General features: G+C 44.5%; 4 protein-coding genes and 2 long non-coding RNA genes across 13 annotated transcripts; 3 read left to right on the top strand and 3 right to left on the bottom strand.

Moving 5' to 3' along the window:
- The first annotated feature begins 1,355 nt into the window (after window positions 1–1,355).
- On the top strand, window positions 1,356–3,337 carry LOC115541099 (serum amyloid P-component). 2 transcript variants are annotated; one of them, XM_030352874.1, is made up of 5 exons: window positions 1,356–1,456; window positions 1,828–1,882; window positions 2,142–2,244; window positions 2,561–2,855; window positions 2,980–3,337. In XM_030352874.1, the coding sequence occupies exons 2-5, from the start codon at window positions 1,828–1,830 to the stop codon at window positions 3,247–3,249; spliced, it is 723 nt and encodes a 240-aa protein (XP_030208734.1). In that variant the 5' UTR covers window positions 1,356–1,456; the 3' UTR covers window positions 3,250–3,337. The 2 variants fall into 2 exon arrangements, with proteins under 2 accessions (XP_030208734.1, XP_030208735.1); XM_030352875.1 differs by lacking the exons at window positions 1,356–1,456; window positions 1,828–1,882 and adding an exon at window positions 1,903–2,029.
- An 11,921-nt stretch (window positions 3,338–15,258) lies between these two features.
- LOC115541100 (ecto-ADP-ribosyltransferase 5) lies at window positions 15,259–18,130 on the bottom strand. 3 transcript variants are annotated; one of them, XM_030352877.1, is made up of 4 exons: window positions 17,900–18,130; window positions 17,568–17,648; window positions 16,650–17,332; window positions 15,259–16,220 (listed from the first exon to the last, which is right to left on the bottom strand). In XM_030352877.1, exons 2-4 carry the CDS (start codon window positions 17,625–17,627, stop codon window positions 16,133–16,135), a joined length of 831 nt encoding a protein of 276 aa, XP_030208737.1. In that variant the 5' UTR covers window positions 17,628–17,648; window positions 17,900–18,130; the 3' UTR covers window positions 15,259–16,132. The 3 variants fall into 3 exon arrangements, with proteins under 3 accessions (XP_030208737.1, XP_030208739.1, XP_030208738.1); XM_030352879.1 differs by having other exon boundaries at window positions 16,725–17,332; XM_030352878.1 differs by lacking the exon at window positions 17,900–18,130 and having other exon boundaries at window positions 17,568–17,856.
- A 6,321-nt stretch (window positions 18,131–24,451) lies between these two features.
- On the top strand, window positions 24,452–26,221 carry LOC115541118 (uncharacterized). Of its 3 annotated transcripts, XR_003976271.1 has the most exons (4): window positions 24,452–24,684; window positions 25,069–25,170; window positions 25,500–25,642; window positions 25,876–26,221. It is a non-coding gene; the product is annotated as an uncharacterized LOC115541118 (long non-coding RNA). The 3 variants fall into 3 exon arrangements; XR_003976270.1 differs by having other exon boundaries at window positions 24,455–24,653; window positions 25,500–26,221; XR_003976269.1 differs by having other exon boundaries at window positions 24,456–24,684; window positions 25,500–26,221.
- Window positions 26,222–27,078: 857 nt separating this feature from the next.
- primpol (primase and polymerase (DNA-directed)) lies at window positions 27,079–32,967 on the top strand. Its single transcript, XM_030352841.1, has 13 exons — window positions 27,079–27,685; window positions 27,817–27,911; window positions 28,118–28,256; window positions 28,471–28,618; window positions 28,975–29,056; window positions 29,332–29,492; window positions 29,807–29,969; window positions 30,311–30,411; window positions 30,517–30,603; window positions 31,086–31,194; window positions 32,097–32,173; window positions 32,350–32,396; window positions 32,538–32,967. Exons 1-13 carry the CDS (start codon window positions 27,512–27,514, stop codon window positions 32,787–32,789), a joined length of 1,635 nt encoding a protein of 544 aa, XP_030208701.1. The 5' UTR covers window positions 27,079–27,511; the 3' UTR covers window positions 32,790–32,967.
- Window positions 32,968–33,303: 336 nt separating this feature from the next.
- On the bottom strand, window positions 33,304–53,683 carry LOC115541075 (long-chain-fatty-acid--CoA ligase 1). Of its 3 annotated transcripts, none has more exons than XM_030352824.1 (21): window positions 53,523–53,683; window positions 45,692–45,899; window positions 44,534–44,642; window positions 43,822–43,886; window positions 43,592–43,693; window positions 43,176–43,275; window positions 41,670–41,845; window positions 40,774–40,806; window positions 40,495–40,546; window positions 40,316–40,389; window positions 39,612–39,689; window positions 38,215–38,349; window positions 37,772–37,906; window positions 37,286–37,381; window positions 36,330–36,402; window positions 36,160–36,248; window positions 35,346–35,462; window positions 34,988–35,131; window positions 34,630–34,731; window positions 34,474–34,545; window positions 33,304–34,376 (listed from the first exon to the last, which is right to left on the bottom strand). In XM_030352824.1, the coding sequence occupies exons 1-21, from the start codon at window positions 53,666–53,668 to the stop codon at window positions 34,236–34,238; spliced, it is 2,247 nt and encodes a 748-aa protein (XP_030208684.1). In that variant the 5' UTR covers window positions 53,669–53,683; the 3' UTR covers window positions 33,304–34,235. The 3 variants fall into 3 exon arrangements, with proteins under 3 accessions (XP_030208684.1, XP_030208682.1, XP_030208683.1); XM_030352822.1 differs by lacking the exon at window positions 39,612–39,689 and adding an exon at window positions 39,428–39,505; XM_030352823.1 differs by lacking the exons at window positions 39,612–39,689; window positions 53,523–53,683 and adding exons at window positions 39,428–39,505; window positions 47,611–47,880.
- Window positions 53,684–54,956: 1,273 nt separating this feature from the next.
- LOC115541121 (uncharacterized) lies at window positions 54,957–56,622 on the bottom strand. The gene is made up of 2 exons (XR_003976274.1): window positions 56,362–56,622; window positions 54,957–55,375 (listed from the first exon to the last, which is right to left on the bottom strand). It is a non-coding gene; the product is annotated as an uncharacterized LOC115541121 (long non-coding RNA).
- Window positions 56,623–70,165: the final 13,543 nt, after the last annotated feature.

Here is a 70,165-nt window from a genome sequence, read left to right as displayed (position 1 = left end):
TTCCTTCACTTAATATCAGGTAGACATGACCCTAACAACAAGTGGACATGACCATAAAATCAAGTAAACATGATAAAAGTGGAAGCAGACATGACCCTAGCAACAACAATGTTGCTTTATTGCTTATCGGAAATCACGCTGTATGTTTACAGACCCATTCAGGTCCATGATGTGTAATTATTTTATTGACTTGGGAAAAAATCACAACAAACAATTGCGTTTGGTGTACCTTTTAACTTTTCATTTTATATGCTTTTACATTGAAATATATATAACTATTATATGAACATATTATATGCTGTAAAAGTATATTAAAATTAATGTTGATATATGTTTGCATATATATAATTTTTTTCATAGAGATGTTTCTCAATAAGTGGGGTTGAAAAGGGAACTGACTTTTCCCTGAATGAACCAATAATGTCGAAACTGTGATGATGTTTTTAAAGCTCTTTAGTTTTACCACTTGGATGTTATTCCTTATCTTAAGGAGGGATGAAGAAAAATTATTGTCATTAAATACAATTAACTGATTACATTCAAAGGGGGGGAAAGTATCGGGAAACTGAACAGAAATCAGCATCAAAAAGAAAGTTGACCCCAAAAACCAAGAGGTTAGAGAAATTATACGCTTCAGCTGGATTTCTGGATAAGGGTTACTCTGTGATTGACAAAAACGGCGTCCATGTCTAATAAAGAGGAAGATGCCAATTGTTTTTATAATGTAACTTTAAGATACATTTTGGGCATATTTGTTGAGTTGATAATTATGAATATGTTTTTAAATATTGGCATAAATTGATTCCAGATGAATAGCTCAATGCAAGGTTTTGATGAATTAATCATCTTTTTAAAATATTATTTGAAACATATAATTTGTGTTTAAAGCAAGGGCCGACACTTATGCAACTGTGTGTCCCAAATTACCAAGCATGTTGTCCCAAATTGCTAAGTGAACACTCGGGCTGTCGAGTTCTGGTCGGTTGATCATTTGGTTGGTCGATGCACTTGTTTGATCAAATCCTCATTGGTCGGATAATCGCTGGTGTAACTTTAAAGAAAAAAGCGCAAAATCCATTATTTTTGTGGACAGGATGGACAAATGCAGACTGATGTACAACATTTTTCAGTGATATGCTATATTATCATATAAATAACATAAATTAGGAATAATATAAAAAATATTCATTGTTTTAATAATAATATGGTTTGAAAGACTCCCCCAACTTAATGGAGACTGCTAGTCATTGCTGACATTTAATCGGCTGCAAACTAACATACACCGTTTCAAAAAGTATGAAAACCATTCATAAAAAAGTGCTGACAAATGGTATTGAGTTGCACAAGAAAAGAAAAAACACAATCCACGGTAGGAGAACCTGGAAGTGAAATTAAAAGCTTCAACTTTTTCCTCCACTCTCTGACACAACTTCCTGACCCTGGCAGAGAACACAAGGTAGGTTATAACACAATAGTCATTACTTTAAACAAAGGGATTTAAAATAAGGAGATTGTTTTGGTCACACTTTACAATAAGGCTACATTAATTAACCATTAATTAACGTTAGTTAATACAGTAAATCACATATTGTACCGCATTAGCGTAGGTATGAGGAAGGTAGTTGGTACATTATTGGTCGAATATTAGATAATGTGCATTAACTAATGTTAATTAATAGTTATTGAATATTGTTGAAAGTCTGTGAGGCTCTGAAAAGTATTGTATGAACTACTTCTTTATTGACTTGGATATAATAATTTGAAATACAACAATTATATTGTCCAATTTCCAAAATAAAGTTTAATTTGTGTGTTTATTTGTACCAGATGAAGTCTCTACTAATAGTGGTGGTTCTGACCGTATGCGAAGCAGCCCCTGAAGGTGAGCTCATCTCAGTAGTGGTTGCTTTCTGCCATTAACCTCACTGCCGTAGATTTACAACAGATGGAAAGTTATGGACAGTTAGTGTGCGGCATTGCACTTAGTTGGGTGAATTTTGGGTTCACCATAAAAACACTACTCATCTAGGTGAGTTAAATCCAGTGCACTAACTACATGTGGAACAAACACACATTTGGTTAAGTATTGTTAAATAGTGTTTATCATCATTCATAACTAGATCATTTGCTTGTCTTTTCAGATCTCACAGGAAAAACCTTCAGCTTTTCAAAGGAAACCAAAACGGACTATGTGAAGCTGATCCCAACAAGCGAGATGTTGACAGCCATCACAGTCTGTCTCAGGTAGTACGGTGGCACTTATCTAATGATAGTTATGAAAGTAATGCCATTTTATATATTATTTGTTCCACTTTATATTGACATTGCAACACGTCACGTCAAGTTTCAGTTTGCTAAAAAAAGAGAACCTCTCATCCAAACCACTTCCCACTTGACGCTACGCTCCCTTTAGTCGTCAGAAATCCACCCGCCATGCGGGAAGGCGATCGAATGGTTGATTGTTGAGGAAACCGAAGGACAGACATACGTACAAAGGCTCCTTCTATTTGAGTTAGATACTGGCTACTGGCTAACAGGTCTTGTTTGCTCTTCTCTAAAGGTCCTTCACAGACCTCAAAAGAGGCCACGGCCTCTTCTCCATGTCCTCTAGCTCCTTGTTCAATGCCTTCCTGATTTTTAAGGAGGAAACAGCAAATCGGTTCCAGCTGTTTGTCAAGGATTCTTCCGCGTCCTTTTTCGAGCAGGAATACAAGCTGAACACCTGGCACTCTATCTGTGCCACCTGGGATGGAAATACTGGGGTGGTGCAGCTTTGGCTGGATGGAAGACCTAGTGCCAGAAAATACTGTACTGATGGAACCTTATCATCAACCAGTTTGATCATGATAGGACAGGTAGCATTATAAATTAATACCTATTGTACTATATATCAATAAATGTGATGATATATATATGTGTTTTCTTTTATCTTTTAGAAAATGTTACATTAAATGGCTCTTCGTAAACCTTTCCCTACAGGAGCAGGATTCCCACGGTGGGCGATTTGACATTAAGCAGAGCTTCGTCGGCATGATGACGGATGTCCACATGTGGAACTTTGTCCTCTCTCCCTGTGAGATCCAGCGCTATGTAGAGGACCTTAACTACTCCCCAGGCAACGTGATTAACTGGAAAGCCCTAAATTATGCGATTGTAGGGAAGATACTTGTGACTGACAAAAACGACGTGTGTCCATGTCTTGCAAAGAGGAAGATGACAAATATATTAAATCAGTCCTGCCAGGGTTGATGGATATCCGCTGAACGTGTTGTGAATCATTGTCAAATGTATTTTCAATTACATTGTAATGAAATGAATAAACCGTTTGATGACTGTCTTCTCTCCTCTTCTGCTCTTACTTCCTTGTGTGTAATGGCCTTTCTTTCAACGATAATCCCCAGAGAATGTCAGAATGGGAACACGGTGTAATAATGTGTGCAGCCAATATTCCTTAGCGCTGGGTGGGTGCTCAAAATTGTCATCCAGGCCACTGCTCGGTTTTCCTCATCTGCAAAAGTGCCATAGCTTCTACCTGCTATGGCACTACCTCCCTTGATGACATGTCCCCTAGTCCCTATTCCTTATGACATCACCTATGTATGTCATGTCTTTCTCCTATGCGTGATGTCTTTCTTTTGCCTCTCTATGATGACATAATTGATAAGGGGAGGGATAAATGGAGGACCCCTTCAGCACTCCCAACACGCTGTGTTTCATGGTATGGAGAACTTTTTCTTTTCGTTTACATGGATAAAATCTTCAACTTCTCACCAAGTTCTGCAGCGTCTCCTCGACCACCAGCTTTACATTAAGGATGAGAAGTGTGAATTCCACGCTCCCACTGTCCCTTTTATGGGGTTTATAGGCGTTTTCCGGGTTCTGCAAATTATTCGACACTTTTTTCCAAAATGCATGCCCTTGCCTCCTTTAAGGTCAAGTTCCAATGGTCTCCCAAGGCTGAGAGGAAATATGACGTGGGGAACAGGGAGCTGTCGACTGTCAAGTTGGCCCTGGAGGAGTGGTGCCACTGGTTGGAGGAAACCAAGAGTTCATTCTTGGTTTGGACTGATCAGAAGAACCTGGCATACATCAGGACCGCAAAACGCTGCAACGCCAGACAGTGGGCTCTTTTTTATTATAGTATTATCTACTCTTCCTTACCATCCTGGTTTGAAGAACATCAAGCCTGATGCTCTGTCTCGCCTGTTTGACCCTAGTTCTGCTCCAATATCCTGCCCTATTCGTGCACTGTAAAAACGAAAACTTAAAATTGTTGGTCTCATTATGATTTCTGAGTAAAATGAATATAAAACATTAAGTATTCACGTCAACTGTGCAATGCAATTTAGTCCAACCAATCCAATCCAATCCAATCCACTTTATTTATATAGCACAGTTTAAACAAACACAAAGGTTTCCAAAGTGCTGCACAAGAGAAAAATAGATAAAATAAGAGATAAAAAGAGATAAAATAAGTAAAAAATAAGTAAAAACACATGACCCACCCAACACTTCTACATCACAACAACACGCCATCTAGTGTCCAAAGGCCAAATAAAAAAGGTGCGTTTTTACCAAGGTTTTAAAAAGACACAGGGATGTAGTTTGTCTAATATGGAGTGGCAAAGTGTTCCACAATTTTGGGGCTGCTACCGCAAAGGCACGTTCTCCTCTGTGTTTTAGCCTGGTACGGGGTGTGGCCAAAAACAGCTGGTCAGCTGACCTAAGAGAACGGCTAGGAGTGTAGGGTATTAGCAGCTCGGAGAGGTATGGTGGGGCAAGGCCATTTAAGGCTTTAAACGCAAATAAAAGTATTTTAAAATGAATCCTAAAACGTACAGGTAGCCAGTGCAATGAAGCCAGAATAGGTGTAATGTGGTCGTACTTTCTAGTGTTAGTCAAGAGACGAGCTGCGGCATTTTGAACTAATTGGAGGCGGGCAATGGAGGCCTCACTAATCCCCATGTAAAGTGCATTACAGTAGTCCAGCCGGGTGGTCACAAACGCATGGATTACTATTTCAAGATGCTGTCTCTGAAGCATTGGTTTAATTTTGGCCAGCTGCCTTAGCTGGAAGAAGCTGGACTTCACCACAGCTTTTACCTGGGTGTCAAATTTGAGGTCAGTGTCCACCTTAACCCCCAGGTTATTTAAGATTGGCCTACGGAACTGTTCCAGGTAGCCTAGGTCAACCAGGGGGGACACACCAGAGCCACTGAAAACCATAACCTCTGTCTTTTTTTCATTAAAATTTAAAAAGTTTAGGGACATCCAAGCTTTAATGTCTTGCAGGCAGTCTAACAAAGGCTTAATACTGTATGCTTCTGCCTTTCTAAGAGGAATATAAATCTGGCTGTCATCAGCATAGCAATGAAAAGAAATACCATGCTTCCTAAGAATTGAGCCAAGTGGGAGCAAATAAAGGGAGAACAAAAGGGGGCCAAGCACCGAACCCTGCGGAACCCCATGTAATAGCGGGACAGTGGAGGACACATGCTCAGCAAGGCTAACACAGAAAGACCGCTGGGTTAAATAAGACCTGAACCATTTTAGTGCTGTGCCACTGACACCCACCCACTGCTCCAGACGAGCAATGAGGATGTCATGGTCTACTGTGTCGAAGGCTGCAGTCAAATCCAGGAGCACAAGGACAACACTATGGCCAGAGTCAGTAGCCAAAAATATATCATTAAAAACTCTAAGCAGCGCTGATTCGGTGCTGTGTAATGTTTTAAAACCAGATTGGAAAATCTCTATAATGTTCTGTCCATTTATATAGTCCATGAGTTGACAGTGAACAATCTTTTCCAGGACTTTTGACAGAAAAGACAGTTTGGAGATAGGTCTGAAATTAGACAAAGCAGTAGGATCAAGTCCAGGTTTTTTTAACAAGGGTTGCACAACAGCATGTTTAAATTGAGCCGGCACAACTCCCGATGATAGGCTACTGTTAATGACAGCAGTAAAAGAAGGTCCAATAGTTGGAAAAATCTCCTTAAAAAGTCGAGGAGGAACAATATCAGCTGGAGAACCTGAGGGCTTCAGGTGGCCAACAATCTCCTCCACAAAGGACAGGGTTACAGGCTCAAACATCTCTAAGAACACAGAGCATGGAGCTGAGACTGAGGGATCAATAGCAGGTGGAGAAATAAGTGCTCTAGCAGATGTCACTTTGTCAATGAAAAACCTAAGAAAGTCTTCACACACAGCAGGAGACCCCTCAATTTGCAACGCCTGTGGTGCATTCAGAGCAGAGTTAATTACCTTAAAAACAATACACGAGGTTTGTGAGAATTTAACAAAATGATCTCAGAAAAATATTTTCTTTTGGCCTCTCTCACAGACGACTGGTAGTGGCGCCAGCAATCTCGCATAATTTGGAAAGACACTTGCAGTTTGTCCTTTTTCCACTTTCTCTCAGCTCTTCTACACTCCTGTCTAGAAGCCCTGGTGGTTTCATTCAACCAGGGTTCAGCCTCCGATTTAGTTTTTTGCCGTCTAATTTTATGTGGAGCCACAATGTCTAAGGCAGTTTGACAGCAGTTGAGAAACCAACAGTTCAGTGACTCAGTATCATCTGACACATTTTCAGGAATAACACAGTTCTGGATGAAAACAGTGGAAAAACGTGCGGCAGTGGAGGGGTTCATAACCAACAACGTTGAGTTTTGGGTCAAGAGTTGGGCTCACTGTAGTATCTTTGTTAGCAAGACACACAGGTTTAAGTCAGACTCTGTCTGAGGCTTGGCCAAATAAGGTACACATGTGCATTTCAACACTTTGGAAAATACAGGGTTTCCTAACGGAATTTTCAGATGGTAAATAGTGTGGCGACTCCTACCCCCCGGGGAGTCTGGGTATTCGTGATGCCGGTTGGGAAAAAGGGGTTTATTGCCTTTTGTCAATTTGTTTCTGTTAGGTTTACGGGTGGGGTTAACGGGTTTGGGGTCTTTATTGTTTGTGTGTTGTTTATTGTGTGTAGTGTTGCCAGCACCGTTACCGAGACTTGCATGTCCGTTAGTTGGCTGTGCGGTGCGCTGTGTGTTGTGGGTGTGTGATAAATAAAAGGCAGCTCCCGGGATCGTGCGGTGTATGAGGCACGAGAGTTGCGTCACCGTTTAAACTGGGCTTCCGTCTCGTGCAGAACAAGTTTGACCATAATGTCAAACTTGTTCTGCACTTTGGTTTGCTGCATTTAGACAGCGATTCTCTGCTGCTCAACTAGCTACATGTTGCTTGTTCTATTGCTGTCTCGCATTCAGAAATGTAAAATGGAAGTTTTCAATTAATAATTTTAATAAAGTGAACTTAAAACTTGTTTTGCATTCTTTGAAATGTTTTTTTTTTTAAATAATATTAACCTTAATTTGAAATATTAAGTTAACAACCCTGACTTACTTTTTTGAGTTTTGTAAAATATAAAAATCTTAGTTGGCATAACTATAACAAGTTTGTCTAAAGAAGAAAAGGATCTTTTGTTGGGCTCAAAACTCAAACATTTTGAGTTTTCTCAACTTTTACAGTGTGCGTGGTAGGGGCTGTCCCTTGGGGCAATGAGGAAGGGGTCAGACAACTTCAAATCTGTCCCCCGAACCGATTGTTTGTTCCTGCTCCTCATCGTGCTCAGGTCATACACTGTGCCCATACCTCCCTCCTGTCCTGCCACCTTGGAATACAGCAGACTGTTGGTTAAGTAAGGCTTCTGGTAGCCGTCCATGGAGAAGAAGTAGTTGAAGAATATGTTGCCCCCTGTCCTGTGCTTGGAACAAGGTCTCCTTACACCTACTTTTCTCCTGCGTCCGCCCCTGGTGCCTGATCACCTTTGGTCGGACATTTTGTTGGATTTCGTCACAGGGTTACCACCCTCGGAACTTAACACCACCATTTTAAAGGCCCACTATGCAACTTTTTTAGCCAAAATTACATTAAGTATGCAGGTTGAGAGTTATGCTGATGGTTCTGCATCCATTTCTGGGTTGATTGGTGGGTGTGTCATTTACCCATGTCGCCTCTCCAGTGAAAAAGCGCATATGCAACTTGATCTGTTCGGACCGACACAATCCGGATGTGACGCAGCGGAAGTATCCTCGAAAATGTAGTCAGATTGTAGTTTCGAAAATGCTTTACGGCACAGACACACACCCAAACATGGCACCGGCTAGATATAAACAGCCAGTTGCGAGGCAATTGTTGTCCGAGGTAGGAAACCCAAACGCCGCCGTGTTTGGGTGCATGATAGAGTTTAGATCGGGTTAGATTAAATAATCTCGGATATAAATAACGATCTCATCTCATCGTCATCCGTTTATCCGGGGTCGGGTCGCGGGGGGAGCAGCTCAAGCAGGGGGCTCCAGACTTCCCTTTCCCGGGCCACATTGACCAGCTCTGACGGGGGGATCCCGAGGCGTTCCCAGGCCAGTGTTGAGATATAATCTCTCCACCTAGTCCTGGGTCTTCCCCGAGGTCTCCTCCCCAATGGACGTGCCTGAAACACCTCGAAAGGGAGGCGCCCAGTAGGCATCCTTGCCAGATGCCCGAACCACCACAGCTGACTCCTTTCTAAGTAAAGGAGCAGCGGCTCTAATCCGAGTTCCTCACGGATTACTGAGCTTCTCACCCTATCCCGAGACGCCAGCCACCCTTCTGAGAAAACTCATCTCGGCCGCTTTTACCCGCGATCTCGTCCTTTCGGTCATCACCCAACCCTCATGACCATAGGTGAGGATAGGAACGAAGATCGACCGGTAGATCGAGAGCTTTGCCTTGCGGCTCAGCTCTCTTTTCGTAACAACGGTGCGGTAAAGCGAACGCAATACCGCCCCCGCTGCTCTGATTCTCCGGCCAATCTCACGCTCCATAGTACCCTCACTCACGAACAAGACCCCGAGGTACTTGAACTCCTTCACTTGGGCTAAGGACTCATAAATAACGATAATCGGGTTAAATAACTTCACATGGTGTGTCTGGTGTGTTTCCAGCATTCGTAGTGTTGATCAGCAGAGAAATAGTCCGCCAAGACGTTGAGGTTGCTTAGCAGCCAGAGACTCTGTCCATGCAAGTGAACGGAGCGTTCACTCTTCGTCATAACTATCAAACCAAACATCCTTCACATTCACCGAGCGAACATTCTGAAAGTAAAATGCACATTTCTCGCTAAAAATGTTTCCATAAACGCATTTAATGGCGTAACTATGTTACTATTTCCACCCAGAAAAAAGAAAGATGTCGGCCGTATGCTTCTGTGCAAGGGTCACTACTATGGTCACTACAGTAACGAATTGCTTTACGGCACAGACCCACAAACACGGAACCGGCTCGATATAAACACAAGTAACTAATGGATTGTTATATTCATCATAGATCAGCCGACTAAAAAGAGACAGAGAAACCCAATGTCGGAGGAACAGAAGAAGAGAAAAGGGAGACAGACCGACAGAGAGGCCAGACACGAGTAAACGTTGGGCAAGCTTTTCAGGAATAGCGTGAACTGAAAGAAAAAGAAGACTGCAAATCAGACGCCGACTCGGCCGTGTTGCTTTTGAAATTGAAATTACCCTTGGGTGAACTTTGTCTGCGTAATATTCTTGATTCTGATAGTCTCTGTACACATGTGTTTGCTCAACCATTTTTGTGAGCCCTGTAAAAATTGTTTTCTCGACCGTTTTGTTGTGAGCCCTGTTTGTTTCTAGCTTGCTTGGTTGCAACCATATAAACACCTTTGTTTCCATGGGTGTTTTGCTGTTCGTCTGTCTCGTCCCCCAGATACAGACTGAATCCCCGAATCCAGGTTCTTGTTTATTTCGATTATTATGTTGGCCAAACCTCTTACACTGATTGTTCTGTTCAACCTAAGATAAAATAATTATAACCTAGGGTATAAATTCTCCCCGTCAACTATAAAAAATGATGGATTTATGTTTATTGCAATGCAAATACACCATTTTAAAAATGTATAACCTTGCCTACACTTTATGAACATCTATTTCGGACATGGCTCCGCGCATTCGCCGGCTTCTTTGAAAACAAATGCACATGGCCCGCGTAGAAGAGCATGGGGAAGGGACGTCAACGAGTTGTTACGACAGTGTTGTGAAATATCTACTACGAAGCTTTAGGGGGCGCTGTGTAGAGAAATGTGCGTGCCAAAACCAAGAAAACAGCGAAGAAATGCCCGAAGTTGCATAGTGGGCCTTTAAGGGTAGAGGACAATTCATTTTCACTCAGCTGCCCTCCGTTATTCTTTTTTTTCCAACTCCATGAACGTGGTGGCTAATAGTGGTCCGCAGTTCATCTCCGTTTCTAGAAAGCCTTTTTATTGCTTTTTAGGTTGCCTCTCCTCTGGGTATCACCCCCAGTCCAACTTCCAGACAGAGCGGTTCAATCAGGATTCCACCTCCTCCATCTGAACCAGCCCGGGCCGTTAGGTGCCGTCACTAGAGGGGGATGGTAATGTCACATCTCGCCCTTTTCATTGATTACTTCACTCCCTGTCCTTGTTTTTCCCACATCTTTGATTGTCCTCACTCACCTTGTTTTTTTCCACTTGTCCCTCATTAACATTCCCCTCCTGTATTTAGTCGTGTGTTTCCCTTCCTCTGTGCCTCTGTGATTACCAACTGATTACTAGTGTAACGACCCACTACGCCTTTGTCATCTCGCAGCATTTGTACCGACCGATCTTCTAGCAAAGAACATTCTTTCTTCTGATACTTTTGACTCTGAAACGTGCTATTGACTCCTATTTTCCCTGTTGCTCACCAAGCCGTTATACTACCTGCTACTTAATGACATTAACCTAGTCCCTACCCACCTTTAAATGACATGTCCCCTAGTCCCTACCCACTCCTATTCCCTACCTGTTCCTTAATGGCATGTCCCTTGGCTCTTACCTGCTCCTTAATGACATGTTCCCTAGTCCCTACCTGCTTCTTAATAACATGTCCCTTAGTCCCTATCTGCTCCTCAATAACATTTCCCCTAGTACCTGCTCCTTAAAGGTGACCTTGGGTGTCTTGAAAGGCGCCTCTAAATTAAATGTATTATTATTATTATTATTAATAACATGTCCCCTTCAGCAATAAATGTAAGGAAGGAGAATTCAAGAGAATAATTATTTATACACCTGCCCACTGCGCACAAACCTATAAACTCGTGTTGTCCCGCTGATTTGATTTAGTCTCAAAGTGGTTAGTTTTTGGAAAATCAAGATACATCGTTGCCATTAAGCATTGGCTTTGAGAACATGTGAAACGCAGATTTTTTTTCTTTCCTGAATGGCTTTATTTGAATTCTTACTTTTTTTCATGCCAGTAATTTTACTTTAATTGAGTAAATTTCATCAAAGTATCACAGTGCATTGATACGTGTTGGTGGTCCCACTGTTTAATGTATTTTTTGTGTATTTTATTTATTTTTTCAAAACATGCACACTCCTTTGTATAACAGAATTCCTGGTTTTACTGCAGCAGCAGAATATCGGATTGCACAGATTCAGATTCTAATAAAAATAATCTGATTGACATATTGCCATGGCTATTTAGTATCAAGCAATCAAACCAACAAATCACAATGTGTAAGCCCCTGTTAGTCTTAACATTCCCTGGTTCTGACTGATGAACGCACACATGAACACCTTTTGTCCTCTTGTCTTCTCTGTTGGCATTAGGAGTAGGGAGGTCCTGGGAGGACTGGTTTCATGACCTCCTCCCTCACTTAAAGCACTCCATCAGGTAGACTTGACAGTAGAAACAAGTAGATATGACCCTAGCAACAAGTGGACATAACCATAAATTCAAGTAAACATGATCTTAGCGAAAAGTGGAAGTAGACATGACCCTAGCAACAACAATGTTGCTTTATTGCATATCGGAAATCACGCATGTTCACAGTCCCATTCAGGTCCATGATTTGTAATTATTTTATTGACTTGGGAAAAAATCGTTTGGCGTACCTTTTAACTTTTCTTTTTATGTGCTTTTACATTGTAATATATATAACTAATATCTGAACATATTATATACTGTAAAAGTATATAACAATTAATGTTGATATATGTTTGCAAATATATAATTTTTTTTATATAGATGTTTCTCAATAAGTGGGGTTGAAAGAGGAACTGACTTTTTCCTTTCCTTGAACCAATTATGTCGAAACTGTGATGATGTTTTTTAAAGCTCTTTAGTTTTACCACTTGGATGTTATTCCTTATCTTAAGCAATTAAGATAAAGTAATTAACTGATTTTGTAATTCTACAACTGGAATCAATAGCATTATAAGACATGAGGCCGCACAAATCCAAACAGAAAGTCTTTCAAAGGTTCCTATACATTCCAAGGGGCGGAAAGTATCGGGAAACTGAACAGAAAATCAGCATCAAAAAGAAAGTTGACCCCAAAAACCAAGAGGTTAGAGAAATGATACGCTTCAGCTGGATTTCTGGATAAGGGTATACTCTGTGATAGACAAAAACGGCGTCCATGTCTAATAAAGAGGAAGATGCCAATTGTTTTTTTAATGTAACTTTAAGATATATTTTGGACATATTTGTTGAGTTGATAATTATGAATATGTTTTAAAATATTTGTATAAATTGATTCCAGATGAATAGCTCAATGCAAGGTTTTCATGAATTAATCATCTTTTTAAAATATTATGTGAAACATATAATTTGTGTTTAAAGCAAGGGCCGACACTTATGCAACTGTGTGTCCCAAATTACCAAGCATGTTGTCCCAAATTACTAAGTGAACACTCGGGCTGTCGAGTTCTGGTCGGTTGATCAGTTGGTTGGTCGATGCACTTGTTTGATCAAATCCTCATTGGTCGGATAATCGCTGGTGCAACTTTAAAGAAAAAAGCGCCTAATCCATTATTTTTGTGGACAGAAGGGACAAATGCAGACTGAAGGTTACATTTGGTGAGCTGGGAAAACCCAGAATAATAGGATGTAAAAGGGAATACCATCCAGAGCATTAACTACTAATGGCTTGGGCAAGGGAATTCAATTGAGTTCAAGTCTCTTAGCTAACCTCCAATCCATAAATCTCTCATCAGCCCCAGAGTCGACTAGCGCTGAGCACGAGTGACGAAGGAGGAGGAGATAAACAGAGGAAGTTGTACGGCACACCAGTGCCCTCCTCAGGGGTGAGCTCTAACTTTCAATAGACAGGGCAAACAGTAAATGCGAACAGTAAGTAGATGATGAGAGTCAGCCTTCGGTAAGCAATGAGGAGACAAGGGGCATAAAGAAATGTGAACGGTATCCGGCTGCCCTCCCTCTTGGAGACGATTGTCAATCCAAATGACTAGGCAAGGCAAGGCAAGGCAAGGCAACTTTATTTATATAGCACTTTTCATACACAAGGCACTCAAAGTGCTTCACATATAAACAGTGTCATACAATAAAATAATAATAGGTAAGTAAAAGAAAAACACATGCAAAAATAGAAAGTTAAAAAGGCATTTTAGTATTAAAATAGAAAATAAAGGCAAAGTTATTTAGCAGAAAGCTATAGCAAACATAAAAGTCTTCAGTCTTGTTTTAAAGGTGCTCAGAGTTGGGGCAAGTCTTAAATCCTCTGGGAGTTTATTCCAGCTATTTGTTGCGTAGTAACTATCCTGCTTTCCCATGTTTTGTGTTTACTCTGGGGATAATTAACAGATTGGTCTCGGAGCTTCTTAGTGGTCTAAAAGGCTGATGTAGTGGAAGCATATCAGTTAAATATTTTGGGCCTAAACCATGTAGGGATTTATAGGTAAGCAACATGATTTTAAAATCAATTCTCTGACTTGTTGACTTGGAAGCCAATGTAACGATTTCAGAATTGGTGTAATATGATCAAATCTTTCGGTCTTTGTTAGAACTCTAGCAGCAGCATTCTGAACAAGCTGAAGCTTCCTCAGAGTTTGTTTTGGGAGACCTGTAAGGAGACCATTGCAGTAATCAAGCTTACTATTGATAAAGGGCGAATAAAGAATCCAGGTCCGGAGGAATCTCTAGAGGTGCCAAATGGTTCCAGCCGCTGCCACTGTCAACTCAATGGTGCTATCAGAAGCCCGCCGCCTGCCTCGAATTAGAATTCCAGGACCACTCGGCTTTGGCCTTGTAACCTTTGCACCTTCCGTCTGCAAAGAAAGCGCATGCCACACAAAATGTAGCCCACACTAGACCAGGAACGCAATTCCCAGAGTCGCAGGAAAAATGTTCCGGTCGGGAAAGATGAGGAACCGGGGCTTGCTTGGGAGCTGGAAGAGGTACAGGAAGAACAGGAACAGAGTCATTGGCCAGAGCTGGTGCTGGAAGCAGAGACGGGACAATGATTGCCAGACTTGCCATTAACTGCTGAAGTTAGTCACTCATCCGACCGACCTGATATCAGATGGAAGACTGAAAGCCATAATTGCATCCTGCCAGCTCCCTTACTCCATGGCAGATTGAGGTGATTTGCTCCTCAGGGTGGAGAATCTGGTTCCCTTGGGTTTGCAATGGGGCCTGCATAGAATCTGAGTTTGCTGAATATAATGCTGTTGCCAGTTCTTACTGTTAACGTCTGGATGAGAAACAGGGAAAATAGGACCCAATACCACGAAGTCTGGCAAAAGCCCAGTTTTTATATTTTTTAAGTTTGGATCAAATTTATCCGGATTTGGAAATCCCATGTTTTGCTATCCAGGATCACCTGATCCATTTTAATTTTATGCCAGTTTTTAAAGGAACATTGGATAGGATCGCTGTGATCCAAAAACCTAATGTTAGGATAACCAACTCCACCCTTCCGATGGGATCAGGGCAATCCTGTTTTTTTTGGATCCAATAGATCCAAAACCGAGTTCAAATTTTTGAAAAACCCAAAGGGCAAGTTTGATCTAGATCAAATGTTAAATTGGATTACATGATCTGATCTTAGTTCGGAATCGCTCTTTTGCCCTGAAAAATCAATTTCAAGAAAAACTGGGCGTTGTCGTGTCTGCCTACATGCCTGATATGATTTATTTTAACAAAAACTGGGAAAGCTCTTCAAATCAGTCTGTAATTTGGTTATAATTTCCTTCCAGGATTTAAAATGTTATTTATTATAAATTGGTTTTTAGTTTGTCCATTTCAATGATTGTATCCCCTAGTGGTAAATATAACTTTTTTTTTATTACTATTATATCTAATTGTTTGTATAATAATTAGCCTTATTGCTGTAGTTTCCAATACTACAGAAGCTGTTCTTAATATGAATTTCATGTTAAATAAACAACATCAAACTAAATTGGTTGGTCATATGTGCATTTAATGTGTTTTTATATCCCCTTCTGACAGCTTCATCCACTCTCAGGCGTAACTCCGCCCCTCGCCGTTTCTGGTTTCCGGCCACACCTCTCTGCTGCCTCTTTCTGGGATTAAAGAATATGCTAAATAGATTCAACACACAAACACTTTACCACATCTTTCTTTAGGTCTACATTTACTTGCAATAAACTTTTTCCAATGAATTTTATAAAGCAACATTATTGAGATTGATTCAATATTCGACTAGTCTGTCTTTGTGATCCTGAAACAAGCACGTTTGTGGATGATTGAAACCTTATACAAAGGCTTTTTACCAACCACTTCTCCCACTTCCTCCTCATCTCTCTGAGCTCCTGGATTCTTTCCAGTGTAATCTCCACTCACACAGCCTTGACCAGGCGCCCAGCTAAACAAAGACTCAGGAACAGGGCGTCAAGGATCATTGGCAACATTTGAGCGCTTTCTCTCTTCACCCCTTCCACCGTCATATAACTTCTATCGCCTTACACTTTTAGGGTGTGTTTGCTTGCTCACAACCCAACATAATAGCATAATACATGACAAACATGATAAAATGTGTTCCAGGGAGGGGACGATATCCAGCCTATAGAGAATAACATGTGGGGGGAGCGTGCGGAGGAGACATCAGAAAGCAGTCTGACTACAGGGAAGATCAACAGCGATGTTATGTCTCTGACCGGGAAGCATTGCAGAGGGTGATGAAAAATGCGCAACGCATCATCGGTTCCTCCCCCCCCCGATCGAGTTCAATTCTTGGTATGTCCAAGGAGAATAAACCAATTTAACCCCCCCCCCCCGGCTTCCTTTCCTCCATGGAAAAGTGTGTTTGAGGACTATTTTAACAGGCCGAAGAGAGCAACCGCTAGGTACACCGCCCATAAGCAGCCAACGACTTTGGTGGAGGAATTTCCTTTCTGGAGCCTATCAGGAAAGAGGAGAGAAATCAAAATGTTTTAAAAACCATAGTATTAATTTAAACTCTAGAGAAAAAAGAAAATTAAGTGAGAAGACACCTATTGATATTGATATAAAATTTAAAGCTGTAATTTGATGTCATTTTTCAAAAATGCCATTGCCATTCGTCAGTGAATATGTTCTGATTGACATCACTCTTGGCACATTTCTGACCAATCACTGTACCTCTGGGTTGGTTCGTGGAACCCGGCTTGCCCATCAATTAAATGTGAGCTATCATTAGAGCGAAGGGGGATTTTTTTTGTTGTTTATTTTCCTCTGTCTCACTACAATGCTTAATCATGACTAAAGCAGCTCAGTGATGGATTTAACTATAGAGACAAAAATCCTGTTGTGGATAAAAAGAGAGGAGACCAAACTGGGGGCGGGGCTCACCGAGCATGTAAGTGACAGTTGTGTTTAGAGGAAAAACCGGAATGCTTCAGAGTGATGCTGGTGTGGCTGACGTACTCCCCGTCATCAACCTTGTGGATGTCCTCCACCGTAAACTCTTCAGCGGGCAACAGGAGCATCTCGACGTCCCCGCATTCCATCTCCAGGTTGGCCGCGAGGCAGCTCGTGATGCTGAACAGAACCCCTCCCTCCAAATCAGGGTCCTCCATCAGCAGCGATCTATCCTTGAAGGCTGACATGAATCCGCCCAACTTCACCTTTGCGCCCTTCTTCGCGGTGTATAACTGCCGAGATACGCTGTACACGGTCCTGTTCGTGCCCCCCTTCCCTGACAGCAACATCATCGCGTCCGTAAGCAGGAAGTGGAGGGAATAGAAGGGGAAGCTGTGATTGCCGCCCATGGTTGCCACAGCGTTGTTAAACTTGTCCTTGAATGCTTTCTTTGCGTTTAAGTAGGCCCGCAGCGCCTGGCTGTGCTCCGGTAGGCCTCCGGGCACAACCGCATTACAACCCCTTTCGGTTTCCCAGGCCACTTTGAACTCTGGGCTGGCGGCCAGCTCAACCTTCAGCTGGTCAGGCAGTCCCTTCAGGGCATCGGCACGGCATCCATAATACCGGTCGTCCACTGAATCCACGGCCATATCCAGTTCTTTTGCACCGTTTAACTGTGATCAATTAACACTTTTAGTTTACATTACACAACTTGAGAAGAACATGAGTTAATCAAATATTCTAGTGCTTTTTTTTTGTTGCCATGGTTAAATTTCAAGATACAGTGAATGTCTATGCTTTCAAGAAGTTCCAAAGTTAATGATCCCAAATACAATAGGTGTTAACATTAAATGCATTTCTATTTATATTCAAATATAGGTGGTTCACAAGAGGAGTTAAAACACTTACTGTGCCATGAAGAGCTGCGACAACGACAAGAGCAAGGACCGATTCTCTGTTCCCCCACATCTTCCCAGGGGGTGTTCTGTGCTATAAGATACAGAAAAGAAAAACAGGAGAACAGGTCATCTCAATGTGAGAGATGGAGCGATCTGATAATGAAGCCTAGCTCTGGTCAACGAAGATAGCGTGCTATCCAAATCTGGTACGCCCCTGTCTGACAGAATGTGGCTGCCCTCCAGGATATCCTACCCTCCATTTTACCATGAACCCTTATATCACGACAACAACATGACATGACAGAACGAGGAAAGTAAATGAAGGCAAACTCGGGGACATACCCTACGGGCTGAAATCCTGTTGCGCGTCGCTGCAGGGGTAGGAAGCAATGAGGGGGGGAAGCAAAAGCCCTCGATCCAAGTAGTGGACAGGATATTCTAAGAATGCACGTAGGAGATGTTCCCTCTGGACCCGAATGTGGGAAGGCTCGCCAGAGCAGGAACTCCTTTTTTCTTCCTATGGAATTTTGCACTGCTCCCCAGTTTGCACTGGGGAGCTGCCAGTGTCGGTTCCTATCATAGGGAGTGGATATCATACTCATAACTATAACAACTCTAGACTAATGTTATTTTTAAAAAAAAATAGGGTTGTTGTTGCTTCACAGATCTCAGTCTAATGCTTCCCTAGAAACTATAAATACAAACAAACACATGCTTAAAAGGTCATCTCAAAATAGAACAGCTCTCTTTCCTGGTCTGTGGAATAGTAACAAGGACATTTTCAACATTACTTAATTTACAATATTACAATATTATAAATCACTTTAAGTGAGTCTAAGCAGCGATCCTGGCAAAAGCGTCAGTTTTTTTTTATATGTTTGGAATGTGTGAAGTGGTTTATCTTTCCGCAAATCGCCCATGTTGCACAAAACAGTAGACAACCTATAACTCAAAAAGGGCTGCAAACATTTTCATACAAACAGTTGGCCCACTAAAGTTGGCTTGCAGGAAATACAGGCAGCAGCAGGAAAGGAAACCTCTTAAAGCTTTCTCCGGTGTTTTCCTGACACTCATTGTCTTTGCTTACCACATCATTCTGAACCTGTCAGTAAAACAAACTCAAAACAAGGTAAAAAACACAATAATATCCAATGTGAGCAAGGCTGAAGTTCTTTATTTGACAATTTGTTTGCTACGCCCTAGAGGCCAAATGATTTACGACTATCTAGGTCAGGGGTCTTCAATTAAAATTGAACAAGGTCCAGTTGCTAAAAATTCCTTCCAAGAAAGGTCCGAACCTTCCACGTCCTAATGGCCTTCTTTTTTGTCAAATACAATCAACACAGCATATTTCCTTATCATTTCAGATGTATTTTCAATTTCCTAATAGCTTACTTTTAACCATGAAAAACTAGTAAGACAAAGTAACGCATATTAACATTTCAAGTAAACAAAACAGGTCATTAGGCCTGCAATTCAAACAAACATAAAAAGTGCATAAGGCCTACATGTGAAGTAAGCAGAACAGGAACACTAGGCCTACACTTCAAATAAACACAAAGTGCATTAGGCCTACATTTCAAGTAAGCAAAACAGGTACACCAGACCTACATTTCAAATAAAAACAAAAAGAGCCTTAGGCCTTCACTTCAAGTAAGCAAAACAGTGTCTCAAGTGGTGTTAGACCCAACAGGTCCACACAGATCTCTTTCTTGTCTTGATGAAACAATCACACACAAACCAAAAGCTGGGCATTATCCGTTACATCTGAAGTCTCATCAATGGCTGGGGATGGGGCACTCTGAACAGCCGCATGAAGCTGTGACAGTGCGTCATCTGATAACATTTCGGATTTTCTGGTTGTCGTTGCAGCTCACATTGGGATTTGCTTTATTTTTTCACACAATTCATCCCTTTGTTTACCTTCAAGTAACGTCTCGGCAGCGGCGTTCAAGCACTCCTTCACAACAGTCGTGTCACTGAAGGTTTTTTTATGTTGCCCCAAAATCCATGCAATCTTAAGTGAGCATTCATTTGCACGTTGCTGGCCTGTAAATGAGTGTGTGAAGACACGCGTAGACCTCTCATACTGAGCTCTCAGCTCAGATATTTTCCACGCTCTTACTTCTGACTTCTGGGGATACTTTTCCTCGAAGGATCTGTGTTTGGATTCGTAATGCCGCTTAATATTCCCGCTTTTTATCAGCGTCACGGTTTCAACACATAAAAGACACAACAATGAACAAGTATTGGTCAGTCCATTCATCCTTAAAAAGTCTGTTTTCGGGGTCAACTTTCCTTATTTTCGAGCAAGCCATTTTCTCATTCCAAATCGCTCTTCCGGTAAACAAAAAATTTGATTGGCTATTTTTTGAGTGACGCTATTACGCACATGCCGTGACAGACGGAGGGAGGGGGGGGAGTTCGGTGAGTGCATGATCTTCGCTCTGTGAAGATCATTGCTTTTTGCTGTTTTTATGCTGTACTACAGACTATTCTGCCTTTCAATTTGTATTTCAGTGAGAAATGATTATACTAACATAATCATGCTTTGTATAGTGAAATCATAAAAAATAAAAAAAATAAAAAAAAACTTTTTTTATTTTTTTATTATTATTTTAAATTGGTCATGGGTCCGGATAGGACCTTCACTTGGTCCGGACGCGGACCGCGGTCCGCCGTTTGGAGATGCCTGATCTAGGTCCTTACAAGTATTTTGCACGCATTGTTTCGGACCTATCCATAGGGAGCTGGACCATTTCAACATAATACCTTCTTGTTAATGAGTAGGATAAAATCTGTTTGTGAATAAAAGAAATAGCTCTGCCTTACATTTGTGCAGAAATCATTGACAAATAAATAAGGCAATGACGCGAAGCAATTTCCAGCTAACTAGTTTTATTACTTACTAATTAATTATGACTCGCAAAATGAGGCTGATGAATTTTCCATCAGGGCAGCAGAGTGTCTAACTCTGACTGAGAGTTACAGCACTCCCTGTGGATGAGGTGATACCGAAGGTGTTGGAGACGTGTGAGTAGGGGACAGACACATGTTGGAGACATGTTAGTAGGGAACATAGATGTTGGAGACATGCTAGTGGAGGACAGATAAATGTTGGAGACATGTTAATAGGGGACAGATGCATGTTAGTAGGGGACATATACCTGTACATGTTGGAAACATGTTAGTGGGGGACAGATACATGTTGGAGACATCCCAGACAGCAAGCCAACATTGAATAAATATTGATTGAAAATGCATCGACATATAGTTGACTGGGAATTATGATTGAAAAATGCATCGAAATATGATTGAAAATGCATCGATATATAGTTGACCGGGAGTAGGGAGATATGATGGAAAATCCATACATTTTTGGTTGACCGGGAGATCATCGGGTGGTAGACCAACGTACCGCACAGTACACATCTCATTTCTGGACCCTTGACCCATACGATCAGGTAAGCTTGCTTATGTAATGTTTGATATGAAGAATTGTACCAAATCAAATACTGTTACTTGTTAAGTTAACTGCGTAGGTTACCACCATGTTAACAACGTTAACATAACCCACGCAGTACTGGACTGTCATTGAAATAGATTTTGTTAAATCAATGTCAAAATCTGCCAAAGTTAATGTAACTTCGTGCTGATGGCTATCGTCGTTACCTTCCAACAGGTTACACTAAGTTAGCAAAACCTCAGAGTCCAGTCTATTTTTGTGATAGCTAGCTCGAAATACATATCAGTCAGGGGGTGGACTGGGACAGAAATTCAGCCCTGGCATTTTCTGTCCAGATCAGCCCACTACATTATCAGCACTAGGGGTGGGACGAGATGAACGGGAAGAACCCTGTATGTACTTGATTAAAACAATTTAATCAAGTACATGCATCCGAATAATAGTACAGCACTGGAAATAGCAGTTGTTGCTTTTTTTTGTTTTTGTTTTTCAAGTTTTTGTCTCTGGTGCTGCTGACAAGACAGATGTGAAACCCGAACAGGAAGTTAACAGACCTCCTGTGGTCGCTGCATCTCCACCACCCATATCTACAGATCTACAAAACCCTTGTTAAATATCACACTTGATCCCACACTAAATTGTCTCTTGCAGATTTTAGTCTGTGACTGTGAAAATCTTTTGGTGTAAGCCCTGCATTAGTTAAAACCAGACTCGGACAATGATAACAAAATATCCTGACAAATAATCTAAATAAAAACATATTACAGCAGCATTAGAGCTGAAACTCATTTCTTTTAACAGTGACTCAGTCATTATGAAACCTTAAATAGAGAATTGAAAAAATATATATTATCTATAGCTGTGTGAAAAGGTCTAAGACATGAATTACAGGTCTAGATAGATATGCATTCTCATATACGTGTATGTGGACATATATGTATACATGTGCACATACACGCATGAGAATGCATATCTATTCAGACCTGTAATTCATGTCTTAGACTTTTTCCACACAGCTATAGATAAAAAAAAAAATCTCTATTTATGGTTATATTTACTTACTTCCTCGTCCCTAGCCAGCCAGCTACACTCCTCACCAAATTCATGACTTGCAAAAAAAAACAGCAAACACAACTTGAACTCAGTATCTGTGTACTGACAAGTATATGTAGCCAAGCCATGTAGCCTTTTTGTGATGTAGTGACACATAGTGAACAAATGTATCTGTCATGAAGGATGACTTAAGTCTCAAAAGAGCCCGGGCCTGTATACCAGCATAACTGTTAATTGAAGTTAAAAGATATGCAGATGTTTGAAATTAACATCAATATGGAAATCTTCAACCAGGAAATAATCATAATCAAACCTTTTGTTTCAATCTGAGACAAAACAAGTTGCATAATAATATCTCTCTCTCTCTCTCTCTCTCTCTCTCTCTCTCTCTCTCTCTCTCTCTCTCTCTCTCTCTCTCTCTCTCTCTCTCTCTCTCTCTCTCTCTCTCTCTCTCTCTCTCTCTCTCTCTCTCTCTCTCAGAAGAACTTCTAGCAGGTCAGGAAAACCTGTTTGACAGGAGATGATGGTAGCAGAGAATATAAGAGACATTTATGAATTACCAGTTGTCATTTTATCACACATATGTTTCTTCACATAAACCTTTAAAAATACACATAGGCCTAGGCCTATTGAATTCCTCTCACCACATGCAATAGTCATCACCTCAGTAAACAATAAATGAATTGAATGATTACAATAAATTCAATAGCAGTTATTGCAAATTAAACGAATTACTTCCTATAGGTTTACTTGTATTTTGTGCTAAAATTCAAAGTATCTGGGGTCTCATTTATAACCGTTGCGTACGCACAAAACGGGGCTGAAAGTGGCGTACGACTTTCCACGCCAAGGTTGTGAGCTATAAAAAACAAACTTGACGGGAGAATGTGCACAGCCCTAAGCAAACTCTGACCCATGCGTACGCATGGTTTGGAGAAAAAAGAGAATTGGCGACACAGACGGTGTGGTGGTGAACTGGAGTCAGACAGAAGAAATGTAGAGTGAGAAGAACGATTATGTTTTATCATCGCCCTTCATAAATTTAATTTCAACCCGTATCATGCGTTAAATCTATGTAGCCTACTCAGAATAATTTAAGTCAACTGTGTTATTTCGCAGTTATAACTCCAGAAACATCTACTTAGAATCGAAATGAAAATTCAAAATCAAAATTCTCTATATTTAATCCCGTCACAACGGCCTAGGCCTACATACTGTCCACTGACGGCGCGACAGCATGGAATAAAGCATCTGTCCAACATGTGCCACTAACATAATGTTTTAATAAGACACTGTAAACACATAACCAAATGTCAATTAAATCCCAAGTGTGGAAAACCAAGCCACATACTCATACTCATCACAATCATTATATTATTGTCCGTTCCTCTTTTCATGACAAATCAGGCATTAAAAAGGGGTTATGTTCAAGATAATTCTACGTGGGTGATTACAATCTTATTATCCAAGGTGTTCTCAGCCAGTCTTATTACCGTAACCCTGGATACAGCGGTGAGCCCCGTGCGTAATGCTGCACCATATATGGCACTGCTGGAGGACCATGCAAATGGCAGGATTCGGAGGGAGAGGGTCTTCAGGGACCATAACGATTTATTGGTACATAAAAATATGTACCTTTATGTCAGACCACTTCTTTTTTTAATTCTGGGACTGTGCGCTCCGTGCCACTGACAGAGTTCACTGATGCAGCAACATGTTGCCACCCACTCTGCTTTTTGTTGTTAGTGATCCCAATCCCGTGACCGCCGAACAAAAATGAGACCCCTGATCGGTATATACAGCTTGATTGTGCATCTCTATTTACAGCTCATAAGTCCATGTAAATGTTTACTGTTGCTATGGCAACAAGAGACTGCTGACGTTAGCAGATGTTAGCTAGCTTAGCTAAATCATCTGAACAATAATAACCCATAATATCACAATTCGGCATATTTAAACAAAATCAAAATCTGTTGCATATTTTCTGCAGTATGCACGAGTTTGAAGCGTAGACATAGGGATGACAAAAACATACATAAACATTAGATCTCCTCCCAACCAATTACATTTTTATTAAAGGTGCTTAATAAATACATTTTATTGATTTGATTTGCACTTTACAGACCCATACAATGGATAGGGCGTATAGTACGGTCCTTCGCCGTTGCTTCTTTATCCATAAAAAGCTACAGTCAATGTTAAATTACGCTGATTGAGCATTTCCTATTATAGGCTACTGTGTAAAATGCTTTTAAGAATTAATGTTCGTATCAAGAAAAGAAAGACCCACCGGTGGGGGGAGATCTTATGTTTTATTTATGTTTTTGTTATAACGCATGTTATAACGCATGTTGCAGAAAATGTACCACAGCGCCCCCTGGGTCAGACTTTTCGGTGGGTCGCAGAATTGAGAGGCATCAGGCTGCAGACCTCCACTGTGAGGTCGCTTCCGGTGCAGGCTCCACTGTCAGTACACCTCCACTGTCAGGACGGAAGTGCGGACTTTTAAACGCCCATTTAAATTCAAATTGCATTTGCGAGGGAGTCCCACCAGCGACAGCATGTGTCCCGCGTACCGTGAGTTGCTGAATTTGCTCATCCACAGAAAGTAAATGCATGGTTTCTTGTGTTCTTTGTCAATATAGGTGCCGTAAAATAGTAACGTTGTAGAAGTCATTAATAAATTAAATTACCGAATGTTACATGTCGGTTTGGGTTGTCGTTTTGAAGCTAAGTTAGATAACGTTAAAGTTAACTTTCACCAATGGCAGTTAGTATCAACACTTCAAGTTCTCAGGGATTATTAACTTTTTAGTGCATAACGTAAAGTAACTGTTCATGTTTGTATGTAACGTTATAAAACATTTTTGTAAACTGTCCATGCATAGCTGGCCATCGTCTCAAAGTTGATAATTTGTCTTTCTGAACTCACAGACGTGATATGTGTTAATGTACTATAATTCAAACATGATGCATTTTATATCCTTTTTAGATTCATCATTCAATCGGAACATGTGGTGGAAAGGCCCACCTGTGAGGTGAGGTGCCACCAGTGTTTAGGCTGAAGAAAAGGAAGGTGGATGACATAACTGAGGTCAGATTTAAATTTTGAGAGTTTTTCTTTTGTTTCAGGTCAGAAACCAGCATTTCCATTTCCCTATTTTTTTTACCAATATTTTTTCCAATTGTGGGGTCGCTTTAAATAATATGCCATTCACAAGTTAAGGTCAGACCTGCTGTCTGCAGTTTAAAAATAAAGTGTCTAAGTAATGCATGATTGGAAAATTAATATGGTGAGCTCTCTAATATGTATAGGTGGACATATTAGAGGAGGGCACTGATGTGATATTTTCTTTTTCTTCTTTTTGGAGCTTGTGTTTTGAATATTACAACTGATCATTTTGCTTATCGATATATTTTCAGGAAGAAGAGCAGCAGGCTGAGGTCTCAGTCAGACCTGACAACGTTGCCTATGATTGTCCTGTCTCCCAATTAGGACTGGTCCGCCTGTCTCCCAATGAGGACTGATGAAGGGGGGCGGAGTGGCCTTGTTGGTGGCCTATGTGGTGCGCCCTGTTCCAGCAGTCCAGCCCCTTCCTTGTTGGCACCTCCACCTGCTTGCCACGCTGCAGTTGTTTGATCTCTTTTTGTTATGGGTTATCAAATGACCTTGATCATTGTTAAACTAGAATCACGCCTCCGTCCTCCCTCATTGTCTGGTTACCCTAGGCCATGACAATGTAGACACACCAGTTAGTGCAGCAGCTATGGTACAAACATCTTTCTGTCTTCTCCATAGGACTCGGTTGAAGATCGCATTCTTCGGGATTGCAGACATGCAGCAGAGTGGGTTGAGGCCAACCATCAACTGTTCGCTGCCAAAGTGGACCTGCCTTATGTTTTGTCCATAGGGGAGGAGAACCAGGCTGAGGCTGCTCTGCATTATGGGAGGTTGTGGAAAGAAAAAGTCGAAGATGATGAAAAGGAATCAATCATGAAGCCCTTCATGTTTACATTTTACAGCACTAATGACATGTGGAAATTCTCTGAGGAAATAATGGACAAAAGACAGAATTTGGCCTATTGTGAATGTCACACAGATGACGTGAGTTATGTTCAAGAGTAAAGGGCCACAGAACATTTCATCATGTTGTGTTTTTTTCGTTCTAATTGATCACTTAATTATTCACTTGGATTATACTCTAGATATCAAGAGTTAGGGTTGTATCTATTGGTACTTAGGTGTTCCAGAAGCACAAACTAAATTAGCAAAGACATAGAACCACCATACACTTGTGCATGTTTCCACAAGTGAACGACTTCATGCCTGTCTACATTTCAAAGTCGTGCATTTTGCAGAAAATGTGTAACATCGGAATCCGGGGTAACAGCCGTTGCTGCGTTGGACAGGGCTAAAACCTGCTTTGCACATGCTTTATGTGCTTTCCCGCATTAGAGTGACAGTTATCCAACAAGTGTCGCTCTTATTCTCGCTCGCTCTCCTTGTTTGACCGTGATCTAGCATCTAGGATCGATTGCTCTTCCTTGGGTCCCTGGATGTGAACACTGAATTTCATGATGGACCAATAAGAATTGAATTGAATTTTGCATCCGAGTTTGGCTTGTTGAATTTTTTACGTAAATTGGATTTTGAATTTGTTAAATTTGTTAAATTCAGAGGCAAACAATTCTGACACGTTATTTCAATGCAGAAATATTATTAATTTTCAGTGCTTAAAATTAAATGGCTTTTTATTTTCAAAAATACAATGAGACTGGTTTACTTCCATATAAAAGTGTTTCTAGATCAGCGTCATTAAAAGGAGAAAAGGACTTGGATTTCGATTACAAGTGGTTTTCACCATAAATTTAAACGTTGAAAGTATGTTTCAATTTATGTTTCAGCTTACATTTTTATGAAATTCCTTCGAGCTTCGTCAAAACTTTTTTATAAATAAACTGCGGAAGTGAGATAGCTTTCCAGCGTTCCAGGAAATGACGTTTGAAATGACCCGCCAACTTGGATGAAAACAAATCTTAACGACAGTGGTACAAGAGCCCGTCAGAGCCCGTCTTTCTATTACATTCTCTGGTAGTACTACTACCATTGACGTGTTCCACTACTACCAGTACTACTACTTCTACAAGAAAAACAGATACAGAAAACACATCTGTTGAATCTACGTTCAGTACCGCAAGCTTGCGTAAGATAATTACTAATACCCATTGATGTAAATAAATAAGTGTACCCTGCTGTTATTGAAATACGTTAAGATGTATGTTTGGATATACCATTTACCCATGTATACGGAGGGTTAAAGCCTGAACTCAGATAATTTCATTAAGGCATTTCTATGAACGAGAAGTTTGTTCACAATAATAGTAGGCGTGTAATGCACCGTGAAGCGGTATAGTGTAGCGGTAAGTAAGGGAGGATGAGGAAGTGGGAAGAGCGAGTAAAGAAGGTGGAAGGGCTTGCCCAGGCGTTCCACAAGACTCCCCTGACCACACCGTACAAACCCCGGCTATGGCCATGCCAACCCTCCTCGGTCTGGAAGCTCTTCCCTCGGCAAAACCTGGCAATGAGCTTCACACATACGTGCAAAGAGGTACTGAAAGCTTTTCATACGCGTATACGTGCTCTGACTGTGTGGGGAATCTTTGTGTATGGTGTCAATGACATGAAGTGTTTGTTGACCATGAAGGCAGATTGACCTATTTTCTTTTCTCTCTATTCAAGGATGTGCATATTTTTGCTCTCGAGAAAGAAAAAGCTGCCACGGGCCAGAGGATCTACCTGGTCACCAGTTACAGTGAGCTGTGGCACTACTACAGGTGTGTGTGTGTGTGTGTGTGTGTGTGTGTGTGTGTGTGTGTGTGTGTGTGTGTGTGTGTGTGTGTGTGTGTGTGTGTGTGTGTGTGTGTGTGTGTGTGTGTGTGTGTGTGTGTGTCACTGAGCTGTGGCACCACTACAGGTTTATGAGTGAGGGAGTGAGTTGAAGCGAGGCGTCAGTGACGAGGATATTTCCTAACGCCTCCAGGACCTTCCAGCACTCCCTGATGCACTGCTACGAGGTGATTCCAGAGGGCGCTGTTTGTAAGCTCTACTTCGACCTGGAGTTTCACCGGCTGTGCAATCAGGGGCTCGATGGGAAAGCTATGGTGTGCTTCCTGGTCCAGGTGAGGGTGGTTCCCCAAGCACAACACTACCTACGACCCATTCCTCCTCCAGTATCCAATCTAATGGTTAAAACATGACAGAATTTATTCAAATTTGCCTTAGATAAAGGCGTCTGCTAAATGTCTAGGTAACAGCACAATATGTCTGCTTGTTCTTCATGGAAAAATGATGTACATAAATAAGATGTGTGTGTGTGTCCGTCCGTGGTATCAGTATGTGTGTGAACGGCTGATGGAGGTGTATGGGGTTGCGTGCTCAGCCCACGATGTTCTCAATCTGGACTCCAGCACGGAGGACAAGTTCAGCCGGCACCTGATCTTCTGTCTCTCGAGCGCCGCGTTTAAGGACAACATCCACATGGGTATGTTCCCATGGCAATGTTGTTTGTTCCCATAAACGACTGTGTAATAACTCACTATATGTTTATTATACTGACTGTGTAATGCTACACTATGTGAATATTATATAATATTACACTCTATGTACATTATACTGTGTGTAATATTACACTATATGTATGTTATACTGTGTTTGTAATATGACCCTATATATTATATTGTGTGTATGATATTACACTATATGAATATTAGTAAACTGTTTGTGTAGTACTACACTATATGTATATTATTATACTGTATGTTTAATATTTATTTTCTTCCTTGTGTGTGTGTGTGTGAGACGTTGTCATAGTTACTCTTTCTCACCTTCATATTTTAGGTAAATTCGTCCATGGCATCCTCACTCCGAAAACAAACACTTTGGCAAACCCTGACAGTGATGCAGAGAATGATGTCCCAGGGTTTGTCTTCATTTTATTTTTCATGTGATACCATCCAAAGCTAGGTGTTGGAATCCCATACTTAAGGCACTGGGATCAGACCCCAATGTCTCCAACATCACCTGTATTGATCCTTGATCCCATAGCCACTCCACAATGGCCCATATCTTCATTCCCTATAGGTGGCACTGGGTTGACATGTTTGCTGAACGACCATATAACAATAATCAATAATCGTCCGTGTTTTCAAGCCACACCGGTAGAACTCTGATGAAATTACTCTGTCGGTTGAGCAGATGGCCTGGTCCCTCTGAGGAAAGCTCTGTTGAGGACGGTCCGACCCCCCATGGCCCCATGGCTAAGAGACGGCGGTCCGGACAGACCCCGGACCCCAGAGACCTTAGCTGCCTGAAGGTGAAGGGCAAACAGGGCCAGGAAGGCCTCTTCGTTGATCTTGGTAAGTCAACCATTACCAGTCGATATGACCTGCAGTAGTTAAATACAGCTTTTTTCCACTCAATAACTGAAACTTGTATGTTTTAGATTGTAATGAATAATGAATATAAATTGACATACTTAAATAAATGCTAACTTGACCTTTTTCAATTATAAATAAATTAACAAAACTCTTGAGTTTTGATTAGTTGACATAACTCCCAGCATCCGCAGTCTACAAGCATGCCCCCCCCCCGCCCACCATTAACCCCCTTACCCTAACTACTTGTAACATTAACAGTAATAAAGAGGCATGGTCTTGATCCATTGAACCAGGTGTCTACACAAAGAACCGGAACTTCCGTCTTTACAAGTCATCCAAGGTGGGAAAGAACGTGGCTCTGACCGTGGCTGAGGACAACCTGTTCTCCCCCCGGCCTGTGAAGAACCTGTCCCCAGAGCAGAATCTCTTCCTGGCATCGCTGGTCTGCAATGTTAGGTACACCCAGAGACACAGGCTTGTGGTTTGAACTACCATACTACTATGACTACTACTGCTACTACTACTACTATTACTACCACTAGTATTCATACTCCTACTGCAACTACATCTAGATTCTCATTAGGCTTTAATGCAAAGCGACTTCAAAGTAAAAGCGCTGCCTGACCTCCTCTCAAGAAAGCAGCTGAACCGAGTGTGTATAGCCATAGGAATCTGAAAAAACAACTGGTTAGTATTTGATGTTTTTAGTGCTAGTATGGAACACAGTTGACCTTGATACTACTAGTATTACTAAAATTCCTGTCACTGTCTCGGTTTGTTGCTGTGTTTGCACTCAGTTACACCGGCCAGAGAATCCTGACGTGGGACGCGCCCGATGGAGTCACGACGAGATCCAACACACAGCAAGCTGAGCAGCCACCGGGAAACACACTTCCTGGTAACTTCAAAATAAGAGCGGAGATATCGTCGATTTACGCCTATGTTTAAGCCTTTCTTGGATTAAGATTTGAAAGCTGTACCTAACGCAGGTCCTGGTTTACAGGCACGTTGGGTGGTTCTGCGTATTCCCCTTACAAAGAAGTGGATGACTTTGTGCTGACTGTGATCAAGAAGGACGGCGTTCAGGGATGTATGTGTTCGTTTATACCATCCACTTGGTTGTGATTTAAAGCAAGCAGCGTTACTTTGACAACAGCCTACTCTTCAAATAGGTGACATTAGGGAGAACGTAACAAATGTCTGGGTTGGTTGAGATCGTAGGTGAATTGTTTCTTTTTATTTTAGTTTGAGTTTGATGGTGACAGCGAAAAAGTAGGTTCCATCATAATTGTGTCAGACATGTTATTGAACCTATTCAATAATCTGTTATTTCTCATTAACTAGTTTTATCAGCCGCAAACCACTGGAACCCGGAGATGGTAGTTGTTAGGCATTTGGCTACCTACAGGTAGACTGCTGATATAGGGGTTAAATCCCACAACCTTCTTGTCTGGGAGTCACCCAGAGAATCATGAGAGCAACCCGACACACAATCACTGTGGGATGAGTCTGTTAATATTTTATTTTTTTTAATCAACGATGGGGAACCGTTTGTCGTTGTTTCCTGAACAGTTATCAGGCGCTGGAACTACTTTGTTGGGGAGCAGCTGCTGGTCTACAGCATTCTGAACTATCGCTGGTGTGAGAACGTGGGCCGCTTCCACAAGAGCAATAACATCATGTAAGCATCCCCCGGTAACCGTAGAAACACTGGTGTTACCAGACAGAGGACTTTTCTGGTGTTTTCTCCTCTCCTTTGATGCATTGGTTTACTTTAGTTCATGGATTAAGGAGGGTTTTGGGACAACGTTTTTATTTGGATTTAGGTGGTTCAGGTTGTTTAGTTTAGGTGTTAGCCTAGAGTTGGGGTTTTCAAGTTGTTTTCTTCCAAATTGATTGCACGTCACAGGTTACCTCGAGTCGTTACCTGTTATCATACAAAAGGGTGTAACCCACTAATACCTATTGGGTTACCGTTATTCAAATCAAACCTACAACCGCTCTAGGCTAACGGTTTTAGCGAAGTGTGATACCAGGGCAAGAATTGCCCCTGACCTGTTGCCTGAGGGGGAATAATTAAATCAAACTAAAGCGGGGGACAGAGATAGGGATCTGTTGTAGGGCTGAGAGACAAAATAAGGGTCCGTTTATGGTAATACCAACCACTCAGGTCATCCGTTGATCACTTGCTTTAAGAATGAAAAGGGGTTAGAGACAAACGTCTGGCAGGGAGGAGGCTGAGAAAAGGAGGAAGGTGAATACCAACAAATACTTTGTTAGACTAAAGTGAGGTGGGGGGATTTAGTCAACTAAAGGTGGGGGTCAGAGAAAGGGATCCGGCAGGGAGGGGCATGAGAGCAGGGAAAAGGCGTCTTCAACTAACAGTGGGGGTCAGAGAGGGGAAAAACAGCATGAGGCGAAACAATATCTAACTGTCTAACAATAATACAATCCTCAACAATGGATCTGGATGGAGGCAATGGTTCATGGGAATAGAAGCGGCATCAGAGACCTCTGTCTAGAGTACGTTCTCCTGTTTAATGACGCCCCGTTTACCCCCTCCGACCCCTGGTGGCTCTTCAGGATTCTGGTGGACCTGAAGGAGGAGATCTGGTACCAGAAGTGTCACGACCCGGCGTGCAGGGCGTTCAGATCTTCAAGTAAAGCACCACCTTCTCATTCGTTCATGTATGCCTGTTGGATGAGAACAAGTCAGTCCATCTTTATGATGGTCCATCATGTATGCTCATTTTCCTTCTGGAATGAATCTTAATTTTATGCAACTGCATGAAAGAGGTTAGCGAAAATATATAATGAAGCATTTGTCCTGTTGCAGGTTATCCTCTACCTAAAGAGATATGTGTCAGCTACCTCATGAAAAAGGTGAGGATCTCTTAGCAGCGACGCCATTTTGTTTGAGCATTTTAGCTAGAGAAATGAATAGGTCGTATTTTTGCCAAATTCACTATTGTGCACCAATTTACCGATCAAATATATGAGCCCTGAACCTTGTCCCCCCCCCAGGATGAGGAGGAGGAGGAGCGGTACTTCATGGATGCTGCTGGTAACATAGGGTTGAGGGAGGCTCCAGGGACGGCCCCGCACAGCGCAGCTCCTCAGCCTGATACGGTGCTTGACGACTGGGCAGAGGGCGCCAACGACCAGGCTTACGTGGAGGCCTTGGAAGACTTTGAGAAAAGCATTGAGTTCCCGGAGGCGGCCTCTGAAACCGACCAGGTTCTGCTTGAGTTCATGACCAATTTTGAATCTGGTTGAATGGAAAACGTTTTCTCGCCATTGATAAATGGATTGCAATTAATCTTTTAATTAGTCCGCTGCTTATGCACTGCTTATACAGTATAATTCTATGAATAAATGTTATGTTCTAACTGTTCTGACCAAATGGTTGATGTAGCATTTCAATAAATGCCTGTAGCGTAATGTACAAATGTGACCTTGTCTAAATCATGTGAGGATTTTGTAAAGTGGTCAGAGTTAAAGATGCTGTCAGATACACAAAAACAAAACAGACTTTTTGCTGGTCAATCAATGCGTGCTTCAACACGCATTGATGCGTTTTGAATGATGCAAAAATAGGTCTGTAGTTCTTCAGATTTACATCTTTGCTACAAATGCACTGATTATAAATGCACTTATTAAGTACTAGTAATGAGAACTAAAATGATAGCTTAATTTGTTAACTTCTTTAGAAGAAAAGGGAGGCCTTTTAATAAACAAAACAGAAGTTCCGGCCAATAGACATTTTAAATCAAATGAAAATAGACCATTATGAAATGACAGCATGGTGACAGTGGTTTTATTGATCTCAGTAAATATTGATATTTAAAAAACAAAACAATTGGCCACATCCTAAGGCTGAAATGAATGCATGACATTATCAGGCCTCAGACGCTCAGACTTATGCTACATGTAACAGTTTAGTTTGCCACCGGATCGTGATCGCCCTGTAGCCTGACCTCAAAGGGCACCGACTCGCCCGGCTGCTTTCTACCATACCAGCTCTGCTTCATACCCTTGTTGGGAACAAATTATGTCCGTGGTCCAACCTTTTCTGGGAAGTTTTTGTGGAAACAGGATTTCACGCTGCTGAGGGACGGAGGTTGTTTTCACAACTGGTTTATGAAGCAGTGGTCTCGTGCGCTGGTAAACAGCCAAGTTAGACGTTTCCTTTTAGTCACTGTGACCTCAAGAGAATGCAGGGAATAACTATAGTGCCGGTCATCACACCCTTTACAAATACTTGCTTTCTTCTACATATATTATTTACAAGTACTATGACAACTTTAAATATCAACTCAAAATATTAAATATGACGCACCACCATTTGTTGAAAATTAAAAGGTTCATTGCAACTTCCTGGTTGTTGACAAAGATCCTTATTCCGTCCTGAAGCGGGACAGGACGTTTAAGGTTCAGTTAAGGCACAGATGTGGCACTATTCAATCTTAATTAATGTCCTACAGTATTAATGCGTCGTATTAAGGTCGTAATGTCTGACTTTCTACTTTAGTTGACCTATTATCCGCTCTGCTGCAACTTGTTAAAAATAGGATCCTCTTTGCCGAAGGATCCAGTTAATAGGAGAATGATGAACAGCCATATTTACGCGAGGGTCCTTCCATTGACATCTATTTGGTTCAGGCAATAGGTGCTAAATGATTGTCTCTCTTTGCTTCTGCTCTTCTGAAATGGGAGCAGCCTTTACATCGTCACGCTGGCGTAGAGCGCGTCGATCTGCTCCCTGAACTGACGCAGGAGCTCAAAGCGCTTGGCCTTCAGCGTCGGCGTCAGCAAGCCGTTCTGCACCGTGAACATCTCCGGGTGCAGCAGGATTTCTCTCACCTGCACAGAGTGTGGACATGACCATGAGGCTACACCGGCCAACGTCTATAGCATGACGATGAGGGACCATCGGTTGGTTTTTGGCAGTAATGATTACCTGTTCGAAGGACTTCAGCCCTCCCTCCTTCCCCAGCATCACCATGTCCTCCAGGATGGCTTTCTTAATCTCCTAACATCGGGAAAAGGTATGTTAGAATCCACGGTGATGTCCAGCCAGCTCTCGTGGCTGATGGACAGAGGGAGGTAAACCGACCTTGTTCTGGCAGAGTTCTTTGTAGGAGCCTTCGATGCCTCGCTGCTGGGCCCAGCCCGGTAACAGTTCAGGATCCAGCACCACTATGGCCACCAGGAAAGCCTGGACACACCACACAAGATTTAAATAAATGATCATATACCCCTCACGCTCTGTCTATATACCTGTACCCTATATACTCTGTCTACGTAACCCCCCGAAAAAATCCTATATACCCCTCAAGCATAAACCCCTCAAACATTTAAACCCCTTCCGCATCCTCCCACATGTCTCATTAAAATCCACCTCATATGTAGATACTGATAGAGTGGATACAGTATATAATGCATCATCTGGGTAATGCTGAGGTGGAGCCTACCTGTAGGCTGTCTCCATGGACAAAGATCTGGGCCACGGGCCCACAGCTGTTGTAGATGGTCTCTATCTTCTCGGGGGAGATGTATTCTCCTTGGGCGAGCTTAAACAGGTTCTTCTTCCGGTCGATGAGCTTCAAGGTCCCGTTCTGTGAACACCGGAGACGGACACGTTGAGACGGGGCTCGACACAAATACAATTTCACTTGCAGTGATTCCTTTGGCGTTTCCCTGCCATCCCATAATGAAACAAGGGTTGTGGTGTTCAGCTCCCACCCGAGGGGTTTAATGGCGGGCAGTGGGAGCACCTTCCGTTGGTTATGGGGGCAATGAGCGAGGCACTCTGTGGGGGTGTTTGCTCACCGGCAGCCATTTCCCGATGTCCCCCATGTGCAGCCAGCCGTCCTCGTCCAGAGCTTCTGCCGTCCTCTCAGGGTCATTCAGGTACCCTCGGAATACGTTTGGTCCTTTAACACACACCTAGGATAGAGAGGGACAGCTTAAGACACACCTAGTGGGGAGAAGGACAGCTTAACACACACCTAGGGTAGAGAGGGACAGCTTAAGACGCACCTAGTGGGGAGAAGGACAGCTTAACACACACCTAGGATAGAGAGGACGGTTCATATTTCAGATGCTGTTATTTGCTTTTCACTGTTTGACTTGCAAACAAATCGCTCAATATGGTGAAACTGAAAGTTCAGGATCTGCTACCATCTGCATTTCCAATTGTATTATTGTTATAAAGTTCCTTTGTGCATTGGAAATCCCTATATAAATGGACCTAAAGGACCAACCCCCTTATAACCATCAGCCCTACAACACAAACAAGGCCCTACCCCCCCCCCCCCCCCCCCCCCCCCATAACCATCAGCCCTACAACACAAAGAAGGCCCTACTACCCCCCCCCCATAACCTTCAGCCCTACATCACTAAGAAGTGGCCAGCCCAAAACAGACACACAATAAGGGGAGTGATAATAACAACAACAACACCACCACCACCACAGGTAGAAACTGTGGACCATTAAAAGCACCATACAGTGTCTCGTGATTGGCTCCCACTCAGCAGCGAGACCATAGAGTCTCACACCACTGTTCTTCCGGCGCACGTCTCCAGGGTGCCCCAGGGTACACTGGGTACACTGGGGGGCTCCGGGCTCTCACCGGGTTCTTACCTCGCCCTCCCCGTTGGCCGCCAGGTAGTTCATGTCAGGGACGTCCACCAGCTTGACGAGGTTGCAGGGCAGAGGAGGCCCGACGTGACCTGGGGGGCAGGAGGTGTGAGGAACCGTTCTCCCATGGTTCTCCGTTACGCTAATCGTTGATGTGTCTGGGAGCTGCTTACCTGCGGAGAAGTCCCCGGGGAGCGTCATGGAGCAGCCGGCAGTGCACTCAGTCTGGCCGTATCCTTCATAAAACTGAAAGACACGCTGATGTTAGTGCTGCAGTTCATGACGATATCCATTGGCAATTTTCACTTTTGCTGCCGTCTGTAAAATAAACACGTCAAATGCCCGTCTCAAGTTGCCATATTTGGATGTTCATTTAAATAGAATTTGCTTTTTAGACAAGCATTTACGAATATTATGAAAAACACATTCTTGGAAATTATTGTTAAAATTACATTCATATTTTTTTAATTAAAACATGAAGCACACATAAAAGCAAGCGGTTGTGTGCATTAGATGTGTGTACAGTAGAAGAGGTGAGGGGTGTGTACAGTAGAAGAGGTGAGGGGTGTGTGTACAGTAGAAGAGGTGAGGGGTGTGTACAGTAGAAGAGGTGAGGGGTGTGTGTACAGTAGAAGAGGTGAGGGGGGTGTACAGTAGAAGAGGTGAGGGGTGTGTACAGTAGAAGAGGTGAGGGGGGTGTGTACAGTAGAAGAGGTGAGGGGGGTGTACAGTAGAAGAGGTGAGGGGTGTGTACAGTAGAAGAGGTGAGGGGTGTGTACAGTAGAAGAGGTGAGGGGTGTGTACAGTAGAAGAGGTGAGGGGTGTGTGTACAGTAGAAGAGGTGAGGGGTGTGTACAGTAGAAGAGGTGAGGGGTGTGTGTACAGTAGAAGAGGTGAGGGGGGTGTACAGTAGAAGAGGTGAGGGGGGTGTGTACAGTAGAAGAGGTGAGGGGGGTGTACAGTAGAAGAGGTGAGGGGGGTGTGTACAGTAGAAGAGGTGAGGGGGGTGTGTACAGTAGAAGAGGTGAGGGGGGTGTACAGTAGAAGAGGTGAGGGGGGTGTACAGTAGAAGAGGTGAGGGGGGTGTACAGTAGAAGAGGTGAGGGGTGTGTGTGGTAGCGGGACTGACCTGGCAGCTGATGGCCGTGCGGAGGAATGTCAGGACCGCTGGGGAGACTGGAGCAGCCCCGGTTATCATCAGCCGCACCCGCCCGCCCAGTCCGCTCTGGAGGCAGAACCAAGAACACACACACACACACACACACACACACACACACACACACACACACACACACACACACACACACACACACACACACACACACACACACACACACACACACACACACACACACAGAATAATGGACACCTCTTTCTTTACACTGAAGAGGTGTGGTGCCATTTACTGGATGGATTTTGCTTCTATTCAGCTTTGAACTTTCACAGAGAATTAGCAATCGTTCTTGATCAATTAAAATGAATAAACTTAAACTTACGATAACATACGATGAGATAAGATGGACTTTAGTGATCCCAGAAGGTACATTTAATAAAACGACCAAATCCTCCATCAAAACATCTCCGACATGACAGAACTTGTATGTGGTATTCTCACCTGGATCTTCTTGAAGATGAATTTGTCCCAAATGCTGTCCTTCCTCACCACACCACTTTTAAACTCTGCCATCTTCCTCCTGGACGCAAAGTCCAGCAGCCATCGTTTCAACGGAGACCCGGCCATACCAAATATCTGTGAACACAAAGTTTTATACATAAACATTTAAATGTGATGTCTGTAAACTGAGAGGGAAAGAGTCAAATGTATTGCATGTGTAAAGAAAAGCATGCATGTCAACAAAGTGGATCAGATTGAATTAAGTAATATTCCAGAGTACATTACATTGAAGTATGAGGTGAGTGACTGGTAAAAACGATCTGATCAAGCTTCACTAGTGATATGAGATAGTGACGACATTGTAGTGACGGAGGACATTCAGCCATTATCATCACGGACACAACTAGAGACTAATATAATCCCATACTTCCTGTTCCTCTGACCTTATCAAACATGCGGTTGAGAAGACGCGGAACGACTGGGAAGACCGTTGGTCTCAGCATCTTCATGTCGTCCATCAGCAGACGGATGTCCCCCTGGAAGAAGCCGATGCGGCCCCCGTTGATGAGGACGACCCCCTGGATCACAAGGCAAGACACGTTACACACCGACGCAGTAACACACAGCGCCACTAAGGGGCGCTGCTTTGCAAGGATGAATCCTACGTCTCAACTCACAGCAGATTAATTTTTTTTAAGAATTCCTAGACTTTGGTAAAACAATTTATAAAAGGTGAAAAAACGTATTTGAAACATCTTGAAATGTGAGTCATGGCTTTTGTTTGAATTTATTTTAGTCATCAACTAATAACGTAACGGTAAATATATATTTTTTAACAAAATATATTAAAAACAAATCAAACAGGAATGTATTCACTGACAATCTCAAACAGTGGTTGTTGCTTTGGCAAAATCTAGTCACAGGTTTTACTCCTAAATCAGGATTCAACTGTGGTTAACAGTGCATTGGTCAAACAAACGCCAGCTCCAAATGTTTAGTGAAGCAGAAAAACATGATTGTATGATATGGTATGATATAATATTATATAACGTAACATGATATGCATATCATCTTGGGCGAAAGTTGAAGGACAAATGGGTCGACTGTCCCGACTGCTAAGAGCACGGCCTTAACTCATGGAGCAGCTGACAGGATTAGGGGTTGTATAGACACTGGGAGCTGCCCATGCTAACATGCACAATGTACACAAAGTAAGATGCTCTGCATAAAATCATCTACATTTGATTTGCATGCACCTGAGGACATTTCCAGAACGGATTTATTTACATCCTTGAACTTCCCCAAAGGCAACTAGTAATGACTAACACAAACAAGAGTTGAGAGCAAGCGGTAAACAGCTAGAGATGAATAGGTTTCATCTCTAGCTGATGATCAAACATATTGATCAGAATACGTTTCTGTCTGTTGAGTTGATGTCACTGTTTTATTTATTTTTCATTAAAACATGCATTTAAATGAGGCAAATACACATATCCTAATTTTTTTACTTTTGTCGGTGAAAGATTTCCTCATCCTCTTGCCAATAATTCATATAAATATCAAACTATTGGAATAAAGTTGGTGGCACCAATTCAAAAATCGTGAGTTAAAACCACAACAATCTGAAGAAAGAAACTGGTGTATGTATCTACATACCGCGACCACTCTCTCAAACATGTGTGCTAGCGGGAGGAAGGACATGTGAACATCATGGGCGGTCAGCTTGCAATGTACCTGTGAAGCACATGGCAAACACATGCAAGTACACACACACACACACACACACACATGCAAACACACACACGTAAACACACCGACACAAACGTCAATAAAGGCATACCTCCACCACCCTCTCAAACATGTGGGCCAGAGGAAGAAAGGAGATGTGTACATCTTTAGTGCATAGCTTCAGGTCTTTCTGAGGCCCAGACATGGAGATGAGACATGAAGGTCAGACCACAGAGAAGAGGAACGGCACAGGAAGAAGGAGAAAGAGAGTGTGAACTGAGATAGCACAGTTCAAAAGGAATATTAGAAAGCGTCCCAGTTAATTTGCTATGGAGCTAGGTTAAAACCAAAATGGAGATCTGAAAGCAATATTTTTTAAGGACAGGGTTCAAAGACGTAAAAAAACAACCAAAATATAACAGAGGTATTCATCCATACACCTACACAATTTCTTAAAAACTATCTTTTAGTCTCAAAAGTCCTACCCTCGCGAACAATTTGCAGGTATCGGTTGTCCGTCAATTTAAAGTCTGTAAATGGCTAACCCAGTGTAGGCAATAGCCTAACCCGTCATTGAGCTAGCATCATTTTTACACGGAAGGAAAAGGGAAAGAATTGTTCAGAAAAGCTGAAGGAAGCAGGAAGGATTTCTTGTTGACTGCATGTTTCTACAGTTAACAGATCCAACACCCCAACAACACCCCCTGATGTTGTTGTCGTTATTTATCCGTTCCAAACAACCACACCGGAAGTTGTTGGGTGAGGTTTAAAGTTATCTTTACAATAATGCACCACGTCAATATTGACGGTGTTTACCTCTGTTAGCTCAAGGAAGGCTGCAGTGTTTGAGATGACATTCCCATGTGTTAGCATCGCACCCTTAGGGTTCCCTAGAAGGACATACAATCAGGATTAGACATCAATATGCAGTAGCACGTCATTTGAATGTGCTCACATGTACAGAGTCTGTGTTCTGGAGTCTATGGAGGGTTTACCTGTGGTCCCAGAGGTGAAGCAGACTAGTGCCAGATCGTCTGGCTTTGGAGGCTGTGGCACATTGCAAACGGAAATTAAAGAGACAAATAGGAAACAATAACTAACTGTCACACAGAACTCAAACTAATGACTATCAATATATATGTTGGACGTCGTCATTTGGAATCAAATGGAAAAAGTGTGATTGCTTTAGTAGTGAGATAATGGAAGAGAGGAGGTTTATGTTGCGGGAGAGCGTGGGGGTGGATGAGTTACAATGTGCTTGTATGTTTACTCACTGCAGGCTTGGCATAGTGGGCTTTTCCAAGATCCTTCAAACACAAAAATGGACAGTTATGAGCAGGGGTCGATCTTAAGGATCTTTAACATTTTAACCATCCCGGCTGAAATGTGTTAAGATTCCTTTATCGTTGTAGCTTATTCATGTCAAGTGAATCTGTGAGTAGCCATATTTTTTATCAATTAATTGTATTTGCTGAGTTTATATCATAACAAGTCCAAACTAGTGGGCACCTTAGAAAAGGTCAGGTCCCAGAGGGGACCTTTTCGTGTGTTCTGCATGAGTCATGTTTTTCTTCACTTGTGCAGAACTAATACTCTGTCTTGTGTCATTATTCTGATTACTTCCGATTTCAAATTCAACTTTAACTCCATTTACAATCTTCAGGAGCCTACTGGTTCTAAGGGTAAGGTTAAGGGATCCCAAGAAAAGGCTGGGCTGGCTTAGGAATGAAATACATCAGTGTTACCAAGACATCAAATCCATAACTACGCCATCGCTAATAATTTGTCTTTCACTCATCATTTGTCTTTCACTCATTGTCTTTTCAGCCTATGCTTAGCTTAGCGATAAAGCAAACGAATTATAGCCGATGTGGTGTGGTGATTGGAGTACCACAGAACCGAGGGAAAGCAATGCATGTGCTCTCAGCCTCGCATATTGTGCGGCCGCTGTCTGTTAACACTTGTGTTGCGATCGGAGTCGCGTCAACTGATTGTTAGTGTACCTGTAGAGGGAGGGTCCCGAAGCCAAGCACTATTAGCCTGCCACTGCTTAAGCGATGACCATTATCAGTCGCTTCCTATTTCTACATAATAGACCCCCTTATAATCCTCTCTGGCTGTGGAGGTAGCGGAGGCCAGGGTCTGCGGAGGCTCGTTCTTCTTCTCTCACCTCTATGTGTGCGAGACTGAGGATCTGGATGCCGCAGGTCAGCCCCTGGGCCACCAGCTCACTGTCCACAGGCTCCATGACCACCAGGGTCTTCACCGAGTGCTGCTTCTCCGCCACGCAGCCCAGGATCAGCCTCACCTTGTCGGGCACGTCGCAGAACACCGTGGAGATGGAGGCTGGGAGACACCCACGAGACCCAAGATAAGCTCACAGCGGGGTGATGGTTGACCCCGTGTTTCGGCTGGCATTCTTGCGCAGAGATGTTTTGGGGCTGAGGGTTTTAGTAAAAGGAGGGGGGCCTGTCATCCCCATGGCGACGACCCAAGCCACCTTTGTGATACTTTTTTTTTTTTTTTTAAGTGTTACCAGGAGCGATTGCGGTATACGAAATGCACCACAACCCTTGGCGTTACGCTGTGCTTGTCCGAGAAGGTTGACCCTCTCTCGGACACGGCCGTGAAGTTAAACCGCGCACTGCCTGGACTGTGCCCCCCCCCCCCCACACACACACACACACACCTTGATGCTCACAGAAGAATTGGCAGAGGCTTGAAACTACATAGGACTTTCACTAAATGAAGGCGTGATTGCAGTAGCAGTAGTAGTTTGAAATTAGAAGACAAATAACCACATTTAAAACATTAGTTTTTTACGGTTTTTGGGTTCAGTAACTCTTCAGGTAAAGCACAGCGGGTGACTGATAGGAAGTGGCCTTTAAATGTGCCCTGGAATAAATACATGTGTAATCAAAAAGAAAAACATATATATGTTTTAATGAAAACCTATATCTATCTATCTATCTATCTATCTATCTATCTATCTATCTATCTATCTATCTATCTATCTATCTATCTATCTATCTATCTATCTATCTATCTATCTATCTATCTATCTATCTATCTATCTATCTATCTATCTATCTATCTATCTATCTATCTATCTATCTATCTATCCAGCGCCAGCATTGTGTTCCTAGGGTGTTGAGGCGGTGAAGCCCAACCTCGGGTTGAAGCTCCTCAGATTGTCCAACTTGGGGCCGCGCTCAAAGTTCAAGCAATTTTAACCTTGTCCTCAAACTTCTTGAACGCGTCCACTCAGACCTCAGCTTTGTATGAGGTTATAAAAGCCAACAGAATCGACATGCCCAAAGCATTCATCATTTCTAAACCTAATTCCATCAGGGGTTAAAACGCCCATCTGTTAGCTGGACTCTGGTTATGTGGCGACTGGTTAAAGCGGTGGTGCGTTGCATTAATGGATAACGTCCGTTTGATTCGTCGGTCCAAAACAAACTGCTGCGATCATAAAACCCAACCACTTGCTCGTGACACCATGGTCGTACAACTAGTGGGCACCATAGACAAGCTCAGCCACAGAGGGGACATTTTAGTGTGTTCTGCATGTGTCATGGTTTACGTCAGTACCGCAGATCTACTATTCGGTCTTGTGTCAGCCACAGGGTCGTGACACCACGGCCGGTGCGTGCATGCGTGTTTCGGGACGCACCTTGGTCGATGATGTAGTCGATGGCGTCCGTGCCCAGGGTGTCATAGAGCGGGACGGCCACCAGGGAGTACGTGTAGCACGCCATCTCAGTGATGGTCCACTGGAAGGAAAACACACAGGACATGGTGAGACCACGGCTCGGCTGTTCTGAACTGAAGGCTTCAAGATAAATAAAGAGCAGAAATTCTGCTCTTTATTATTCCGCTCAAAACGCATCTCGTGTATTGTCGGAGAGCATTGCTTTCAGATAATATAATAGATAGCATTTTGTTGGCAAATACAACAGCGAAACATTAAACCTTGATGTGCTGCTTCAAAAACAGCAGTTCGAACGACGGTAGACTGATAAAGAGGGTTGCGATGAAAGGACAGTGGCACAGCCCTTGGTTTTAAGGAAAACCAAGTGTCAGCCTTACCTCCGGCCTGTTCTGGGAGAATATTCCAATGTGTTTGTCTCCGTCTGGAGTGTGACCTTTGTGTAAGAGCGCTGAGCCGATGTGTTCTGCTCGAATCACCACCTGGGTTTGTACAAAATCAAAAGTGACTATTGTTGGTCCTGCCGTTACTACAACGGCTGCCATTATTGATGTTAGAACATTGAAAGAATGTCTTGAGCAAGAGTCTTCCCCTGCTTCTGACGCCTCACCTCGCTGTAGGACTGCCATTCATAAGGCTGGTTGGGCTTCCTAGACCCTAGACACGGTCCGTCATCTGTCAGGAGACCACAGAAAATCTTTAGAAAATAATGCCAAATTGACCCTGTAGCACGTGGGTTCAATTCCCACTGGGAACGCCCATAATACAAAACACACAGTATATCATCCACCACCTAATGCATTGTAATAAGCTTTGGATGCAAATAGACTATAGACAAGCAGACTAGGAAATATGCGTTATCAGGGCTTGAAGCCAAATTGCTCGCATGCATCGGGCGAGTAGCTGTCCTCCCAACCGGTTCAGCCTTCTGCTAGGGATCCCAAAAAAGCCTGAGGTCCTTTCTCCACTGAGGATACTCATTGTCCCGGCAGGACTGTTGTTTGTAAATCTAATCAGCATACAAAAGGGGTTTTGTAAATGTGAAACAAAGGTTTTCTAGAAAATGGGAGTATTTCATTATAGTAAGGCTCAGCGCCACTATATACGCAAACTAAAATGAATAAAACTCTGCTGAAAGACATACCGTGTCAATTTAAAAGCTACTACTGAAGACATTGGTTAGGTCGTCGCCATGGAACCTGTACAAAACCCAGAAAATGTCTCCTCTGGGAGCGAACCGTTGACACAGTCTATGGCGCTCAGTCGTCGCATTGCATTGCGGTTTCCCCCCAACAACCTTGTCGAAAGCAGAGGGAACTCACTGGACACCCGCAGGCCTCGCAGGAACAGCTCGTAGAGGGTCAGGGCGTCGTCGTAGAAGTGGGTCAGCAGCTGGTCGCTGTGGGCCAGCCGCCGGGCGCCCTCGGTACCCTGCAGACACAGAGCAACGCGGTGAAGCCTCTGCTTCTGGTCCACCCCAATGCTTTGGTCTTCCTACAAGGTTAGAAGCTTGTGCAATCCAAATCTGAATTGTATCTCTTAATGGCGAGAAGCCCGTAAACATTTTTTAGAGGTTTAATTTTGCTTTTTTATGCTTTGTGATAGAGTTCGATAGACAGGAAGGTGTCGGAGAAAGAGGGGAGGATGGGCAGCAAAGGACCACAGGAGGGATTCGAACCCGGGTCGCTGAGAAATTGTGTCGGCCAAATTGTTATTTTAAACATCGGTATCGGCCCAGAATTTCACGATCGGTGCATCCCTAATTCCAACATTAAAATAAATGGAAAACTCACTCCTTACTCCCATTGCAAATGATGCAGCAGTTCGCAAATATCCTGAACTGAAAGAGGAAGACTTGAGAGTCCAACTGGCCATGTTTAAACTGCAGATGCTGTGCATGCTTTGAAAGAAATGCCCCCCGATGTCCGTGGCCTGTTTGATCAGGTAGAGACACTAGTGAGATTGTTGATGGTGGTGCCCATATCATCTGCTGAGGCAGAGCGCAGTTTTAGTGGGTTACGCAGATTGAAGACATGGTTGCGATCAACCATGACGCAAAAAAGACTCAATTGCTTTGTGCCATATTCACCAAGAGAGGCTTGACAGACTGGACAGACAAAAAATTGTTTCTGTGGGTGATTGGCATTCCAGACAATTAACAGTTTCATTATATATGGCTAGGGTTGATCAAGGAGGCCCTTGTTTAACAATGTTCCCTGTTGTTTATCCATGATTTCAAATAAGAGTTCTCCAATGGCTTTTTAGTGCAAACCATTGGCCCATAGGCAATTACGAAAGTAACTACTTGAGCGCTAGTTAAAGCCCAGATTACACAAAAATAAACGTATTGAGTTGAAATCATTTGCAGTTCAAAAATCCCATCTGCGCCCCTGCCTGTGACCTAACAGTCGGTTCGGAGTGGCGGGTGATCATGATGATCTAACTGTCAGTTCGGAGTGGCGTGTGATCATGTGACCTACCGGTACTTCCACGGACTGCATGGCGAGGTCGCAGCGGGCGGGGATGGCCCGGGGCCGTGTGGCGTACCAGTAGGTGCTGAGGGCGGCGAAGGCGCTCATGCCCATGAGCACGTTGGTAGGCACGCTGCGCACGTACTGCCGCAGGTCCTCCAGCTCCGGACTCCACAGCTGCCTTAGCACACCCGGAATCTCCATGGCAACGTATTTACTGCAGGGGGAGGGGGGGGGCGGAAGACAGAGTTTTTGAGTCAGTTTTATTCATGCTTTTCTGTGTTAACGTGACCCCCTTCTATAGTCTCATGTGTGATGGAATGTGATGGGCCGCCAAAAATACTGCAAAGCTGAACAAGCTGAATTGACGGAGATTTAAATTAGTTATTTGCATGGAGATGAAACAGGCGCTTTTTTCTTACAAACATTTGCATTTCCAGGAGAAAACTAACCCAAACATTTTGAAAGTCTGGACCTAAAACGTAGAGCACACAGCTCTACTTCACAATAATGTTAAGGATGGTTCAAGCTACGGAAAGATTTGTATTAGTGTTGCATTAGCATTGTAAGTATTGTAAGTGTTGAATTTGTGTATTCATTTTGTATGTATTGTATTAATATTCCAAGTACTGTATGACTACTGCAAGTATTGTATTCATAATATTTTATTACCGTATTGTTTTAATAGTTAAAGTACTGTATTAGTGTATTATTACTGTTAGTCTGGTATTCAAAGAATTGAGTTGACATGTATTTCTTGCATGGATTTATCTACGTGTCTGTGTTGGATTTAAATGAATCCTCAAAAGATAAAGCATTTAAAAAGTTTTTAAATTGACTGAATCATCTGCAACTGGTGGCTAAATTTCTCAAACAGGCCATTTCCCACCGCATTTCCCGATCAGACAAGCAGATGCTTGTGACTACTTCTCAGCTGAGCCATGACAACATCAGTTTCTGTTCTTACTTAAAAAACACTTCCCGTCTCTGGCGTAGGTGCTATTTGTCAGACTAGGTGGGAGATGAGAGGGCTACACACCACAAAGCAGAGAATTGAAACAGGGATCACAACTTTCAATGAAAATAAGAACACATACAAACAAGATAGAGATAAATAGAATTACAATTTCAATACGGGTAGTATGAATGTAAATGGAAAAAAATAAATGTCAACATCATACAATGGTAGACATACGATGTAGTACTTTGTAAAACACTAAAACAGCAGCATTGCATCTGGTCTATCTCTTGTGACCAAACAAACGTTAAATTCCTTCTGCCATAGGTCACGGTAAACTGAGTGCTTATCAGTTTACTCAATAAGTAAACATTTAGATAAAAGAGCAAACAATCTCCAGCTGATTTAAATTCTAAAGACAGCTTCGAAATTGTTAACGAATAACCTTTCATTCATTATAACATCAATGACATTTATTATATACTCTTACCAGATAGTGGTTTCAATTCAAATCAGCTTGCCTGTGAAATGACCACAATTAAACCTTAACCTAATGTCCTTATTCAAAGTTGTGAATAAGTATTAACATTGATGGGGAATGATTGGTTTGAGCACCAATTCGTTGGGTCATCTGAGGTGACGGTCGGTTGAACAATTGACTTTTCGCCTATTGCTATTTTAACCTCAGTTCCTCTGACGTGTTCCAACGGGCTCAGAGCCACCTCCACATACTGTATCTCCTTGGGATTATTAGTACTCATAAATCGTAGCAATGAGAAGATGCCACGGGGTAAAAAGTACAATGCAACAATTGAAATGCTACATGGTATTTGACACAATGTCACGCAAGTACAAGGAACGGTGCGGATATATCTCAATGTGCTAGACCATGGAGATAGACACCTCCCCACACTCATTCAAACATTTTCACGCCAGCATTTTTCAAGTTAAGACACGAGTAAGAACTTACAGTGAGTGAGGAAGCACACCGGACGCTGAAGAACCCAGGTGAACAAGCCGGTGGAGTTAGCGCTGTGTTTGTGTGCGAGTCAAGATCCTGCCCGCAGCACTTCAACTGAACTTTAATAGTCCCCCTGAGCTGAGGTGTGTGAGTTTGTGTGTCTGCGTGGGGCTACTATGAATAGCAGACCGCCTCCCACTGCAAACAGAGGCTGGGACGGGCCTGGACACCCCAGGCCCCCCCCTCTCACCGTGACATCACCACCATTAAAGACGCATAACCCCAGTGGCCCCAACACACACACACACACACACACACACACACACACACACACACACACACACACACACACACACACACACACACACACACACACACACACACACACACACACACACACACACACACACACACACACACACACACGTGTATCGTAGAGTCCCAGGGCCTTTGATCTCTGGCCGCGCGGGACAACACCACGTGCACCCATCAGCTGTGCGCTCTCCGCGGTTGGCTGCCGTCTGTCTGGGTGTGACCATGACTCTGTCCATCCGTCCGTCTGTGTGCTTGTGAAATGTGTTGTGTCTGTGTTTTTCTGATTGTGAAATCCATGTGCCATGGCTGAGTGAGGAGAACATTCACCAGGAATGTTAATTCAAGGTTACAATCGCCCCAACAGGTAATTTGTCGCCGCAATGTTAGCCGTTCTTGGGTTACAGAGATTCCAGTTCCACTCCTGAGTACCTGTGCTGTTGTTTTTTCTACCTACAGGATTTTCAGTTTACCCCTCAACTGTTAACAGGGAAACAGCTGCAATGTTTACACAACACAGCTGTTACACCCTACAACAGGACAGACAATACAATCCAACTGTAATATTATGTAACACACAACCCCCCCAGGGTACAGACTCTCACACACACACACCCACACCCACACCCACACCCACACACTTAACTTCTGAGTGATATACACACTAAGCAGCCGCTTCACCATTAAACCGGTTTTGCGATGTGCCCCAGAGGCATAGAGTATAGAGAGATAAATAGTCTCTTTCTGTATGTGTGCCTCATTTATAAAATGTATACAAATGTGATTGTGTTGTCATTCCAGGCCCACGCATGTGAGTGACATGCCAGTGGTGTCACATGGTTTTGTGGTAGTTAACCCTAAACACTCCCCCCCCCCCCAACCGGACACCAATTTCCATACTTGGGCCGGAAGAATGAGAAACCAATAGCAGAGCACAACGTCTGGTCAGCCCACTCTGGCTCACCACACACTTCAGCACAGCAGAAGAAGGGGAAAACCAATCCGGAAGGAGGAAGAGACCCAGCTGTCTAGATTACATACACACACACACACACACACAGCCACACACACACACACAGCCACACACACACAAACACTCCAGGAATACAGAGCAGCCACGCACACACACTGGCTTTTGAGGGAGTTTTAAGGTTAGGGTCTGAGTGAGAGAAGGAAGGAAAGCAAAGAGAAAGTAAGAAATGAAAAGGAGAGGTTTAGCTGGGGGAAGTACTGAATACAAAAGGGCCTTCATTCATTCATGCATCAGCGTAGTTAGTTATCTCTGAATCTCTTCAGTAGCCGAGGGTGACAAGACGTCCCTGTTGTCAGGGGACAGCCATTGTCCTGGTGTCCTGTCCCCACCTGAAATTGTCCCAGTTTACATATAGTTTCATTGTATAGCTTTCTGATGAGTATTAGTTGTTTGTTGGTAATTAGTCTTGCGTCTATCTGAAAGGCTACGACGTGTTCGCACTATGCAGTGATCCTTCTCACTTAATGATCGAGACGCCACTTTGTGATGACAAAATGAGACAATACAAAACCAGTCAGCAAGATCCAGAAATAAAAGGTGGAACTGGAGCTCCAGGCGACCATGCTATGTAAGGCGATATCAGGAGAGGTTCAGGTGGTGGAGGAGGAATGCATTAGTCGTGTTCAACCACAATCACCGATTGAGTGGTGTACCTCGGCATCACCGATAACTAATCTTTGGATTGAGCTCGGGCTGGATGAGTGATTTTCGGTGGATACAGTGTCTGTCAATAATCTTTGGATTGAGCTCGGGCTGGATGAGTGATTTTCGGTGGATACAGTGTCTGTCAATACCGCCTAGATAATCAAACTGATTGACACACACACATACAACACAGGCCTTGTGTCCTGCAGAAGGATAAAGGTAGGCAGGCAAAAATCAGTATTATCAGTACTAGGTCTCCCTCCCAAAACATGTGACTAGCTCGCCAGCTTTAGCAATTGCTTGCCTAGCCTTGTGGACGACTATGGTCATAGACTGATAGGTAGACAGGCATGGCACTCAATCATTTCATTCGTCTGATACTAGCACCCGAACATACTGTTATTTCTTTGTTATTTGTCTGAGCATTTGATTTATCGATTGCTATTGGGATGTATAGAGAATGTCATAAATTGCCCAACTCTAGCTTTAAATAAATAAATGTGCTGAATTCTTGTACCAAGCCATGGCCTGAAAGTCTGTTACCTATAGGCCTGAAAGTCTGATACCTATAGGCCTGAAAGTCTGATATCTATGGGCTTGAAAGTCTGATACCTATGGGCCTGAAAGTAAAATAGGTATCAAAAATGCTTTTTTCCTCAATAATATTTCTTAAAAATGGCTGTATTTGCTTAGGGCTATAACACTACTGCCTTGGGCTATTATGGTTGACTTTAGCATAATGTTTCACTAGTGAACTTGACATAGCCATTAGCTAACTACTAATATAATGCTGGGCTGTAATACCTTGCCCAGATTGGCCGAGCGGAAAGACTGGATCTCATTCCCCTATTGTTGGATGGATCCAAGAAAAGGACAGTGTCTACTATTACCATCGTCAGTCTATCAATAAATACAGTTCGAGTCTGTTTGTGTGTATGTGTGTGTGTGTGTGTGCAGAGGATGGCGTTAGCTAAATAGAACAAAGGTCACCCATTCATTCATGCATCTAGCACATCAACCGTTCATCCATTAATCGCTCCAATTATATAATACAATCACGCCATGCATAATGCAAAAGGCCTCCGGGCTGGCAGTCATGGAACACCGTAGCGTTAATTTGATGCTGGTTCTTATTAAAACATACTTCTTCATTTTGAAAGAAAGTATGTTGTGGACACCAACATGTTTCACCAGAAGTCCTGGCTATTTCAAAGCATTGTGATCCGATTAGAGTTTGCACTCAATTATGAATTATACTGCTGGTCATTTGCACAAACAGAAAGCTCTTTCTTCAGTATAAGTTGTGTCAAACTGAAACATAGTAAAACTCAAAGTGTTTGCATTGCTTATAAATTATGTACTAGAACATGGGGAGCTTAAAGTAAAACTAGAAACTTAACCTTGACTGACACACACACACACACACACACACACACACACACACACACACACACACACACACACACACACACACACACACACACACACACACACACACACACACACACACACACACACACACACAGTTTAGGATTTCAGAAATATAATTTCTCCTGCTTTTGGATGTGTGATTTTTCTGAAGTCCTGTTCCTGTGTGGGTGAAGTCACCCCTACCACAGGGCGAACTGAAACCATATTCCTCCTTCCATAATCATAAAAGGATCAAAACAGCATGTCCTCAGACAACCCTGCACACAGAGGGGACACTGAGGCCCTCACAGCTTTCTTGTAGTTACAACAGCGTTGTTTGCACAGAAAGATTAGCAGTTGTTGGTAACACTTGTTGTGTGTCAACAGTTGAGCGAGAGACGAGTGTGTGTGATCACGTACAAGGGGGTGGGATGAGGTGTTTGAGGCTGTGCCTGCCCTGCACCATGGATCTAGAGCCAGCTCTAGCAGGGCAGAGGTGCAACGTTTCTGGGGTGACACGTCTGACCTCCAGATAAGGTGATGAGTGGGAAATAACTGACGACCAAACAGGACCGTGGGGGGGGGGGGGCGACGCCGTCCAAAGACTTTGTTCCGTGTGAATGCTTACTTTTGGCATGTGGTGTATTTTTGTGCTCTTCTAAAGCGCATTAAGAAATAGTTGAATCTTGAACCTGCCAAATTGTACACATTATTCCACAGCTACTTAAGAAATCAATAATTTAACACAATATAACATACAACTGTTTTATTGATTTAAAAAAAATGCCTCTTTTTTTTTTATACAAAGCCGTGCAAACAGAACTGCATAGTACTATTACCAGCTCCGCCCCTAAATCAAACATTGACAGTTGTAGAATCAAATATTATATTCTAATATTTGATTACTAAAAACAGTAACGGCCCACCTTTCAACCGCTTTGTACCAACAAAGGTTGCATGGGGAAGGCCTGAAGCCAACATTCCTCTCTATCCAAGTAAAGGAGAAGGGTAATGGACATCAAAACACACACACACACACACTTTCCTAACATCATGAAGTGGTACTGAATACATACCAAGTCAACACATTCCTATCGTGCGTATAATATACATATCCTGATGTCTCAAACATACCTAGGCTTCAGTACACACACGATACCATAATTCACCTACAGGCATCTCTTTAATGTAGAGTCTCATAGTTGACATTCCTCTCCGTTCCTCTCAGTTCCTGTCAGCAACAACTGGGCAAGGTCCTGTAGTACCAGGCACAGAAAGTGTTTCCAAATCCTGCAAAGACGTCTAGTATTGCTAGAATGGGCCAAGGTCAGTTAGCCTACTCAAAGAAGTGTTGAGTCAACAATTTCCGTTGAGAGAAGTTTACCGTCGAGTTCAAAGAGTGCATTAAGTAGGCCTCCAGCAGCATATATATGTAGAAAGTGTTTGTCAAACAAGAAAAACCGATCTACACAAGGTGACTCAGTGAAGGTTACAACACTTCATAGCAAAACAGGTAGGCCTAGTAGTAGCCTACTCTAAACCACAAACAACACAAAGAAAAAACAGTCGTGGTGTCAATGATTACAGGTAGAGGCAAGACGCAACACGCGAATGTTGGGGAGGTCGAGAAACCCACTTTTCAGTTGACATTCCTGGTGTGCGACTTTTTCCTACAAACCCCTTCCAGTATTGACTACATGCCATAATAAGCTAGAGTAAAAACCCGTCCGTTCAGCCCCACATTTTCATATTTCAGGCGTGGCACTAGCTTTGTCAACATTATTACACGCACAAACCCATAGTGTAGTGGCTTCAACAAGTCGTGTATCATGTCGATGATCTCCATCTCTCTGCTGCCAAGACTCTCTTCCTGGTGTGTAGCGCACTAGGTATTTGCTCATCAAGTGTACACACACACACACACACACACACACACACACACACACACACACACACACACACACACACACACACACACACACACACACACACACACACACACACACACTTCGCCAACAGGGTCTTGAAGTTGCACGGAGGAGACACTGCAAGTAGGCTACTATATCTGACAATAGCTGCGTTTCTCCATTTCTCATTTAACACGCAAACAACACATCTGAGAGGGTGGGTGGGTGGGAAACACTTCAAACCGGAATTGTCAAAGTCCGATGCAACTCCTTATCGGTGAAGTTTTGCGGGAGAATCCGTGCGCGACTGAGGCATCGCCACACATTCCATCATCGTGGTGAATAACGCAGTTATATGGAAAATGCGGTGGTTAAAGTTAATGCACAAATTCAAACTCATTCAAATTCGCTTAAAGAAGAAAACGAGCAGGAAGTAAAACATTTTGAGGAAATTATCTTGGCACATCATCACATCATTCGGCTTGCAACGAACGAACCGTCCTGTCACCTTAATCGTTTCTGCCGTAAGATGGATAGCAGATTAATGTTGCAAAATGTTTTAGTAACGGTGCCAGGACAACTGTAAGGGAGAAAAGTGAAACGCATCGACCAACCTGTGGAAGGAGTTGCGACGACTTGCGCCCGTCTGAACGAGATGAGCTGCGGAGTGCGGACTCTGCTGTGCTGAAGTAAAGGGACCCGTCAGCCAATCCGAGGCGTCCTGCGAGAAAACATCCTCGCCAGAGCCTCCGTCACTCATTTAACCTTGGAAAGCACGCTATGAATATTCAGGAGTTCGAGCGTGCCCTGATTGGTTGATTCCAAATGCACCCTCATTTGCCATTCTTAAGCACATACACAGTAGATCGATGTTTTTTTTGTAACATATGAAGGATTTGGTTGTTATTGATCTGGAAAAAGTCGTTTCAACAACTGCAACACAAATGTGGAGCTAGGACTGCTAGGCACGTATGGTTTCTCTCGGTTATTTCGTCCTCTTTTGCCACCGCAACTAATCACTAATACGTTAGCTTAGCTGTATCGCTATATATGTCCAAGCATTGGCTGATAAGTGAGACTTAAATCATTGATTCAAAGACTTGGTAACCGTGTTGATTAGCCTAGCCTACTGCTAGGGATCCCCAACAGGCAAGTTAGAAAACAAACCCACCTCTGGGGCCTCACCTATGCAGTGTAATAATGATACAAACTCTTCTAGATGTCTAAAAATACCGAAGATTATCTGTACTAACTTTAAAGGGGACATATGATGCCCCCAGGTGTGAGTGAGATTAGCTTTACAAGCCGTTTCGAAAATCGGCCCCATATTACATCACTAGTGGGCGTGTCCACCTAGATGTGTGCTGGATAGATCAGTCTACCAGCCTACCCAGTGGACTGAAATAAACGTTGCTCCTCTATCCAGCACAGATGGCCCTTGTGTCAATTTTCATTATGAAGACACTTTGTGGAAGAGAAAGCATGTGCAAGCTGACTGAGCTTTAGGGGATTTTGATAAGGGGATTTATACAGTGACAAGTCTAGAGGGTGTTGATTTAAAACGTTTCCAGACACTTGTGATGTTTGGATCTAGGAGGTTTAAGCTTGTCTTCCCGCCAGAAAAGCTTTGATGACTAGTTAGTGATTCATCTTTGTCATACCAACTCTCTGCGATTACAGATCCCCACCTGCAGCATCATTATTGGTTGAAACAAATAAGCACGAAAGTGAAACGGCCCCTTTGTCCAGTATTAAGTTTGTCTATCATACTTTAACTTCTAAAGTCGGATTTGTGTGAGAATAGTCCTGAGTCAGTTAGCCTCCAAAGGGCTTCAAATATGCCCTCTTTGGGGCTAGTAAAGACCATGGTTATAGAAGATGGAAGACTGGAAAGGGGAAGCGAGGGATCCCTCCAGGGATGTTTGTGCAATAGGTGCCAAAAGAGGCCGATATCATTCCAGGGTTGGCTGGCTTGCACCTTCCATTGCATGGAAAGACCATTTGAAAACACCCCCTATTCACTGACCAAACAAAACAGATGGCTCCTCTTACTCTTGAAGATGGTCTCCTTTTCTTTATTTACAACAATTTCTGAAATATTACAATCAGGTATTTTCCTGTAGGTTTATTGAACTGAGTTACTTTTACTTCTTACTTCTTTTTTTTAGCGGCATTGCAAATGCCAGTAAAATATGCACACACCAAAAACAGGGCTATAATACTAACAATAATAGAGTGTCTGTCTGTCTGTCTGTCTGTCTGTCTGACTGACTGACTGACTGACTGACTGACTGACAGAGAGTCAGTCACCAGTGTTGATCACACACCTGTGAAATAAGTATAGGCCAGAACGTTAGATGAGTAATGAAACATTCAAACTAGGGATCAGGAGCTGCTTGGAGGCGATGTTGGAACAAGAGCCAGGTGGGCTCCAACTGGTACCTTTCTCCACCTGGAATAGACAGGACTAACAACAAACAGAGGACTTATAACCGTACAGCCACTTACAGGAATCTGGTGCGAATCATAAGCCTACGTTAAAAGTATCTCATGACCAGTAGCATATCATCAAATATAAAACAATATTCTTATACTTTTAAATGTCGGACTGTGCACTAAAGCCGTTAGGACGTTTCAGCAGATACTGAACCATATCAGCCGTGTGAATGCAGAGCACATTACAGTCTTTGTGCCACAGTACACGCTATCAAAGTGATTCAAAATGTCCCTGCTCATCCGGGCGGCGTGTCCAGTCACATTTGAAACTGTTCCGTTCTCTACGGTGAGACTGTTCCGTTCTCTACGGTTATGTTCCACTGTTTTTCAGCTCCGCAACACGGTCAGTCACTTCCAGATGGTGGACAAGGAGAGCATAGAGGCGCCCTCATCCTCCACCTCTTCAAGGTTACACCGCCCCCTAGCTGCTTCTGCATGCAAACAGCACTGTACTACATGCTCCTCCTGACGTATTTACTCTTTAGTCATTAGTCCAGCAGGCAGTTCCACCCTTAAGGAGCAACGTTTTAGACACAGAAGCTGGTGGGGCGCAGAACTATTCGGTTGGGTTCAAAAACCTTTGGGTCCCTGCTTTTGGCTGACACCTCCCACTGAGCATTAGCATTGCACCTCTCTCCATTATTAGTAGTTTGCTAGCGGCTGTGAAGCAATATATTATATTTTATTATACAACCCAGATGGATAAATACATGTGAACTATGCAAAAGATTCAACCTCAGTGACTAACTGCAAGACAGGGTTTTCGACAGGGCTGTACAACTCTGAGGTTATTCCCGTCCGTTTGGTCGGTGTCTTCACTTCAGTAAAGCTAGTTTTGTATAGAATTGAAGTTATCATCCTGTCTCCCCTGGGTTGATTGCAGGCCCAAAATGTAATGTGGCTTTTCCTCTCTAGAAATATCTAGAGAGGCTTCTGCAGGAACAGCGTTGGACTGACCTCGGTGTGCTGAACCGGATCCGTCTGTTCTTCTCGACACATTTCCGGCTCTGTTGGTTTCCTCTGTGCCTCTGTGTGCCACGATTGGTCAGGGCTGAGATGCTTTGATATAGAGGAACAGGACGTGTCTGTGCAGGAGAGAGGACACACAAGAACATTTTGGTTCCTGGTTCATTTGTAAACACTCTGGAGTGGCTGGTGGTCACATGATGGCGTGTTTTCACACAGCTCAGAGTTGCCTTGGAAACAAAGCAATGTTTACATCTGAAAGCCAGTTCTGTCACCCATTATCTGGTGACCACAGGGAATAGTGAGATAGATAAAAACATGCAGACTACAACCCATGTAGATAAATGAACACGCAGTTATTTTTTGTAGGATTTAGTAGGACCACAGATAGCAGCGTTGGTTGATTTCCCCACACATTATCTATAGCTTTGCACTTGATACTGCTTTTCCAATTGAAAAGATTAAAGCCTCATTTGCACGTTTTTTTTGTTATTTCTAACCCTATTTGGAGAACACAAATCACAAATTTACAACGTCAATGGTTCGCCCTTTCGCTGTTTTCCTTATTTTCCGGAAACAGATGATGTTACAGACTGAATTTTCTCACAACAGGTGTGTGACGCAGTACTCTTATCTAAAAAACGACAAGCGTGATGGTTCCCCTTTAGGGTGATCGATGTAGACAAGGTTTAGCCAATTTCACAGATTGAGACAGATTTTGTCCCAATCTCATTCCGAGCTGTTGGCCTTGGTAAAGGTCTGTAGTAACCTTTAACCAGGTGTGGTTAGCTAGTTTGGCATGGCTGCTGCAGCACAGATTCACTGAACTGCCCTCCTCTATTTAACCAGAGGGACTCACGCTCACTGAGGGGGGCTTTGGAGCGACTGTTGACAGTCACATTTGGATTCCTTAGATAAATTAACAGTTGGAGTCTATTCATGCTAAATCTACATTTAGCATTGTATAATACATCTACGTAGTTTCTTACCCTAATTGACCCACACTTAAGCCAGGGGCGAAGACTTTCATATCCTTCAACAGCGCATCTCTGTCTACAGAGTTAATGTAGACTCTGTTGTCCATCCCTGTTCCTACATACTGTCCATAAATGTACCAGATGTAGGTAAATGCAAGACCAGACATTCCAGGTCTTCCCAGAAGGATGGGATCAACTTCAACTGGAGCACTGGGTTTGAGAATAAATCCCTTATATGATACAGCAACAGTCTTCATTTTAACAATAGATTGCAGTCTGAAGGCAAGTAATTAAAGGTTATATCAGCGATCTAGGCCGAAACATAAATGATCAGATTCATCTGATCTTTCCTCACAATCCACTAGCTGCCCGTCCAATAAGCAGGCTGGGTTTTGCACTCTTTCCTGCAAAGTGGGAGCTGAAGGAGGGCGATGTTAGACTGGGTAGCCCCGCCCATTCTGCCGGGGCTACTGCAGAAGAGCAATACATAAGGCGAGTTTCATTTCGCCTGCATTTGTGCGCATGCATGCACGAGACTTGAGAACATCCACCGGAACTAGTCAGAAATAAGTCAAGTTCCCAAAATGTCAAGTTGGACCCAGGTGCACTTTTCGTTGTTTGAACAAGCATCGTTTGGGAGAGGGCACGCCTCTTTGAAAGGAGACATGTCATTTATCACATGGGAAATTCCATGTGGTAATTCCAACCAACCAGGTCAACGTTTTGATATGTTGAGGGGAGTGTCTTATGTCCTCATTTATTCATGAGCTAATCATGGACATATTATAGAATGGACACCGGATTCCAAAATGGCGCCCATTCATTCCTATGTAAACTGCTCAATGGTGCATGGCAAAATCAAGGAGAGATGCTTCCGCATCCTGGGAGCCTAGCCACGCCCTAGTTCATGACGTACCGGATGCAGAAATATTCCTGTTTTCATACACCGCACGACTGCAGAACCTTTATTTTAACAATGTCACACAACACACAGCGCACCGCACACCCAACCAACGGACATGCAACTCTGGGTAACGGTTGCCAGCAACACTACACACAATAAACACCCCACAACACACAACTACATTCAACCGAACACACAACCCAAACCCGTTAACCCCAACACCAAAAGGCAATAAAACCCCTTTTCCCCAACCGACATCACGAATACCCAGACTCCCCGGGGGGTAGGAGTCACCACACAGCTTCCATCTGAGGGGTCAGTCGTCCCCGACGACCCGATCACCTGTCACATAGTCCTTCAAGTGTCTACGGGCCCGTCGCTGCCGGTTAGGCCGCCGGACCCCCCTAGGGGCTGTAACTGCAGGGGGCGCGGCCCCGTCCGGAGAGTCGGCAGGGGAGCCGCCTGGGGAGTCACGAGGAGTTCCGCCGCCCTCGCCAGCAACAACCGGGGCAAGGGGGCGGTACGGCGAGAGTCTGTCCTGGTACAATACCACCACACGGCCCCGGGCGCCCAGCCCCCGCATCTGCAGTCGGTACACCACCTCGGACACTCTGTCGAGGATTTCCCCAGGCCCCTGCCAGTGGCTCCGCAGTTTAGGGCAGACCCCTTTCTTTCTGACGGGGCAGTACACCCACACCCTTTCCCCGGGTGTGAACCATCGTCCCCGGCAGCGAGTGTCATAGCCCCTTTTCTGCCTCACCCCTGAGGCAGCCTGAGCCTGGCGGGTGTAGTCATGGACCACCAGCAGGCGATCCCTCAGCCTGCGGAAATAGTCCATAGCCGCACCCCCAGCGATCTCAGGCTCGGGTGGAGACCCGAACACTATGTCCACCGGTGTCCGGAGCTCCCGCCCGAACATGAGGGCAGCCGGCGTGCAGTGACTGGCTCCTGTACTGCAGTCCGATAGGACCACAGGACCAGGGGAAGGTGGCGGTCCCAGTCCCGCTGGTGCTGGCTGGTGAGGATGGCGAGCTGGGTGGCCAGGGTGCGGTTAAACCGCTCCAGCAAACCGTCACTCCTGGGATGGAGTGGCATCGTCCTCGTCTTGTGCACCCCCAGTCGCCGGCAGACCTCTCCAAAGACCTGGGACTCAAAGTTCCGGCCCTGGTCGTTGTGGAGCTCAGCAGGGACCCCGAAACGGGCAAACATCTCCTCCACCAGCCTCTCTGCGGTGGTGGCGGCGGCGCTCTGGTCCGGCACCGCATACGCCTCAGGCCATTTGGTGAAGTAGTCCATGGCCACAAGGATGTAGCAGTTGCCGGAGTTGGTGACTGGAAATGGCCCCAGGACGTTGACCCCCACTCGCTCCATCGGTGCTCCCACTCGGTACTGCTGTAGCGGGGCGTGGGAGCGCTGGGCAGGCCCTTTCTGCGCTGTACAGGTGTCACAACAGTGGACGTGCAGCTCGACGTCCCGTCGACAACCCGGCCAGTAGAACCGCCCCCGCAGGCGTTGCAGGGCCTTAGCATTCCCGTAGTGCCCCGCTCCCACCGAGCCGTGAACTAGCTGCAGCACCTGGGGATGAAGCACACGGGGCAACAACTGTACAATGTTGCCCTTACCTCTAGGGCAGTGTTCACGTAGCCGGCTATAGCCGGACATTGGCCGATTGCACGCACGCATGGCCGGTATAATAAAATGTAAACGGCCCACATGTCTGAGAAAAACGAAAGAAGTTCGCATTTATGTATGAATTAATCAGTAGCATATGAAAACCAGTAGCGGTTCCTGGCCGAGCTCACCAGGGAGGCAAACACGAATGTGCATTCATGAACACGCGCATTGCACCCGCACATGCATACACATGTCACTCAGTGGCCACGCTGTTGAACGCTGATTTTGCTGTCAACACGCAAAATTCACGTCAAAGTTGAAATATTTAAACTCGAGCGAATTTGCCGCGGCACAAATCCTCGTGAACGCGCTCGCCTGTGCACGGCGAAAGTGTGGCGTGACAAATCAAAACTTGTCGCCGGTTTTCTCTCGCGAAAAATTTGCCCGATACGCGTCTCTACGTTCACTTTGTATGGGATCTTGTCGCCCTGTCGCGTTTGGTGTGAACGCACAAATCTTTCCCGACTGGGCAAAGCTGGCCAAAATCGCCAGCACAATCCCTGTGTCCAGTGTTCCTGCGGAACAAGCCTTTTCTCTCCAAAACAGGATTAAAACATCTATCAGAAACCGCCTAGCTGAGGAAAAGGTGACGAGGCTGATGCGCATATCAAGCCTTGGGCCGGGGTTAGCCTGCAAGAATTGCAATTGTCAAATTAATTATTTTTTACCTGTTTACCATTTTTGCAGAGAATGGCTGTTATGTTTTTTTTGCCTAGACTCATTTAATAAATGGCATTTATTGAAGCAACTTAGTTTGTGTCGTTTGTCATTTAAATGTGGACTTTTGGTGATTATTTAATTATTAATGAATAACGTCCGGGAGATATTCCAAATGTCCAATATTCTGGAATAGTGTTGGACATTTGTCCGCCCAAGGAAAAGTCTAGCGTGAACGCTGCCCTAGGGTCCTGCCACCTGCGGTGGACCACCCCATCGTGGAGCTGGAAGCATCCCCACTGGGAGTGGTAGGCCTTTACCTCCGGTCCTCGTACCGACACCTCCGGCCAACTGGGGCGCTGCCCCGCCTCCAGCCAGTCCCTCACCAGCGCCAGGGTCTCGTCGGCCCGCTGCTCCAACTGACGCGCCGACAGCGGGAGCCACCCCTCCGCCTCGCTGATGGTCTGGGCAGCCTCGGTGGTCTGGAGAGCTGCCACCATCGGAGACTCGTGAGCCCACTCATCCTGGCGCAGGCAGTAACGGCACTACAGGACTGCACAAGGCCGTCGGAAGAGTGCATCGGCATTGCTGTGGAGCCGCTCCGCCCGATGCTGGATCTGCTGGATACTCTTGTAAAACCTCCAGCCATCGAGCCACCTGGCCCTCAGGGTTTTAAAACTGAGGAGCCACGTGAGGGACGCATGGTCGGTGCGGGTCAGGAAGCGCTTGCCATGCAGGTATGGCCTGAAATGCCGCACGGCCAGAACCACAGCCAACAACTCCCGCCGGGGTCACGCAGTAATTACGCTCCGCCCGACTTAGAGTGCGGCTGAAAAGGCCCCGGCACGTTCCTCTTCCCCCACCCCCTGGGAAAGGACCGCACCGATCCGACATTACTGGCATCGGTGTCAATGACAAAAGGGCGACCAGCGTCGGGGTAAGCCAGGACCGGAGCCTCGGTGAGGACCACCTTGAGTCGGGCGAAGGCCGTGGCGCAGGCATCATCCAAGACACATGGCCGTGCCGCCTCGGTTAGGCGGTAGAGGGGGCTGGCGACCGTGGCAAAATCCTGGACAAACCGGCGGTAGTACCCCGCCAGGCCGAGAAAACTCAGCAGTTCGCTGGCGTTGGCAGGGGTCGGCCAGTCCGGACCGCTGCCGCCTTGTCTGGGTTAGTGGCTACGCCATGTTCGTTCACCACGTGCCCCTAGAACAACGTTTCCCTGGCCAACAGGGAACATTTGGCAGGAATCAGCCGCAACCCGGCCCGCGGATGGCCTCAAGAACCTCCTGCAGGTTCGCCAGCGCCCCGCCGAAATCGCGGGCATGCACCAACAAGTCATCCAGGTACACGACACAACGACTCTGGGGGACGCCCGCCAGCACCCTCTCCATCATCCGCTCGAACGTCGCCGGCGCGTTACATAATCCGAACGGCATGACCCGAAACTGCCACAACCCCTGCCCGATGGTGAACGCAGTCTTATGTCTGGCCTCGGGCGCCAACTTCACTTGCCAGTAACCGCTACGCAGGTCCAGGGAGCTGAACCAGCTAGACCCCCCGATGTAGTCCAGGGCGTTGTCGATCCGTGGCAGTGGGTATGAGTCCTTCCGCGTGACCTTGTTGAGGCACCGGTAGTCCACGCAGAACCTCCAGCTACCATCCTCCTTCCTCACCAGGACGGCCGGAGCCTCCCATAGATCGGATGAGGGCTCAATTACCCCCCCGGCAGCCATCTCGCAGACCTTGACCTCTGCAGCCTGGCGTTTGGCCAGTGCTAATTGGTGGGGCCGCAGGCGGATTGGCCGAGCAGAGCCGGTGTCGATGTCATGCTGCACCAGCCCTGTCCGCCTGCAATCCTCATCCCGAGCCGCGAAAATGTCCCCATACTCCTCGAGTAACAGCCTCAGCCGCCGACTCTGCTGCACTTCGAGCCCAACTCCACTGCGCAGCCAAAGCGCATTAACGGCCTCAGCAGTCTCGAGGGAAGGAAAGGCGGCAGACACAGGGCCGCGGGGAACGCAGGGACCGGGCAGAGGCCGAGGCTTCCAGGCCATAGCCCGGCGACTACTAGAGTCCCCGTGCCATCCCCGTCCGGACTGGAGCGCCACTGTCTCTGCGGCACGGTGATGGCTGCTCTAGCCATGTCCACCCTGGCTCCCCAGCGGGTTAGCAGGTCCAGTCCGATGATGCATGAGTCCCGGATGTCGGCAAGCCAAAACTCATGCATCACCTCCCGGTCCCCCAACCGGACGGCCAGCCGCTTCCTCCCCCTCATTCAAGCAATTTATGTTAAAAATTGTAAAAAAAAACAAAAACAAGACAGATATAAGAAAAACATTTGGAACAAGACAAGGACAGGTGATGTCAGAATAAATATAAATGCCGTAAGCATATTGCACTATATAGAAAGTGAGGAATCTGTGTTTCAAGTTTTATGAGTGTTAAGTGTCCTGATTGCCCAAGGAACGAAGCTTTTGTTCAGTCTGTTGGTTCTGCACTTCAGGCTCCTGTACCTCCTACCAGAGGGCAGTAGGCTGAGCAGGTGGTGGCCGGGATGGAGGTGGTCACAGATGATCTTTCTTGATCTTGAGATTCATCGTGAGCTGGCAATGTCATCGAAGGAGGGCAAAGGAGAGCCAATCGTTTTTTCAGCTGACCTTATCACCCTCTGCAGCCTTTTCCTGTCAGCCACTGTACAGCCAGCATACCACACAGTGATGGAGAAAGCCAGCACACTCTCGATGGTGGAGCGGTAAAAGGTCACCAGCAGCTTCTCCTCCAGTTTGTTTCTCTTGAGTACCCTCAGGAAGTGGAGTCGTTGTTGGGCCTTCTTCACCACCGCTGATGTGTTAGCTGACCAGGATATGTCCTCAGAGATGTCTGTTCCCAGGAACTTGAAGGTGGAGACTCTCTCCACACAGTCACCATTTATGTGGAGAGGGGCGGGGTCAGCTCTATGACGCCTGAAATCCATTATAACCTCCTTTGTTTTTATTGTGTTAAGGGTCAGGTTGTTTGCAGCACACCACTCCACCAGCCGCTGCACCTCATCCCTATAGGCTGACTCGTCTCCTCCGGTTATGAGCCCCACCACAGTCGTATCATCCGCGAATTTGACTATTGTGTTGGTGGGGTGGGTGGGAGTACAGTCATGAGTGTAGATGGCATACAGGAGTGGGCTCAGCACGCAGCCCTGAACCCGTACTGAGCATGAGGGTGGAGGGTGCCAATTTTAACAGACTGCGGTCGATTTGTAAGAAAGTCTTTTATCCAGGCACAGGTGGCGGGGGGGAAGTCCAGGGCAGCTAGCTTGCTCACAAGGATGTTAGGGATGATGGTATTAAAGGCCGAGCAGAAGTCGAAGAAGAGCATCCTTACGGAGGTCCCCGGGTGTTCAAGGTGGCTGAGTGCAGTGTGGAGGGCTGTAGAGATGGCATCATCAGTTGATCGGTTTGCTTTGTATGCAAATTGGAATGGGTCAAAGGTTGAAGGGAGGCATTCTTTGATGTGTTGAGTCATGAGCCTCTCAAAACATTTTGCAACCACTGGTGTTAGTGCAATGGGTCTGTAGTCACTGAGGTTATTGATAGTTGAATTTTTGGGGACAGGGATTATGGTAGCCGACTTGAGACATGGTGGGACGGTGGCATGTGTCAGGGACAAGTTGAAGATCTTAGTGAAGACCACTGCCAGCTGATCAGCACAAGCTTTGATTACTTCGCCAGGCACTCCATCAGGTCCAGTGGCTTTTCTTGTGTTCACTGACCTGAATACACGACTCACTTGATGTTCCTGGATAGTGAGTGTGTGTTGGCTTGTGGTCGGAGGGGTCAGCATGTCTGTGTTGGGCCTTGTAGCCTCAAAACGGGCAAAGAAATGGTTTAAATCCTCTGCCAGCGAGGCGTCGGCACTGATGGTCACTGAGGGGCTGCTTTTGTAGTTTGTGAGATGTTTTAATCCCTGCCACACTTGACGAGGGTGGTTGTTTGTCAGATGGCCCTCAACCTTCCTTTTGTAGGCCTCCTTCGCACCTTTAATTCCTCTCCTTAGGTCCGCTCTCGCCACGCTCTACAGGACATTGTCCTTTGTTTTGAAGGCGGCGTTTTGGGCTCTCAGGAGTGACTGGACTTCACTTGTCTTCCAGGGCTTTCGGTTTGGATATACTTTGATGTTCTTATCAACCGTCACATTGTCAGTGCAGTATTTGATGCATGACAATCAGAGCCGGACAGTAACGGAGTACATTTACTTGAGTACAGTACTTAAGTACAATTTTGAGGGATCAGTACTATACTCAAGTATCATTTTTTGGGAGTACTCATGACTTTACTCAAGTACATTTGAGAGGCAAATATTGTACTCTTTACTCCGTTACATTTCTATCCATGACCGTGAGTACCCGTTACTCCTTCTGAAAAATAAAAAATAAAAGGAGAAAAGAAAAATCACGGAAACCCTCAATTTGTTGTTTCCCTCTCAAACGTGATTCCCTCTCAAACTGATTAGGACAGCCTTCAGCCTATCAGCAATCACCTTCGCTTTCCGCCAAAGCCAACTCCATGGTCTGAATTAGATGAGAGACGATTGTTGATTTGATTGATAAAAAAACGGAGAAACTCACACATACATAGAATTGTTAGCTGAATTTTCTTTTCTGATATTGCATATTTATGTAAGCTGAGCAATTGTTTTTATGTTCTTGAGTATACTGTTATACTGTATACTATTGTGCTATTGCCATGGTAAAAAGATGAAAATTACTTGATTTTACTTTCAATTCCTTTTACATTCTCCAAGGTCTTAACATTTTTCATAACTCCATGCAGGACGTTTCTATACATAAATGTAAGCACTGTGGCAGTAGTAATGCAATATTTAGAAAACATACTCTTGTACTCTTGATACTCAAGTACTTTTAAAAACAAGTACTTCAGTACTTTTACTTAAGTAGACATCTGACTGTAGTACTTTTACTTGTACTTGAGTAAAATTTAGCAAGGGGTATCTGTACTTTTACTCAAGTAAGGAAGCTGTGTACTCTGTCCGCCTCTGATGACAATACGGTGTCAGTGAAGCCCTGTAGATCCTGTTGTTCAAGGAAACTCCAAACTGTGTGAGCGAAGCAGTCCTGCAGTTGGGAGAGTGCACCCTCTGGCCAGGTTTTTACAGTCGTTGTGACCGGCTTGGTCTTCCTCCTAAGGGGATTGTATGCTGGGATGAGGAGCAGCGAAAGATGGTTAGACAGACCCAGATGTGGGAGGGGGACTGCTCTATAAGCATGCTTTATGTTAGAATAGACACGGTCCAGTGTGTTGTTTCCTCTGGTGGAGCACCGTACATACTGTATAAAATTGGGGAGGACTGTCTTTAGGCATGCTTGATTAAAATCCCCAGCGATGATGTGTACCCCATCAGGATGAGCTTGCTGCTGTTTATTGATACTATCATGTAGGTAGGTAAGAGCTATGCTAATATTTGCATCTGTTGGAATATAAACAGCAGTGATAATTACCACTGTAAGATCTCTGGGCAGATAGAAGGGTCTGCAAACTACTGACATTGCTTCTATGTCCGGGGAGCAGTGAGTGTCTGTGCTCTTACTGCTTGCGCACCAATCATTGTGAACATGAACACACAGACCCCCTCCTCTGCTCTTTCCGGAATCCTTGTTCCTGTCGGAGCGGTGGATAGTGCGTCCCGCTAGTAGAACTGACGCATCCGGGATCAGCTGATGTAGCCAGGTCTCCGTGATGATCATAACACAGAAATCGGGAACAAAGCAGTTGGCTGCTAGACAGGGGCGTAGCTTGGGCCGGGGCTTCCGGGGCGGGGCCCCGGGGCCCTGGGCGTCCGGGGGGCCCGGCCTAGCCCCCGTCGGGCCCCCACGCGGCAACGGCAGCCCGACCGTCGCCGTGCTGGCGGCGGTGTGAAAGCAGCATAAGATGTCTACAAGTGATTGATGAAAGGAACTGACAGCATTATATAGACTCTCTTCTCTCATAACATCACTGTCAGGGTGACTTATATATTTTATCTTCCTCTGCCTTAATGTATGTAATTTGGTTACAGTAGTGATATTTTGGCCAGGAATAAAAAAAGTATATACAATCGCACTTAGGCTACTTCATTTATTTTATTTTATTTTCAACATTTACAAAAGATAGGGCCTGCTGGGAAATCTGTTCGACCAATCACTGTGATGTTTTGAGTTTACATACGACGTACCCTACATGTTACTCCTGTATACCACAATGCAATGTGGTCGTGTTTTTCCGAAGGAGAAGAAGAAGCTGATTAACCGCAAAAACAAATACATTTAATGATGGAGTCTCCGTCTTCGTTTAGAAATGTCAACAATTTATTTGGAATCTAACATAGAAAATGTAACATTCAAAATTAATTAAAAAAAACTTGAACAAGGAAATGTAACATTCAACATCAATCCAACCTCCAGCTTTCCTCATGAGTGCCCGGTTTGTTTACATGATGTGGGCGCATCTGTCTGCGTCACACAAATACCCGGCGTACAGTGTACGTGGTCCTAAAATCTTTTCCGCGATTTTGACGTTTGATCTAGGGATGCTAAGTCTCTGGCCATGGTTCTGATGATGATTTTGTGTTCTCTCGTTGTGGCGGCTGTTGGATTAGGCCCTATGGGGGAGTGGATGCATTCGCGTGTGTGTGTTTGTGTGTGGGGGGGGGGGGGCAGCGCGATCTTGCCCCGAGGCCTAGCACAACTAAGCTACGCCACTGCTGCTAGATGTAGTTCCAATTCGTCGATTTTGTGAACGATGGATCTTGCGTTAGTCAGGAAGATGCTGGGTAACGGGGGTTTGTGTGGCTGTTTCCGTAGCCGGGCTAGAAGACCCGCTCGGCAACCCCGCTTCTGCTTGCGCTCCTTGCGCCGCTTGCTGGGGCCAAGGACAATCCAAGGGGACTCCGGTGGCCGGGCTATGTCGAGCGGGATGTTGTGATTCCGCTGGAAGTCGCTCGTAACTGCAACCTGACAACGTAACCCGATGTTCAAGAGCTCGGTGTGGCTGTAAAAATGTTTTGCTTTACACCACGTCCTAAAGGTACGGCCACACTAACCGTGTTACCCGCGTAAGACGCGTATAAAATCGGCAATTTTCCCATTGGGAACCATTGGTTTACGCGCGTATGAGCTGCGTAGATGCGTTACATGCGCTAAAGCAACATTTTAGCCGCGTATGAGCTGCGTATATACGCACCTAACGCACCTACGCCCGGAGTTCAAAAAATGTAACTTTCAACGCTCCAACGCGTGATGCTTAGCCGCGATAGCCAGTCAGCGTGGAGCTTGACCCGACGACACTGGCAGAGAGTAGTGACGCTTGCACAGAAGCATACGGCCGACATCTTTCTTTATTCTGGGTGGAATTAGAAATATAGTTACGCCATTAAATGCGTTTATGGAAACATTTTTTAGCGAGAAATGTGCATTTTACTTTCATAATGTTCGCTCGATGAATGTGAAGGATGTTTGGTTTGATAGTTATGACGAAGAGTGAACGCTCCGTTCACTTGCATGGACAGTCTCTGGTTGCTAAGCAACCTCAACGTCTTGGCGGACTATTTCTCTGCTGATCAACACTACGAATGCTGGAAACACACCAGACACACCATGTGAAGTTATTTAACCCGATTATTGTTATTTATATCCGAGATTATTTAATCTAACCCGATCTCAGCTCTATCATGCACCCAAACACGGCGGCGATTGGGTTTCCTACCTCGGACTCCTAAATCCAGCGCAGCATCAACACTCATGGCGTATGTAACTTCAAATAAGAAGAAGAGGCGAGGATGCGCATGCATAAAGGCATAGGCATAAAGGCTGCCCTTATGCGCAGGCTCGCATGTGATTTCTGAGACTCCGCGGGCTTAAAATCCAGCGCAGTCCGAAGCCAGCTGGTCACCGCCTAATTATTTAATGAAAAAAAAATCGTTTACGGGAGTTGTGCATAGTAGGGTATGTATGTAATAGATCAAGGAATCGATTAGAGTGGACTAGGGGATAACACACTGACGGTGGTGTGGAGGACCCGGGTTCGAATCCCATTCCTGGGGGGAAAGTTTTTATATGCCGTTTCAATTATATCCTAGCCTACATCAGTTAGCCTATCCGGACAGAAGGTTAGTCATATCCCTTTAGGTTCTGTGCCTGTCCGCTGCCAGTGTGAAGAGGATATTCGCCACTATCAATTCACGAAAAGCAACAGGCCCAGACAACATTCCAGGCCGGGTGTTGAAGGACTGCGCTGAGGAGTTAAAGAATGTCTTCACTGACGTCTTTAACATTTCTTTGAGGCAAGCTGTAGTTCCGTCACATTTCAAGGCCACTATCATCATACCTGTGCCAAAGAAACCTGCTCCATCCTGCTTCAATGACTACCGACCCGTTGCACTGACCCCCATCTTGATGAAGTGTTTTGAACGGCTAGTTATGTCACACATCAAGTCCTCCCTCCCAGCCACCCTAGACCCCTACCAGTTTGCTTATCGAGCCAAACGGTCCACCGAGGATGCGATCTGCTCTGCTCTCCACCCTGCCCTCACCCACCTGGACACAACAGACTCATACGTCAGAATGCTGTTCTTAGATTTTAGTTCCGCATTCAACACCATCATCCCACAACAACTTATCTGTAAACTGGTCCAGCTGGGGCTCAGCACCTCGCTTTGCAACTGGGTGCTGGACTTCCTCAGCGAGAGGCCACAGACAGTACGGGTCGGCAATAACACCTCGAGCAGCATCACACTCAGCACTGGGGCCCCCCAAGGCTGTGTGCTCTCGCCCCTGCTCTTCACCCTGCTGACTCATGACTGCACACCAACCTACAGCACCAATCACATGGTGAAGTTTGCGGATGATACCACTCTGGTGGGTCTCATCACTAAGAACGATGAGACCAGCTATAGGAAGGAGGTCAACCTTCTGACCATGTGGTGCAGCAACAACAACCTCCTGCTGAATGTCAGCAAAACTAAGGAGATTGTTGTTGACTTCAGGAGACGCCACACTGAGCACCCACCACTGACCATCGATGGTGCGGCAGTGGAGCGAGTGAGTGGCACAAAATTCCTGGGGGTGTACATCAGCGACGACCTCTCCTGGACCACCAACACTGCATCACTGGCGAAGAAAGCCCATCAGCGCCTCTACTTCCTCCGAAAATTGAAGCAAGCACGAGCCCCCCCATCAATCATGTGCACATTCTACCGAGGCACCATTGAGAGCATCCTGTTCAGCTGCATCACCGTGTGGGGCGGGAGCTGCACTGAATACAGCAGGAAAGCCCTGCAGCGCGTGGTTAACACAGCTGCAAAGATCATCGGTGCCCCACTCCCCTCCATGCAACACACATACAGCACTTGCCTCACCCGCAAAGCGACCAGGATTGTGAGCGAGGCCAGCCATCCCGCTCACAGTCTGTTCACCCTCCTGCCCTCTGGAAGAAGGTATCGGAGCCTGCATGCCCGCACCACCAGACTCAAAAACAGCTTCATCCACCAGGCTGTCAAGAAACTAAATTCTCTCCCCTCTCTCCCCTCAGCC

This window comes from Gadus morhua, chromosome 3 (assembly GCF_902167405.1).
Source record: "Gadus morhua chromosome 3, gadMor3.0, whole genome shotgun sequence".
Lineage (NCBI taxonomy): Eukaryota > Metazoa > Chordata > Actinopteri > Gadiformes > Gadidae > Gadus > Gadus morhua.
Note: the sequence above shows the minus strand (reverse complement) of the source record. Positions and strands in the feature narration are given on the sequence as shown.

Bases quoted from the DNA above. Each gene is read 5' to 3' on its own strand.
- LOC115541099 (XM_030352874.1), top strand. From the start codon at position 1,828: ATGAAGTCTCTACTAATAGTGGTGGTTCTGACCGTATGCGAAGCAGCC. The intron at 2,245-2,560 runs GTAGTACGGTGG...TCTTCTCTAAAG, and splicing joins GCCATCACAGTCTGTCTCAG to GTCCTTCACAGACCTCAAAA. The intron at 2,856-2,979 runs GTAGCATTATAA...CTTTCCCTACAG, and splicing joins GTTTGATCATGATAGGACAG to GAGCAGGATTCCCACGGTGG.
- LOC115541100 (XM_030352877.1), bottom strand. From the start codon at position 17,627: ATGTGGGGGAACAGAGAATCGGTCCTTGCTCTTGTCGTTGTCGCAGCT. The intron at 17,333-17,567 runs GTAAGTGTTTTA...AATTGATCACAG, and splicing joins TCGCAGCTCTTCATGGCACA to TTAAACGGTGCAAAAGAACT. The intron at 16,221-16,649 runs GTGAGCCCCGCC...CTTTCCTGATAG, and splicing joins AACTGTCACTTACATGCTCG to GCTCCAGAAAGGAAATTCCT.
- primpol (XM_030352841.1), top strand. From the start codon at position 27,512: ATGAGGAAGTGGGAAGAGCGAGTAAAGAAGGTGGAAGGGCTTGCCCAG. The intron at 28,619-28,974 runs GTATGTTCCCAT...TTCATATTTTAG, and splicing joins TAAGGACAACATCCACATGG to GTAAATTCGTCCATGGCATC. The intron at 29,493-29,806 runs GTAAGTCAACCA...CCATTGAACCAG, and splicing joins AGGCCTCTTCGTTGATCTTG to GTGTCTACACAAAGAACCGG.
- LOC115541075 (XM_030352824.1), bottom strand. From the start codon at position 53,668: ATGAGTGACGGAGGCTCTGGCGAGGATGTTTTCTCGCAGGACGCCTCG. The intron at 43,694-43,821 runs GTGAGGCGTCAG...GTACAAACCCAG, and splicing joins AATGGCAGTCCTACAGCGAG to GTGGTGATTCGAGCAGAACA. The intron at 35,132-35,345 runs GTGAGCAAACAC...CGGTGTTCACAG, and splicing joins ACATCGGGAAATGGCTGCCG to AACGGGACCTTGAAGCTCAT.